This window comes from Nipponia nippon, unplaced genomic scaffold, assembly GCF_047370975.1.
Source record: "Nipponia nippon isolate SJK-2023a ecotype South Korea unplaced genomic scaffold, ASM4737097v1 scaffold_1, whole genome shotgun sequence".
Taxonomy (NCBI): domain Eukaryota; kingdom Metazoa; phylum Chordata; class Aves; order Pelecaniformes; family Threskiornithidae; genus Nipponia; species Nipponia nippon.
The window spans coordinates 165,523,531-165,584,478 of NW_028262290.1; the positions used below are offsets into that span (position 1 = coordinate 165,523,531).

Here is a 60,948-nt window from a genome sequence, read left to right on the forward strand (position 1 = left end):
CAGAATCTAAAGGTAGGGATAAATTGCCAAATAGCTTAGATCCCCAGCTTATTCCCAGGTTTTGGTCTCCTAATTGTCCACTTTGCACAGGTGTTAGTTCATCCTCAAGCCCTCCTGGGGGAAGAACCAGCTTACTCCTTTTGAGATGAAATCTGAGTGCTTGCTGGGAATATTTGTCTGCAGGGATCCCTCCTCATAAGCAATTTGGAGAAGACTGCACCATGTTTGCCTTCCTTCAGCTCACACTCATCTGGGTCTCGTTTCCTCAAGCACCTTCACTACATCTAGTACCTCAGTCCTGAGGCACACAGCACTTACCTTTGGCAGTGTATAAAGCCATCACTGCCAGGGGCTCCTGGTACCTCATCTTGCAGAATGGATCTCTCTGTCTGGTCTCACAGGGGAGTGGTGGGAAGGCGTTTGGAGGATTAGCAGGACTTGAGTGGTCTAGTTTGTGTGAAAGCACACCTCATGCTTTTCTAGACTGCCCCCAGGGTGGGCCAGCTCCCCTCAGCATGGAGAAATAATCAATGCAAAAGAGAGGTTTTGTGTTTGTGGGCAATTAATTGAAAAGCTCAGGAAATCTCTGCAGAGAGAAAGTGCTCACAGCCAACCTGGCTTCTTTTCTGGGTCTCAGCTACTGCCTGTCCTCATGCACCCCTGGTCAACTCATTTAATCTCAGTGCTCTTGATTGTTGAAGGTGTCTAAACCACTCTCTACTATTGGGATACCTAATCTGGATTGATTTCTGTGAGGATTAGAAGTCCAGTGTGGAGTTGGGTACCTACATGCTGGTCTTTTTATCATTCTTTGCCTTGGTTTCCAGTTGCAAAGTGAGGAAGATGATGTCTTCTGGTGCTTGTGATGCCTAGTGAGGAAGAAGATCTCTTCCTGTGCTTATGACATCTACTCAGATTGCACTTGCTCTCAGACACTGACTGTCTCTCACCAGATAATCCTATCTCAACAGGACTCGAGAAAGCAAATGGGAATTAGTCTGCTCTGTGTTATATGGACTTCTTCCACCCCGAAGAAAGCTCTGCTTGAGGACAAACGCCTCCCCCACCAACCTACTGCCAAAGCCTCTCCATTGGTACGTGGGCTGGTGGGCTCCTGCTTTGACACCCAGCACAAAGCAATCCCTGTTACATCCCTGGGCATACTGCTGGTGGGACCACAGATGGGATATCACTGGTGGGATCCATCTCAGGCTTCAGCCATCTCCAGATGAGGTGGCCAGCCTCGTTAACAGCACAGGCCTTCCCTGAAGCACACACAGAGATGTTTACTCTCCCAGGGGACAAATCATGCTATGTGCCTCTGAAACCTCTTTTAAAATGAGATGAATCACCCTCTGGCATTGACCAGTTTCTCTTTGTTGGCTGTAGGTGTTTAACTTTGTAGACAGCCAACACAGAGCAGGTGAACCCCACACCAGGTTGAGACATCTGCTCTGACGTGTAGAAACTACACAAGGGAGCCCCAGAGTCCTCATGTCCTGCTGGTTTTGAAGGGTTCATTGCTGGCCAAAAGGCAATCCAGCATCCCAGTTGGATGAATGTAGAAGTAAGGCCCAGAGCTACTTAGTCTCCTCAGGGAACCTCCAGCTCAGGTCCTGACATTGGGGAGCTGCCCTGCCCTCTGTAACAACCTGTCTTTGCCCATGGCTTATAAAGGGAGCCTAGAGAGTCCTGAATTCCAGACACGTGTATCTCCTCCTTCCGCTTACCTTCAACACGTCCTCTCCAAAGGAGAGGCTTACCCACCTCTGAGGTGGGTAAGCACTTCTCAGCGTGAGTCAAGCTTGCAAAATGCAACCCAAAAGGAGAGGAAACAGATAGGGGCTGGCAGCCACAGTGTGTTGTAACCTGGAGAGTAAAAGTCCTATGGCCCCACCCAATGCCAGCCATTCTCCTATATCCTTAGGGCTGCATGTTTTTCCACATACTGTTCAATTTATTATTTGCCAGTTCCAAGTATAGCAAATTCACAGAGTGAGAAAAATCTCATTTTGAGTTGGTTTTGGCTTCCTCTTGCAGTTGGACTCATTTGGAACAAGGTCTTTGTACTTTATTACAGCAAATGCCCACGGGTTATTATTTCGGAGAGCCATTAGGAAAAGGAGTCCAAGTAGAGGGGGGCAGTGGGCTGAAGGGGGGCCAGGAGAAAAGGCGCAAAGCTTCTGAAATGCATCGTTTTTCACCTTGCCATAAAAACAAATGGCGGAGAGAACCTGAGCTAATAAACACCCATTGAGAACAGCGTGATTTTTTTTTCCCCCTCTCTTTGGCTTTGACCACTGTTTTTTTTTCACCTCTTTTTAAACACATGTAAATCATAGAAGAAAATAAATTTCTATTCAAACTTACAAAGAAGTACCTTGGGCCAAATTATTTAAAAAAAAAAAAAGAAAAAAAAAAGAGGGCTGGTGAAAGTGGTGTATGGATATGGCCAGATCCAATAGACAGGTAGGTAGATAGACAGATGGATAGGACTGGAAGCATGGACCTGCATTTCAGATGTCCTCTCATGCAAGGTACTGTATGGGCACCACTCAGCCTACTTATAGAGATGCCCATATAAGAGGCAGATCAGAAACAATATGAAGATATTGATTAAATCAATAGAACGGTTTTTGTCTCAGTTTTCATGATGTTTTTTCTCTGAATACAACGTGTCTCCAGTCTGTCTTTGACTGTTTTTCTCTACGTCAGCATTAGGAATCAAGAACACGGTACATGCCAACGAACTATTTCTTGATGATTTGGTAATGCTGTTATACACGATTCTATTAAACATATCTTTGTCAAAACACAACATTTTTGTCAGTTATGCCTCAATTAGACAGAAGGTGGGATTGATCTTCAAAGCCAGAAATCATTACCTGTGCCTCTGTATAAGCAATGGTGAGAAATAACTCTGTCATAGCATAACCCCCAGAAGAACACCTTGGAGTTAGAGATCTAACTTTACATTAAAAAAAAAAAAACGTCAAAAATAAAATTAAGTGAGGAGGATACTATATTCCTTAGGCATGTCCAGGTTATTACTTTTTGGAGAATGGATATTATGGATGAATTTCATTCAGAAATGGGACACCGCATCCATTGTTCAGTCAGGTCTCCACCCATAAATCAAATGGAGGTTTGAGGTGGTATCATCAATCATTTTATTTGGACAAAAATATTTGAGATGATTAAAAAGTATGGGGCTTTTTTGGATGACTACAATTTACAGTTAGAAGGGACAAAAATCTATATAGACCTTTTCTCCAACAGAAAATATTTCCTGAAGCTAAAGTATTAAAGCTTTTGTGAAAAGCTATTTTCAATGAATTTTTTTGTTTTTCACTTTTTAAATGACAAAAATAAGGAAAAAAAAGCTTTTCCCCCACAACACACCACTTTTTCTCCTTTATTCTGGAAAGAAATAACACAAGAGAGCCAACACCAGACTTCTGTCACTGTAATAAGAGTTGTTTCATGGAAAGAAAAATATTCTAGAATTTTCTAAGAAAAAGAAACAAAAACTGAAAAAAATAGAAAAAAAGAAAAAATATTCATTTCTTTCAGCAATTTTAATCAAAAATCCCACTTTTGGCCTACTCGGTTCTACATTAATTTCAATCAAGGGACGCAATCAGCCACAAAATCCGAGCAAACGTCTCTAACCGACACTGCCCTGATGAATAGCATTGTCAGTATATGTAAAATCATATTTTCTTAAAGAGGAGGAGTTATTAGCAAAAAATGAAAACCAGCTCCATGTGCAGACAAAAAGGCGCGTGTCATTCTTTGTTCCAGCTTTACCCCATTCGTTAGCAGTCATGACCTGCTCTAACTCCACCCCACAGTGATATTCATACGATGAGTTGTGGACTTCACCTCATCCAGTAGCAACTGTATAAACAAGGTCAGATGAATCATGCCCTAAAAGTTCCTATTCCTCCCCATTGACCATAAAGGGACCCCCAAGTGATGATTTCTGTAGCATTAGCGGAGATGAATGGGAGACGAGGGGCTGAGTCCAACGCCACAAATAGCCATATGGTTGCTCGTAATGTACTGAGAACAGATGGATCAGCGAGCGATTTACAGATGTAATAATGCTATATGATCCCAACCCCATAATGAAGTAATATTATCCCCAGTTTGCAGATGAGGAAATTGAAGCACAGCGAAGTATAGAGCCCAGTCCAATTTCTGGTGAAGCCAAATTATTTGTCTGTCATTACCCATGATGAGGAAAACCTGGGAATATAACACAGGCGTTTTAGGCCCTGTCCTGATATAGGGAATCCCAGTCATAAACTGTATGGTTACGCACGGGACCTGGAGCTGACGTGGAAAGTCTCCTACTCAGCTGTGCAGCCTGCTGCATCACCATAAATCAGTTTAGCACACCCTTCAAACTCTTGTTTTGCTGCAGGTCTGGGGAGGACTTCTTGTTTGCTCGTCTTGCTGCCCATGGGTTTGGCTCTTTGGGGAGATCCCAGAAAGCAAAATAGTGAAAGGGTCAAGAGTGTTTCTGCTGTTAAGTGTCATGTTGCTGACTGTTCTGGGCGTACCTGGGCTTGTACCTTTTCTTCCTTCACTGTAGCACACGCTCCCAAGACATGGACAGCTAGACACCTCATGGATGGTGGAGCCACTGCTTCCCAGAAGCGTTGCAATTTCTGTGTGTATGCTAGTTGAGTGCATTGCACATTTTCCCAGGTAACAGCCTCCCAGTCCCAAGGGATCTCCAGAAACGGGTATTTTGCTGCAGCTCATGCTGTCAGCGTAATTCATTCAACTGTTCCTGTTCACCATCTTTTTCAAGGGCAAACTGGGAATCAGCAGGTCAGAACTGGGTGAAGTGGTGGCTGCTTGTAGTTAGCATCTTTCCCAAGAGCTTCAGAAACCATTTGCTGGTCCAGGTAATCCGAGAGTCTGTGGCATCAGCAACCACTATGGAAGATGAACACAAAATGCTCTCACCTCCAAAAGGATCCATCCAGCCCACAGCTTGTTACCACAACGTCCTTGAGAAAGAAGATTGTTGAAGGTGGGACACAGGCTGCATGAATTGTCCTGGATGGCCCCAGACAGGTTAGGGGTTGAGCATCCTAATTGCAGAGCATGGAGACCCCTTTTGTGGAACATCTGTGCAAGATGATGTATAAAAATGTAAAGCTGCTAAAAGAAAGCAAAAGCACAGTCACAACGCCAAGCCACCCAGATAGCACTGAACTGATGAGCTGCATAGTGGATCTCCTCTTGCTGCAGCACCCAATAAGACACAGGGTAATGCACCGAGGCCATGGTTTGACGGTGCAAGGCAGCAGCCCCCCCCGGTGAGTCTAAACCACCACAGCCCTGTGGCACAAAGCACCAAATCAATATAAGTGAGCTGACCTGGATCAAAAACGTTTGGGTGGGTTCACTGTTCACAAGCTAATTTTTCATGTGGTCTGGCCCTTTGCAGCTGGTGGAGAAGTGACCTAAGGGCCAAGAGGCAGAGCAAGCCGTAGGTCCCAGCTGATTGCTAATATAATAATTCATGCAATGACCCAGGTTAGGAAATACCCATTGTATCGCTGGGGTATCTGGCTGTGGAGGATCCATTGGTAGCAACTGGAACCACAGCCTTAGCTGACTTGGTCTGACTTTCTGCCCATGGTGAGCTCCGTGCTGTCACGCTACCTTGCTCCATCACTGCTTGAGCCAGCTGATACACGTTTCCCGTCCTCGTGGCTGCAGCATGGGGTGTGGGTGGATGTTACACTGCATCTGGTGTAAATTGCTCCTGTGAGCAGCGACCACCCCCCTTCTCGTTCTCCAGCTATGTGGTTTTGATACTCTCAATTTTGATACTCCAGCAATTGTCCAGCCACACGGTAAATCAGAGTAACTGGAGGATTGGAGAGAAAACTGAGGAGGTTCACATCAGATCAGTTCATCGATTGCGTTCATCTCTTGGCTGTGCAATTAGTAGGTCAAGCACAAGGGAGAGAGAGGGAACACGTGGCTGGGGCCGTGGGGAGGAGGCAGCAGGCCATTCCCTCTATCGCCAGATTAAGTGTGACATGAAGCCTCTGGTTTCACAATGATTTAAATGGTCTAAGGCTGTGGGGATGCTTCTTCCCCGCCGCCCTTCTTAATTCTAGCAACTTTTCCGTGCCAGCACTAAGACCCAGGTGGCTGCAGGATGCACTGGATCAGGTTCTTGATGTGAATGGGAGATATTTATTTTTATTTGTTTTCCTGGCTAAGGTTGCAGCCAGGTCAGGTCCCTCATCTAGTTCCCCCCACAACTGAGGTAGGTGCAGTGGTTGGGAGCTGCAGAGGGAGAGGAAGACCACTGATTTTACAAGCAGGACAGATACTATGCTTTTAACCCTCTTGCCAAACTGTGCCCCAAGACACACGCCAGCTGGGTTGCAGATAAGCGAGTCTGGGGGACTGAGGAGGCCAGCACAGCACAGAGACTGGCAGAGCAAACCAACTGCTGAAGTACAGTCAAAGCCTTTTGTGGCTTCAGGTGGGCCAAACGGGATGTTTAAAGTAGCAAAAGGAGAAGGCAGGTGGATTTGCAGCAGAGCTGCAATGTGCAGGCAACAACCCTCGGCAAGGACTGCTTGGGATGGCTGCTCTGCAGGAGGCACCTGCTATGGGGACAAAACAGGGATGGGAGGACACGGTGTGAAGGAGCTCAAGTCCTTCCACAATTGAGGCATGGTGTGAAACATGCTTCATTGTATGCCCTCGTGTCTGTTCGCCCTTTTTGGACCAGGCTCCTATCTTTACCCCTCTTCACATCTGCTGAAAGGCAGTTGGAGCACAGGACCTCTTGGTGTCATCTGCCAAGGTGGCATCACCTTTTATTCAGGCTACCCTCCTCCAGCACCTCCACCACCCTGGCTGAACTGGACACCAGACTGTTCTGGGAGTGGCGTCCCCTTGATTCAAGCTGAACTAGGTTAGGTGGGGTTTTTTTTGCTCATTCAGACAAAAATAATGATATTCTCATCTGTTTAGTTCCAACATTATTATGGGCTTTTCAATGGATTCCGTATTGCACCCTCTGTTATAACATTAAACCAGCCAGCTCCAAACCGCAGGATGATTGAAACATTCTGGTTCAGCTGCGTGTTCCAGCTCACATCAAGCCAAGTTACTTTAAATATATCAAAATTCATGGGATGCATAAAGAATGCAGGTCAAACACAGTCACAGAGATCTGTGGCTGATAGGAGTGGCGTTCAAAGAATGCCACGGGGGGAGACAGTACCCCTTCTTGCTTTGTGAATTTAAAATAAAATGAAATAAAATTTTAAAAGACGTGAGGAGACAGATGTTAGTATATACAAGAGATCTGGAGTTAGTCCAGGTTCCCTGGAAGAACCTGGGGAAACACGCCTTTGACTCCTAAGTTTGCCTGTCTGGAATATGATGAGTCTGTGACCTCCAAGACGATGTTTGAAGAACCTCAATGCCCAGCAATGTCTGGAAGACAGGACCAAGCAAGTCTACAGACCTGCAGGTGTCCATGAAGCAGCATAATAAGGGGATGCATTGCTTTGCCCTTCCAGTCTCTTAAAAAAGCAAGGCCAGGAGAAATGCAGTATAATTTGGGACTGGAACCTACAGATCTAGGACCTTTGAAATTAAGGAGTACAAAGACTAGGAGTATGAGACCACAGGGCATGTTTTCCAAATGACTGTTTTTTATTTAAAATTCCTCAGTTTGAAAATTGTTACTGGATGTCATGGTTTAATATATCTATTTTCCTTAACAGAAAACCTCAACCAACCAGTATTATGAAAGTGCTTCTTAAAATACTACAAGAAATACAGAGTTGTGTTTCATCACTGTCAACTTTGCGTGAACGAAGCCTTTGAAAAGAGCACTAAAACCCAAATGCCACCCAATTTTTGGAAAATCATGCAGAATTTTTTTCGAAACTCTTTTATAATAAACATTTTGAGAGTACAGTTGTACATTTTAATTTCAGGTCACATACTTGACTGTCAGGAGAGAACAAAATCAAATGATAGGAACAGTTGTGTATTAGTTATGGTGAAATAACTGATAGTCTGACTAATAATAGTCTGTTTTCCTGTCCTGTTGAGCTCTCCGTCACTCTTTCTGTGACTTGCTCTATTACAGTGTGTATTCTGATCAGTCTGAGTGTATACAATCCTTTGCAGCTTTGCTGGATTCATTCAAGGCATCAGAAGTGATTTTTTGGCCAGTGTAAACAATAGTAACAGTGAGCTTCAACCCATTTGATGTGGTTTTAATATTTCTGTAAACCCATAGATTTTTATTTTTTTAATAAGAGTGAGAAATTTAAAAGTGAGTGTAAATGTATATTGCGTTTGCAATAATAGCTGGGAATTAGTCTGAGTGTATTACATCAGCCTGAAATATTAATTTTTCAGAATTCTGAGCTCCCTTTTGACTTTGAGGCCAAGTCTTTGAAATGCTGAGTGCACTGAAATTTGACTAGATCTGGTACCCCTGGGGGATGTTTGCAACATCTATCCTTTCTGCAGTGATGCTGAACTCCTCTGCTTTAGTTCAAAAGTCTGATTCTGCAGTATTTAGATGCTCAGAGTCTGATTATCTCACCTAAGACCTAAGTTTAGGACTGCAGGCATCCTCTACTCTTCTGTAGTCAATGGGGAGAGACAACTGTGACCAGAGTGCAAGTCTTCCCTCTGCAGAGCAGGCTGAATTGCCTTCTGGAGCTGCTAATCTCTATCCACTGACTATGCGATAATCCTAATGTGACCACAGCTATCATGTAGATGCCTCAAATATGTGTCTGCAGTGAGGTGGGATGAACTCAGGTGGAAGGCACAGCCTTTTGCGACGTCAAGGATCGTTCTCCCTTTATGCAGGACCTGGCACAGTAAGACCCTTCAGGCTTGCAGAAAGAGTGAACATTTTTACTAAGAGCAGGAATTATGAATTATTTCTGAGACGGAGGTCTCAGAAAGTCAGGCTGAAGCACCATCAGCCATGCATTTCACCTTTTGCACTTTTTCACCTCTGGCTCCATGCTCTTGGCCTCCCATCTCCCCCATCCCGCCCAGCTGCAGCTCATGGTTATGAAGCCACGGAAGAGAGCTGGTGTGGAAATTATTTTCTCATGTACCTGGAGACCAGCATAATTTCATATAAGAAGCTAAAATTAAAATCCTATTATAATAAAAGTAACTGGAATCCCAGGGGGACAACATACCAAACATTAGCTGAAAACACCTTCCTGAGCATGCAAAGAAAATCATAAGGGAGAACGGCATCTGTTACTAACATCTGAGTGCAAATTCTTTCCACCTGCCACAGGCAGAAAGTCAAAACCCCTTCATTTTCTGCCGAAGACTTGAGCCACCCGTCTAAAGGACACTGTAAACTTCATTAAGTGGCTTTCCACTGTGGCCTGTCTGGATGCTATTTCAGGCCCTGCCATCAGCCAGCACCAAGGAGGCACCTGGGGATGCCGGTCCAGCTGACCAGCTTGCATTTCCCAGCTAGCATGGAGAATGATGGAATGCTTTCATTTCCTGAGCAGAAACCGCAATGGTTTGTACTTCTTTAGATATATCGGCACAGGCTGGAAAATCACTTTGCAGGGCTATTGCAGTCACTATAGGAAGATAAAAGCTTGATACAAAAGAGAAGAGATGAACACAGTCTTTGGATAGCACCAGCAAGCTAAGAACATAAATACAACAATAAATCATAATATCGAGATCCTGTCATGTCCCTTGTCAACTACGAGCCTTAAAGACATTTCTGAAGGTCAACGACTTCAGCTCCATGCAATGTGCAGGGAAACTGAGGCACACAGTGCTGGATGTGCATTGCCCAGCAAAGCTGGAAATACAGCCTGTACCTCTGAAGTCCTCCAGAAACCCTTCTGAAGGCAAAAATCAAGAAAGCAGGGCAAATCCGGGTCTCTCAGCCTGCCGCAGCATGTGCTCAGGCACAGCGCCCTTCTGCAGGACGAGTCCTTCTGCACAGCCATGATGGGTCACCCGTTAATTTCCTTCATGTGCCCTGTAATTTTTTTTGTCCTTGTTTTTGCTATTTAATTCCCAAACTGGGACTCTCTCTTATGCAGATGTAGAACACCCAAAGGAGCCCCTGTCTCAGGTTGGGAGCTCAGGTTCCCACGCCTGTTTCTGCTGGATGACGGAGGTGGTGGACGGTTCAGGAAGGACTCCTTAAATTGGTCAGGTAATTAGAGGTAAAAACAGCATCAACGGTGCCTTTTGTTGTGGCCTTCAGCTGGGATTTCAAGTTCAGTGGCATCACTGCTTGCACCAGGGTAAGCACTACCCAAGCTGCAAGTTGCCATCTCCTGCATTGCCTGTGCAGCAAATGAGCAGAATAAATGCACAAATAAAAAGTGATCCTTTCTCAGCTGGTCTGGTAGCTTCTCCCTGCCTCCCGTGCCCCTGAAGCAAAATTGAGTGGCTGGCATTAAGCAGATAAAATGTCCTGGCATCGTTCTGAGGAAAGGCTTTGCATCCCTGCCCCAAGGGCTGGTAGGATTTGTTGGCAGCCAAATTCTGGCTGCAGCCTTCCCCTAGCTGTCACCTATGTGCTGTGCAATGAGGGACTAGATGCATTGAGTGGTACCAAGATTTTGGTGTGTTTTTTCACTCCCGAGCATGATGCACGGGTCCCTGAGCCAGTCCCAGCGCTGCCAGGGCCACCACTAAACCATGTCCCCAAGCACCACATCTACCCAGCTTTTAAATACCTCCAGGGATGGGGACTCAACCACTTCCCTGGGCAGCCTGGGCCAGTGCTTGATAAACCTGTCAGTGAATCAATTTTTCCTAATATCCAATCTAAGCCTCCCCTGGCACAACTTGAGGCCATTTCCTCTTGTCCTATCCCTCGTTACTTGTGAGAAGAAACCTATGCCCACCTCGCTACAACTTGGTGCGTCCACCAGGATCCCCAGGTCCTTTTCTGCCAAGCTGCTTTCCAGCCGGGTGTCCCCCAGCATGCCCTGGTGCCTGGGCTTGTTCCTCCCCAGGGGCAGGACTTTGCATTTCTCCTTGTTGAACTTCATGAGGTTCCTGTCAGCCCATTTCTCCAGGCTGTTGAGGTCCCTCTGGATGGCAACACGACTCTCTGGAGTATCAGCCGCTCCTTCCAGTTTGGTGTCATCTGCAAACTTGCTGAGGGTACACTCTGCCCCATCATCCAGATGATTAATGGAGATGTTAAACAAGACTGGACCCAGTAATGACCCCTGGAGTACACTGGTAGTTTCTGGCCTCTTTCTAGACTTTGTGCTGCTGCTGACCACTCTGGGCCTGGCCATCAGACAGTTTTCAATCCACCTCATTGTCTGCTCATCCAGCCCATTCACTTGCTCTAAAAACCCCACAATGTGACATTTATGGAAACTGCTATATAAAAGCCAGACATTGTTATTAAATCTCACCCTTAGTCAGCAAAACACTTAAACATGTGCTTAAGATTTAGGGTAAGCTTAAAACGCGTTGGGACTGAAACGCCTGATTAAGTGTCGTGCCGAAGCGAGCGGGATTGCTGAGCAGCGGTAACATGCTCCTAGGTCACCTATTGCACTTAATGCTTTTACATTAACAAAGTGCAGCCTGGAACAATGCTGGATTTCACTGCCGAGCTGCTCCGCAGGGGGGACTTGGCACTGAAGTGCCCACCTGCAGCCCAGCCCTAAACTCACCGCTGTCCTCCTCAGCAGGGAGGTTTTACCACTAAAGGACAGGGCAAGTACAGCTCCTCCTGCTGCAACAATCAGGGCTGACCCCAAAGAGCAAGGAGAAAGCCAGCCTCAGTGGCAGACAGGCAGAAAGTCCTATAAGCTTTAAAGGAGGCATTGCAGATCCCTGCAGCACAATGAAATCAGGCAACCAGGGTCTGGTCATGCAAATCAGTGTGCAGGGTTTGGCCCCAAAGCATTTAAAAAAATTGGCCTTTAATGATAACGGAGACAACAAGTTAAACTGAAGTGCTTTCAATGCAAATTCACCTTTACACCAAATCAGAAGAGTCACCTTGAACAGCTTAAGAAATGAAAGCAAAAGAGGAATTTTTACATTAAACTCTGGCCTACTTTTATATATGTGTGTGTCTCAAAAAGAAAGAAATTCAATAAATCAATCTATGGAAGCAGTTGGCAGTGCCATTGCTTCGTGAGGACTACGGCAGGTTGACTTCGCACCCTGCCTTGCATAGAGGATGTAGCAGTTTGCTCTTTCTAAAATGTTTCATTCTAGATTTCAAGATGAAAATGCTCCATTTCTAGAGAAGAGAAGAGAAGAGAAGAGAAGAGAAGAGAAGAGAAGAGAAGAGAAGAGAAGAGAAGAGAAGAGAAGAGAAGAGAAGAGAAGAGAAGAGAAGAGAAAAAAAGAAAAGAAAAGAAAAGAAAAGAAAAGAAAAGAAAAGAAAAGAAAAGAAAAGAAAAGAAAAGAAAAGAAAAGAAAAGGAAAGGAAAGGAAAGGAAAGGAAAGGAAAGGAAAGGAAAGGAAAGGAAAAGAAAAGAAAAGAAAAGAAAAGAAAAGAAAAGAAAAGAAAAGAAAAGAAAAGAAAAGAAAAGAAAAGAAAAGAAAAGAAAAGAAAAGAGAAAAGAGAAAAGAAAAGGAGAAAAGCAGGGTACTAAAACCCCAGAGTATATAACATTCAGTAGGTTGGACAGCTTTCATCGATCTGCCAAAATGCTCAGGAATACCTCCTCTCCATCTCAATTTGCATCATCACATCTTCTAAAAAAAATCAGATGCCCCAAAAAATTCCTGTTCAGCATAAAAAACAGTCCCAAGAATGGACTTTCCAGTGGTCTAACTGCCCCCCATGGAAGTCAAAAGGGTCCTGGATGGCCTTCCTGCATTGGACCCAAGAAGAAACTTCTCTTGATATAAAAGGGAAAGGAAAATGCTACCAAAGCACAGAATGAACAGGACTTTTCCCTCTAAATATCCTTGTTGAAGTCTGAAGGTGTTCAAGCAGCGAGATCAGACTCTGGCTCCTGGTGAAGGGACAGCCCATTTCCTTTGGGCATAGAGAAGTGCTACAAACTTTTAAAAAAACAAAACAAGAAGCCTGGCCTTCATGGTGCACCACACCTTCAGAAACACAACGATCAATTTGTTTTCTTCTCCTTTCTCCCTTTCCTTCCTGGCCATTGACTCTGGACGATGCTCTCTGCGGTGGGAACTGCACACTCAGGCTCGCAAAGGACTGGAGGCTGCTGAAAGGAGAAGTTCCCAGGACTGGCTCAGAAACACACTGACTTGGAGAAAGCCTCAGCTGGCTGCCAACCAGCTGTGGGAATTTCCCACTCAGCGTTATGTAGTGTAAGCTTACACATCAACCTCAGACCCATATAACATCCAGTAGAAATGACTTCGTCAGAGATTAATTGCATGTAATGGTTTTGGAGCTATCACAATTGAGATCTCCTGGTGTTTCCATAGTCTCTCCAATTGTATCTGGCCTCTAGGACCATCACAGTTTCAAATCTGCCAAACAGAGCATCTCGTCTTTCTTCACTATGAGGGTGGCTGGTTGCCCTGGGAAGGGCAACCAGGTTGCCCAGGGAAGCTGTGGATGCCCTCTCTCTGGAAGTGTTCAAGGCCAGGCTGGATGGGGCTTTGAGCAACCCGGTCTAGTGGAAGGTGTCTCTGCCCATGGCAGGGGGGTTGGAACCAGATGATCTTTAAGGTCCCTTCCAACCCAAATTCTGTGATTCGATAATTTATGATTCTTTCCCCATGAGTGCATCGGATGGGAGGCACAGAGCAGCACAGGCAGGACAGTTGAGCAAGGACTTGACATGGAAGGACAAGTCCTATTTTGGAGCAGAATTAGGAAGCTGAACTGTCAAAAGACAAATGTGAAATGACCTGTGGCCCTGTCCTGAGCAAGATAGATGGGTCACGTTGAAGGAGAGAGAGAAGCCCTGTGAAATAAACCCAAACACGCTCCAGCACGTTACAGCACATGGGAACACCATGACGGATGCCTGGCTTTATTCTCAGGTTAATGTGTTCAATTGATACATGTATGTGTGGTTTCATTGCACAGAGCTGCAAACATTTATCCAAGCTGCCTTAGACCCCGAGACTGTTACTCCTTGCACCTACTGACAGCCAAGGAGGAGACAGCTGTAGATGTTTGGAGACGGCCGAATGGAGATGGAGGAGATGAGAACAAGGGAGACAGGGAAACAGTAGGGCATCTCCACTCTCTACCCGGAGGTGGGATGGGAAGAGGAATGGAATCTGAGTATCACGCAGAGGATTTTAAAAGAAGTAGATGTGGAAGTGGAGGGCAGCAGTCCCCGCAGGCATCTGAGTCTGACCCAGGATGGCCTTTCAGTGCCAGTCTCTCTCCATGACTCTCTCCTCAGCGATTATAGAAGAAACACAGGATGACAATCCATGCACCTCGGTTCCCAAGATCAAACGGGATGAATCCTGGCTATATACCAGCCTTGAAAGACAGCTTAGCAGTACCATAAAGTGATCCTTTCATCCTTGAATCCCAGTGCAATAGGAACATCTAGTGTCCAAGGAAAAATTCTGCCTCTTTAAAACACCTCTCGAGAGCCCCTCTCACCTCTTCCACAGCTGCATCTGTACAAACCCCACCATGATCACTGAACGTCTGAACATGCAAAGCTAGCTCACACAGGAGCAGCGAATAATCTGAAGACAAATATTAGCACTATGCTAATACGGTCAAGGACAAAAGAAGGAACTTTTGGATAAGGTGCCACACTGACACGTGGGCAGCTGCTCCAGGGCCTGCCTCCGCCAACTTGCTAATAGCTCAGCTGACATTATCGTTGCTCGTGCTACAGTGACAACCAAGGCCCCACTGTGCTAGGTGTTTACAAATGAACAGGTGATTTTATGACCCCAAGGTTTACCATTAAGTAACTTAAAGACAGGCTAAGGATGAATTATAAAACCCAGTTGACCATGGGAGAATCGAGGCACAGAACATTGCAATACAGAGGAAGATCCCATGGGAAATTTCTGATCAAGCTGTGGCCGGATATAAATTTCTCTTAATTATCAACTTTACACCCAGAAAATCCTTCCTCTCCCAGGAACGAACAGTTTTCCTCTTCATCAGGCTGTTTATGAAGATTAGCTTGACAGAGTGAGAGCACTGGATGGGACATGCTTTATATAAAATGCCCAATGCATTAAGCCACAGCCTGAAATTATAAAGAAGAGGGAATTAAGCTATTGAGGACCGTAAAGATAATTTGTGCTGCAAACTGTCCACAGGTATAGCAGGAACCAACTACCCTTCAACAAAAGCAGGTGTGGAATGGCACACTTTTTCCATTGCTTAGGAAACAAGGCTTGAAGATTAAACTAGAAAAAACCCCATCCAAATCCAAAATTATTCACACACTTTAAAAAAGAGCAAAAATCATTACCCTGTCATGTTTAAGTGGGTAGTGGCACTGATGGCACCAGAGGCTTGAGTTTACAAACAGGTAGCATGTGACTTTGACTAGATACTGGACAAATGGTCCCTCCAACATCAGTGTCCATCTTTTCCTTCCTCCAGTTCTCTTCTTTCCTCCCTCCTGTACTTCCTTCTACGAATTCTTGCCATGAATGGAAAAAGAGGCACTAGGTTAAGAAACTGATCCTTACCTGAGACATCAAGGATGTGGCTGGGACTCGACACCTTCCACACAAGATAAGATGAGCCAGGGCACATCTGCAGCTCCAAGGTAGTTGTTATGTGCTTGCTTATCCCATCAAATGCAAATGTCTTAGTCTTCATCAAGAGGCATAAATGTATAAACAACATTTCCCACAGCGTAAGAATATAAAAATGGATGATCAGAGCAGCTGACCTGTTGAGAGCTCACACCCTCAGATAGCTCCTTGGCTCGCTTTACCACCAGGCTGCAAGATCCAGCTCTTTCATTTCAGGAGGAGGAAGGGGAATCCAGACAGAAAAATGTGGCATGAAACCCAGAGTCTGATTGTCATTTATTTCCACCAACAGTGCAGCAGGAAAAGGCTGGAATCTATTAAGTAGTTCAAAATTGACCAGGATCCAGTTGTCAAGCTGAACACTTGATGCGTATGGAAAAAAAAAAATTCACCACAATATCACTTCTAGCAGTTATGGAAGCACAGAGGTACATGCATTATAAATGCAGTCTCCTGAAAAGCTGGCATTCAGGCAGCATACTGATTAGCAAGTAGTAAGATATCTATTACATTTAAAGTCAGTCTAACATGACCAAGGAACAGAAGGAAAACTGTTCTCCTTGTGGTCTATGGGATGGGATATCAGCTTTCTAACCAGGAAGATGATGCTCCAGTTCTGGTTGGCATTGATATGCTGTAGGGTTCCCAACGGCAGAGCTGAAAATATCGGCTTGGCCAAGAGGGTCCAGAATTAGGCAGCTTCAGGTGAACCCTGTCAGAGCTGAAGCCCTCTGAAACCACAGGCAGGAGAAAAGACGACCAAGAGGTTTGGTGCATCTATCATCACTTGATGGCACTTTGATACCTTGATATTCTCTTCCTATAAAACATCATTTCCAGTTCAGAATTGTTTTAGCTAAAGGTAAAGGCTTGGCAAACAGTCGTACTAGAAATCACGTGGTCTATTTAGGCAAATATGAATTTTGAGGCTTCACCATGGTACGTACCAATTTCTATACCTGTTACCACCCCTGTACAATGCAGGCAGTGATTTTTACGCAACTTTATGAATGCCGTGAGATGACTTAAAGCTGATACGCTCTCCGGTATTCACTGTGCAGCACACCCAGCAAGCCCAGTCAAAAACTCAGCCCAAACCCTCTGTTTACGCATGTCTAATACAGCGTATTAGAAAAAAAAATGCAAGCCTGCAGCATGGTTTGCTTCTTACGCAGAAGTTACAAGGAAAAGAATGGAGGCAGCCCAAAAGGTTCATTTCCTAAAGGAGAATTCAAGTCCTGGAAACCGTTTCACCAAACACGGATTCCGTTTCCAGCCTCTGGCGTTCAGCAGCTTGGCAACACAGGGAGGGCTGAATGGAGATGCCGGCATGGAAGGGAGCCCTTGGCGTTGCCGCGTACCTGCAATTACCCTCTCCTGTCTCTGTGTGCGTCCTTAAGGCTGTAAACAACACCCGCCGCCGCACAAAGCATCGCATTAAAAACGTGTGCCGTGTGGAAGAAAGCAGAACATCTCCGAGTAGGTCTGTCTTTCTCAAAAGGAGCAAGCATAACTGAAACACGTGCTCACTGTCTGATCTAGAAGCAGCGTTTTGCAAGCCTGCGACAAACACCACACAGTGATGAAAACCCTCATGAGCCTCACCGAGTGCTAGAAGATGGTCCTGCTCCTAACCCTATGCTTCAGAGGCTTAAGTGCAGTTTGTGGCTTAGTCTGTGGCTTAGTCGTCCTTGCAGGCTGATCCTTAGATCCGTCAATGGTCTGGTGTCTCTGTTTCCACCACCTGTGAAATGGGGGGACCAGTAATGCACTCAGAGGGAGGTTCCAGTGGGTTCAACATTCATTCACAGTATCCAGAACTGCTGGATTTGCTTCCCTAATTACAACAATAGCTCCACACGAGGATAGGCACTTTTAACATAAATTAGGACTCAAGATTATTAGCTTTTTTAGGGTACTGAAGAGATGAGAAACAGTGATATTGCCATGCTACAGATAAGCAACTGAAACACCAAGTGGAAAGATCCTTGTTTTCAGCTGATACAAAAGGAGCACGCCCAAAGCGAGCATGAACTCCGAGAGAGAGGATCTGAATTAAATCCCAAGCAATACGCACAGCTGACAGCCTTAGCAGTGCCAGAAATGAAACCTGGTTAGACTAAGGGCAGATCTTCCACCTCCACTTTCCTTCTCCTCCCTGACGCAGTCCCATCCCACCCAGCAGAGCAAATCTCCTCCTCCAGACATCTCAAGCACTGTTTCCCCGCTCCGTCCTGATATAACCCAGCCCTCCAAAGCTTCCTCTTTGCTGCCAGCTCCTGAACAAATTCTGAACCACTGAAACCAGAGTCTACACCGTCCTTTTGAGAGGCAAAAGCCCCACTGCTGTCCCTCTTCCTTACTCCTATGGTTCAATGGTTTAGCTGTCATGTAAAAAGCTAGGGCGGTTCTAGCTCCAGGGGTTTTTCTGTAAGCTGCACCAAATCCACAGTGCTAAGCAGGAAAGAGGAGAGCAGCAGAGCACATAGCTAACGCCCAGGCAGGCAGCTTTTGAAAAGCAGACAGCTTAAGGCTTACCTACATACTGGGAGCTGCATCAGGCTGGTGTGGTCAAGGCGCACCGCCTGCTACAAGGCAATAGCTTCTGATACCATCATCTGTTCGGCTCTCTTCGGCTCTTATTCCCCCCCCAGCCTGAATGATCCAGGATCTAATTAAGCTCTTAGGAAACAATCAAAAAATGCCAGAATCCTGAAGTCAGGTTTCTTAATTTTGGTGTTGAACTACTTTAACCCCTCTGCTGCCAAACCATAAAAGGGTTAAAATCCGCTGGTTTAAAATTAAACCACTTGACAGAAGCCAGGCTGGACTTTTAAACCATTAAGCAAACACTTTTCCACTTCAAACAGGAGGCAGCTTGAATCCAGGGTGCTTGTTTTCTCTTCGATGTGCCCTGGCTCGCACGCAGCTGGCCCCACACGCCGTATTTACCTTCAAGAGGCAAAACGCTCGCCAGTGAGAGCACGGGCTCGCTGGGCCGGGCTGGGCGAGCGCACGCAGCACCGCCGCCACAGGGCTGAGGCTGGTGGGCAAAGGCCAAGCCAGCCCATTTCCCACCGGCTCCGGAATGGACAGCCCGAGCAGCCCCATGGGGAGCCCCGTGCCGAGCTGCGAGTCACAACCGCGCGAGCCCGGGGCGGTGGGGGAGCCAAGCGCTGTTTGCTCTGCAAAGCCCAGCTGTTAAACGTATGACTAGGGGCATTACAAAATTATTTTTTCCTCTACTAGGCTGAGGTTTGACATTGCTCACAGACAGTGAGCAGAGGCAAGGGATACTGCTGCCGTGGTTTGCCATATTAAAAAGTAAATACAGCCAATTTCTCTCCCAAACACTTCCCAGAGGCAGGCTTCAACACTCGCAAGCAGCTTTGCTCCATTTCCTTCCGCGAAGAGCATACCAGTGGTTTCAAAGCACTGACTTTGGAAACACAACAGCGATTATGAGGCTTTGGTTAAATGAATTAATTGCCTGAAAAAAGCTCCTAACACCACTTGTCTGAGGGTTGCAACGTGCCGTGTTTATTACCAGCGTTTCAATGATTCCACATGAGACATTCGAACCCCGGTGCAGAAATACATTTACCCTCCAGTCATTTCAGGCTCACTCATCGCTGCCATGAACACACATCGGATTATAAACCTACCATATGATACAGTGCAATCTAGTTCTGTTTTGCAGGAGCTGAAAAGCCTTCCCAAGTAAAACCTTTTTATTTTTTAAGTTAGAATCTCTTTTATTAGTTTTTTCCTTATGTCTCCTAATGACAAAGCCCCCCACTTTTCACATTGTCATAAAAGACCTGCAAGGAACAAACACTGTGTGTATAAAAGGCAAAAGTTACCCTAGCAGTATGTCTCTAAGCCTCGTGTAGATATGTCAGCGAAGAACGAAGCACAAGAATACTGTTCGGCACGTTACCCCACGGAGCATTGGTCCAGATCTGCGACATTATTTGGAAAATAACGGCGCTTGGGTTTAAGGTAGAAGGGAACTTAGGAGGCCCTTTTGGCAATAACAGAAGCTGTATTATTAGATAATAAGAGAAGTCTTGATCAGAGTAAAATCCTTTTACTTGCGTACCAAGAGGCCGTTCAAATCGTGGCATGTCCAAGCAGTTCTTAGGCCGCTCTCTGAGAGCTGGAGCCGCTCCCACGCCACCGTCTCCAGCACAGAGCACCAGCCGCCGCGTACGCTGCGCTGCCGTTCACCCGCTTCATCGTCCACCTGAGGACAGCTGACATTCACATTGATGATATTCCACCACTTAATATTTTCCTTTTTTTTTTTTTTTTTTTAATAAAAAAAGCCTATCCTAAAACCCAACCCTACAAGAAGTGCTATATTAAATTCTGTTCCACAGTAAGACAAGGGGGGGATAGAGTATTGTTTTCTGCAACTTCTCAGCCAAGTGAATACAAGAGAGAAGATCACTATTCCAAGATATTTAATAAGAAGAAATTACAGACTCAAAGTCCTCCGGGCGCATGAAATTTAGCTAATGCACAGCTCTAGAATGGGTCACTTCTAACAAACTATATTACAATTTTTTGCTTTAGCGTGGACAGTTGGACTAACACAAACCACAAAATACTTAATCAGATGCAATAGCTAGTGCTAAAAACCACAACGATAAAAAGTATGGCACAAAGAATGCTAAAATAAACAACGTGTAATTAGTATTTACTTTTGGCAATCCTGGTTTGGACTAATCCAGTGTAGAGATTCATTCCCAGTCAGCAGCAGGTTCAGTTAACATACATTTTGTGCAAAGTGTACTTTTAAATTCATGAAATAATTAGTTGTGTAAACGTATCTCCCTTCCACAGTAAAACAACGGTGCTTTGGGTATCAGAAACAAACAAGAGAACCCCGGACAATATTTTATTTCATAGTACGCAGTGTATGTATATATAATCACCATATTCAGCAAGTAGGTAAAGTGCATGCCAGTAACAACTTGGACTGTAAATGAAGAACTTGCAATGCAGAAGTACACTTTACTCCAATACTAACAAACTAATATGAAGTAATACAAAACAAAGTAGACTAAAATCTTGAAAACAACATATTCTACATGATTTACTGCACTTTTCTTTAAAAGGTGGGTTGAATTACTCTAAAACAGGAAAATTTCACATCAACCATCAGTAGAATAAACAGTTCAAAGCTTCACTAGTTAAAAATATTGCACCAGAAGTGTTGTATTTGAAAGCAATACAAGAAGAAATTTTTAATATAAAAACACTTAAAAAAAAAAAAGACATGTTACAACAGCTACTTTGAACTAAAATAGCTGGTAAACTGTAGGAACTGATGAAATGTGAGTTCTCTGCCACAGGCGATAGAAACATGGATTGCCTGGAATCTCTCCTATACAGTATCAAGTAAGTCAGAAGGGGAGAAGGTCCCCACTGTCCTTTAGTCTTGATGGAGCCAACTGTAAACTCAACAAAATCTATTAGACAACAATTGACAGTATTCCCTTTTGTTTTAGAAATACAGGTCTACAAGAAGTCTTGAAATGCTTCACCAGTTAGTGCAAATAAATAAAAGCCACAAGACAGACAGATGTACCACGACTATCAAACGTTATATGGACGCCTACAGCTCCGACCATAGGCCCTTCAGCCTGTGAATCTGGAGCAGCCACACGAAAACCACATGATGCTCCACACAACTCACGAAGTTCCCATTTAGAGAGTCGGAGACATACGGTAGGGAAATCCTTGGAAAATGAAGGACAGAGAAGCAAAAGGACAAGAGACCTTCCACTAACATCCATCAGAGATGTGGCAGCCCAGATCCAACATGGTAGGGACCACTCTAAGTGAACGCCATGTCCATGACGCTCTGAGGACACTGCATCCCATGTCAGACTATTACCAAAAATATAAAACCACTGTGTGCAAGTGAGGGATACAGTGAACTCCAAGAACTGAATAAATTCGCCCGTGAAGAAAACCACTTTCTCCACTCCGAAATCAATTCCTTCACTACGTGTGCAGTTTAAAGGGGAAAAATAAAAGACAAAAAAATGCGTACACGATCATTGAAGATCAGCAGTTCCTTTCTGGAAAGCAGCAGCATGTATTTAACTTTGACACTTACTTTTTATAAGTGACTTAAGTAAGCAAAACATTTATTGAATGGCCAAAAAAAAAAAAAATAATCTGCTCAATAAGTAGATGTCTCTACCAATGCATGCACATTAACTAACCTTCTTCTCTTGATTTCCCAGGACATGGCAACAGACAGCTGTGGCCACTAAGTCTTCATTACTCTTATAAAATTTCTGGGTACATTAAAAGCGTGATTGAAACCTATTAAAACTATTTGCTCAGGGAACACAAGGTTTTATCACCATCATTTGCTCACCTCAGCACTAACTTACAAAAAAAGGCCTCAATGACTTGCAGTTGGACATCTGGCCCTTAGTTCAGCTATTAACTGTTTTAAAGAAAGACCTTGAGAGAGAATTAATAGGCTGTAATCATCTAAAGTAGTCTCATATGCAGTTCATTTCTCCTTCACTTCTTCGTTGCAGTAAAAAAAAAACAAAAACCCAACTTTCAAAAGCAGCAACATAAAAAAGCACATAAAAGTTGATTCAGATTATATCACATCCCTTCATATTTACAGATTTTCTTTAGTAAAGAATCCACTATCATTGTTTCACCGCAAATAAAAGTCTTGGCCTTTTTAATCCTAAAACAGCCTTCAAACATCATCCAAGTCTGGAAACATTTTCAAAACCCTCAGGAACTCGAGAACAGCAGCATCGTATTCCAGACAATATTGCAAACACCACCCACTCAATCAAAGTGTCTATTAAAGAAACAGTCTTGAAAACCACAGTTCCCCGATCCTCCTCTTCCTCACGACACCATCCCCACCGGCTCCTGCAGGCGCTACGTGAGTTTCTTTATTCTGCGGTTCTGCTTGTCAATATTCAGTGTCGCGCGGTCTACGGAGGTAGTGATGGAATCAAGAGCTTCGTCCTGTCTCTCCAGCTCGGCTTCTGCCTCCAAGGCAAGGCCCTTCAGTTTCTTTAGTATCTGTCAGAAGAAAAGACTGAGAGCTTTCAGTGACCAACCAGCTGGTTCTTTGAGAAACGTAACAGACCCATGGCAATTAGTTATTTTATTGCCTTAAATGACCAAATCATTTGTTGGAGTCTGCCCTGAAGCATGCTGGTGAAAAGTCATAGGTCTTCCTCCGATAAGCTGAACTGAGACGAACCAAACAATGAACTAAAGACCAGAAAAATCAAATCTGAAATGTTAGGGTTACATGGGGTGGGGGGAATAAATTAGAAGTAAAAATCCGTGTGAACATCAGCTTTTTGCTGGCTCTGTTCTTATCTCCTTGGTATGTCTGCATCTTGGAGCAGAAGCCTGTCCTGAGATGTTAGGCAGGTTGAGAGCCGATGCAGACAGAGAGCACGGCTGGTGCAAAGCCAGAAGGGGATCACATGGCTGAAGGCGTAGCAAGGTTAGGCAGGGAGCAGGTCAAAGGACAGAAAAAGTTGTTTTGCTACAATCAGCTAAAGAAAGAAGTGTCATTGGACGGAGCAGAAGGGAAAAAGTGAGACTTGGGCAACCAAACAAATAATTTTCAAGGGACTAGAGGGTGGTGTGGCATGAGCGGACATCAAGGCGGCCAAGAGGCTCAGGCTGTACCTGAGATGAGAAACAACAGATGCACTGGCTACAGCTCTGTGCCAGGCTGTATTACATTACCTATCAACCAGTTTACACTACACTTCGCAAATTACTGTTTGTATGTGGGACTGTAAGCAAACACCCCGCGCTACTCCAAGGTTGTGAGGAGACCCTGTTGCCTGAAAAAGCCTACAGATACTGCTCCCCACAGGGCAGAAGCCTCTGAACTGAAAGGAGAAAGCCAAGCTGATGCATTCTTAAGGCTAGGAGACATCCACAACGCTATCATATACTGACTTATGGGGCCTACTCAACTTTAATTTTCATCAGTTCACGCAACCAAGTCCAAGAGCAGAGATCCAAACCACACAAGAAAAATCTGTCTTAATTCCTTACCCTGTAACACTGGCTCCTTTTAGCAGCAGTCCAAGGCGTGAGTTGATATCATTGCCTTTTCTTCCCTCTTGTGGCTACTCCCTTAATAAGCCTGGTCGCATGAACTGAAAGCATCTGCCTGATAGGCAAGGCTCAGCTGCCTTCCCCCGGATGTATCAGAGGGAGATCTGGAATCACACAGACTGGAAACCCAGCTTCTCAGTCGCATCGGATCATAGAGGGGTTGTCTCTGCTGGCCTACATGATTTGCTTCCTCAGGCACCCACAGATGAGGATACCCTCACACTGCCTGCTTAGTAAGAGCAGTTTATCCAATCAATTGCAACAACAGTCTCCAGGAAAGCAAATTATCCCAGCACTATCCCAAAACACCAACTGCTCTGGCACATCAGCATCCAGGTGATGCTACTGAAGATACCAGAACTGCAGCCTGTCTAACAAAATAAATCTTTTAGTAAAACAGGGGAAAAGAATTGTACTCTACATGTTTAATTTTACTTTTTTTCATAACAACTGGCTAACTCTGTTTTCTTGTTTTCCTTTTAGAATATATATAATCAGCCCTCAGAAAGCTGCTGTGAAACATCAGCAGCCCCTTTATCCACATGCGGGGCTGAATTCCACAGTGCCATCGTTTGCAGCTATGCAAGTAACTGGTTTAAGAAAAGCAGCAAGGAATATCATATCTAGCTGGAACGGCAGGGGAATTTTACGCAGACAAAATGCTTTGACTAAAGCTGGACGTCAGCCACAGTAGTGAGATTTATCTCATAAAATATCTCTCAGCTCTTTCTATAAATCACAAACAGCTAGAAATACAGCTGTGTGAATAACTGGTTTTGCAATTTGGCTGCCAAAGCAAAAATACAAAACAAACCATGGATCAAGCTTAATCCACCTTTTTCTGTTCTTAACAAAACTACAAGCTAAAAACCTCTCTGTTTCTATCCCAAATGAAACACTTCAGGTTCTTTCACTGCAACAGGAAGGCAAGGCTGAATTCCCCAACCTGGAGGTGGTAGACGTGTGTAGGATACACACCAAAAAGAAAAATGACGTGATCAGATCTATCGTGTGTATGATTTGGGACATGGGTCTGAAATAAAGTCTTGCTTCTCCTGAGGAAGTAACTTTACTACTTGGAAATGGGAAGTTCAGAGGTGGCTCTCCCTCAGTCCTTCCTTTGAGCTTCTTCTGCATTTATTTCATATATACACAAACATACATATAAATACATAAAATAAAGTAGCCCGTGTCCCATGAAATGACTCCTACCATTCATAAAGTCACAGTATAATTAAGATTGGAAAAGACCTCTGAAGGTCGTCTGGTCCACTCCACCCAACTAAGAGCAGGGCCAACTTCAGTGTTCAGCTGGGAGAAGATTACAGGGTTTCAGCCTCCACTCCAATAAACTTTTAATTCTTTATACTGGTTTAAGAGAGAAGAGACCTCACTGCTTCAGTATTTCCTAAAGGATGGCAGTGAAACCGGTGTCCTTCGTCATTTGCAGCTGATTTAAAGATGGTCCATGCTGACATTTTTTCAGCAAGTTTACTAAAAAGTTTTATCCAAAAGCACCCCAAAATTTGTTTTCCAGCACAGCAAAACAAAAGCAGCAGCACCTGCGGACGCTTTCCAGATCACGGCTTGATGCACGCTCCAGAATGGTGCAAATGGTCCCTCTGGCCATTCAACACCTCCACCTTCTGCTGCAGCAAGGCACACGCTTTTGGAGGTTTAGCACCCAGCACCCTTAGCAGTGTGGTAAGGTCAGCTTTCCTGAGCCATGTCCTCACCCAGCACATCTCAGTTTGTGAAATCCAGAGGCGAGCACATACGGTAAATGTGGTGACATGCAGCACAAGCCTCCAAGAGAGCTATGCTGCAAAGCAGGGGCTGGCACGAGAGGATGCAGAAAGGAAGCAGGCACGCTCCTCCTTCCCCACCTCTCCAAGAGGCACCTAATTTATTTGGAAATCAAAATTGTGCCAAAAAAGGCCCAGGTTCGCCATGAAAAACAGTTTATTTTTAGCTTCAAACCAGATTACTTTTGATAGGCTTTGCATTCATTAGAGCATACTTAACATTTAAAATACAGAAAAAGACACAATTGTTGAGAACAGAAAAGCTTTTAAAGTACGAAAGCAGTAAAATGGAAACTCAGTCGGCTACAGGGCTCTGCTCAGTTCACCTGCCAATTAGGCTCTGCCTTGAAACCCAGCGGGCGATGACGATGTGGTTACTCACACACAAAAATAAAAGGCAAGCGGATCGCTTTCATCTGTTAATTCTCTTTGCCTAAGAGAGTCTCGTGTAAATCCCTTAACCCTTTGTCTGTCAGAATCTCCAACCATTCAAGCTGAGCGCTGCTACTCAATCCAATGGGACCTGAAACGGTTAAGATGCTTTTCCAGCATAGCCCACAGAGCTTGCTGGAAAGAGTTACTGGAATCTGAAGTCTGGCCAAAGCTGGTCACTATTTTTGCAAAGCAAAATGATGGCAAGATGTCTAGTTATCACTGCTCCAGTTCTGTCAGCTGCTCAGAGCAGCGGTGCCTTGTGTGCCAGCACGTAATTTGGACGGTGAACCAAGACATGATAACTCAGCGCGAAACTCTATCTGTTACACAAAGCCAAACAGCAGGTATGAGCCCATCAAAGACGCATTTTAAAGGCACATTTCCTCAGGCACTGGTCAATCTCACATTGAGACAGCCTCAAATTTATGCTACCAGATTATAATTTGGAAAGTCTGATTTATCCTCATGGCTCTGCCACAGATTTTCTGTGCAACTTCAGGCAAGTTACCTAATATTCCCACGCACAGAGTTCTCGCTGTAAAAAACAAGGAAGCAAATTTGTCACTGCTCTCCAAATCCGCCCTGTGTCAAGTGTTCAACTACAGCAGACTTGGACCTTGCTGGGAGAAGAGGTGTCCATCCAAGCTAGGTACCCCAAGTGCTTGTATAGGCTACAGGGACCTAGGCAACGCAGTGCAGTTTAGGTCAGGATTCATCTGCTCTATTTTATGTACCTGCTTAAGGAGGAGTTCAAGCGCTGCCTACTCCTCTCCACTTTGGCTCAAGCGAGAGCCAAGAAACCGGCTTAGCTGGAAGCAGTCACAACATAGACACAAATGGAATGACGGGAGAGGACTCCAAGCCCGTGAACCTGCTCAGTACTTAGCCCTATTACTTTATCGTTTTGCCACACCACCTGAAGACCTAAATTCTAAGTGTCAGGCACTGTAAGAACAGAGATTGCATCCTAAAGATCTTACAATGGAGACCTCAGTTTGGTTTGGGTCCTGAGATACCACCATACTAATGCAATTTAGCTAAAGATTGTGAAATATGATCTACCATCTCAGTACACTCAGCATCCAGCAGTAAAAATAAGACACAGAAAGTGTCATTGTGCAGGAAGTATTGCCAATTGTAGTTTGAGCTCCCTGAAATCCTCCCTGAGATTCACTCCATTATCCCTGTGCAACTGAGGTCTGAATGCTAAAGCAGAGCACGTATAACCAGAAATGGCTCTTGAATGCAACTTTCCCAGCCAAATTCACCTGTTATTAGGAAACAAAGAACTGTCATTTGCAGTACTCTGAACTACGGTGTAAACAGAGGTTTTGACAGTGATAACTTGTCACGATTTAATAGGATGCTTCACCTCTGTGCTGAACATATTGCAGGTGAGCAAGAAGGGGGAACAACACCTAAAACATTCCAATTCCTTTATAAGCTCAAATCCACAATAGGGATTAAGTTGAGCGATCTTGCACTGAAAATAGAGGCCTGTCCACATCCTCTCCTGCTGCACCTGGAAACGGGCAGGGAGACAGCAGAGAGCAGAAACATCTTAAACCACTGCAACACAATTTACTACAGAACATTTGTCAATGCCTCATGAGACTAGTGCAACTTGCCATAACAAAAAGCTATCATTTATGCTGCTTTAAGATGCCTCCTGTTTGGGCTTGCCGCTATCAGCACTTGCCTGTAGCTATGCAAAGCACAGACGTGCCTTCTGCTTGATCCAGAGTTGCACTTGGTGTACGAATACCCAAGCTCTACAGCAGCCACTAGCAAAAGTGCTCCTGCCTGCTCGAGAAAATCAGGCTGTCTCTTGTAGCACAACACTTCTGAGCACGGAAAACACTGGAATAGGCAAGTTTGGCAGGACAGCAGGTCCCCTCTATCTGAAGCACACAAAAGCAGACAAATTTTCAAGCATCAGCTCTTTTGAGCCAGTGGGTATTAGGACAGTACGGAAGGGTCACTGTTTTCTCCCATTATTATAGGGCTGATTTCTCCCATTATTTCTTCTTGGACTGATACAGAAGTCTGATTTTATTTACTTTCTCAGAGAATACTAAGCACTCATGGTACAACTAAGATACCACTGGTCCTGTCTGGAAAAAATACTCAAGCAGCTCCACAGGCTTAACTACCACCTTTTATTTTGGTACCATTAAACACTTAAGTTACACACGAGCAAATACAAAGCTTAGTTGTGAGGACCTCAGTTCTCTCCCTGTATTGTGCCTTCCAAAAAATAAATCCAGGGCATGGTCATTACACGTGTCTGTTAACATCAGTTGTCTGTTGATCGCTATAGGCCATGGAACAAGGCCATCCTATGAGCAAATCTGGTATTTAGCACTTGGAATGAATGGTTCCTCAACAAAACGCTTTTTCTCTGACCTAACGGTTGTGATTTCCTGAGATGAGGGCATGATAAAAGGGTAAATAAACACTGAAGAGACTCTGAAAGTAGCAAAGGACTGAAATGGAGCCGTCTAGACCTGAGAAGACATCGAGGAAGCAAACGTCACAAAGATATGCACTGGGATGTGTTTTTTTTTCCCCAGATGTTACAGAATTAACTTCTTTTAATACTATCTCTGTCTTCATGGCATACGCGATCTACAGACAGCAAATATCAGGGCAACAGTTCTTCGGCAGAAACAGTTTTGGAAATCAGAAAGCACTGGTTTGGCAAAATAAATTCAAATTTAATGAATTCCCCCCCTCTCGACCCGCAGCCCTTAAGCTAATATTATCATATCCCCTCCCACACCCAGTGCCATTATGTCAGCCACAGCGAGGCGGTAGGCAGAGGCTCAGCCAGAGACCACAGGAACTTCGTAGGCTTCTTTCTCCATCTCTACAGCACAGCTAAGAAACACAGCTCACACTGCCACAAATTCTGTGTTTTTTAACACAAACGTCCCTTCATGAAGTCCTGGTGAGGTCCTTTACTCAGGTACCCAATCACAACTGCAGATGCTCAGGGCTTCCAGCTTTAATGGAAGGAATTTAGTATCATTCAACAATTCCTGCTGCAAAACATCTATTGTTATTACTGCAAGTACTTTGTCTTTGAGGAGAGAGGAAGAGCAACAACTATTTGTCTGGTCATCACAAATTCCTCTTATTTTTCCAACTTCAGAAGTTCTGCTGGACTTACCCACATCCCAAGCAATGAGGGGGACAGAGCCGAGCTCTTCTGGGCTTTGTGGTTTTGTTTTTTTGGGTTTTTTTTTTGTTTGTTTTTGTTTTTTCCAAAACAAGTGCTTGCATTACAGATAATCAAAGAATAAAAGATCACAATCCTCAAAAGACGAAACTGCTCAGAAAAACACTGTAGTTATCAAACATAAGGACTTCAAATACCTTTAATTCATTCACGGAAGTCTGGTGCTACAAGTGTCACTGTCTTCAATGCATGTTAATGCTTTGCACTTGCAACTGTTTTCCCCCTTTACTCTCTAAATGCTTTGCAAACGTGATTAACCATCATCCTGTTCATTCCCAAAGTGGAAGCTGAACTGAAGCAGTGCAAAGAAGCTCTCTGGGAGCAACTGCATCAATGAAAGACAAGCCCTTGGTACAGGCTAAAACAACTATGTGACTATGCGTACTGCTCATTGATGAGATGTTTGGAGAAAAAAGGACAACGCAGCAGGCTACAGCTCAGCAAGGAGCAGCCTAAAACCTAGCTCACGTCTGACTGCTTGAAGTCACGCAGCTGGAAATGAGACAAACCTCCTGGTTCCCTGCCCTGCTTTCTATTTATGGACTTAGCCCACTTCTCAACTATAAAATGGCTGAATATGGCAAATATAACCTTAGATAAAGCCTTAACATACTTAGATAAGCATTAAATGTCCTGCTCAGATGCAGTTTCAAGAGCTTCACCTCGATGCTTCCAGGAATTCAATACATGAAAGGCTTTGTATGGCGTTTACTGTGATGCTGCCCTTAAACCCCATTAGAATACATCCCCAGCCTCCATACCTTTCAAATCCATTTCTACTGGTAGGAACTCGCCCCTTCGATCACGCTTTCCTTCACTTCCACATCTTTACACTTCCCCTCTAAGCCTCACCACGTTCTCTCCTAACAGAACCGAAAGATCCTGAGCTATTTCACTCTGCTTTGCGCTTTAGAGCAATGAGAAAAAGCAGGACTTGGACAACTGCTGGAAGCAGCTGGAGAGACACCAGTCTGTACAAGGTGAGAGGCTTCATTCCCAATCCACAAGACTTGTTGGAAGATGCTGAACTCCCCATTCTGTGCCTCCTCTGCTTCTCCAGGCACAGCCAACTGCTTTGATAATATCAAGCACCAACAAAGTTTGGTGTTAAACTGTCAAGAACTGGCCCTAGGGAAGCAATTCCTAGACAGCCTTTTTTGAAAGGTGTAGCAAAACGTGTCTTCAATAGTAGTCCATGACCAAAAACCCTTCAAACCGCATTTAGCTTTTTTGGGTCTGGCTACAAATCAAAATTATAGGGCTGAAAAGCTGACATTTAATGAAGGAACAACTAGCCTTTCTGAATACACACCAGCTGTCCAAAGTGTATGCATGCATGAATAATAGATGGCTGCTATTTGTACAACTACGATTGAGAAATACTCTCCCTTAAAATCTTCCAAAAGGTCAAGCTGCTTCAGAAAATGCTTATTTTTTGATAAAGTGATAGATCAGGGAGATAAGCTTTTTAAAAGATGAGAAGACAGAATGATTAAGTGGTGAATAGTCCATTCTGTTTTTGAAAAAGCCCAAATACGATATTCCAATCAAAAGATTTTGATTATATTTTGGTTACAGAGGCAAGTTTTGGTCTAAAACTGTGTATTTATGTGGCGATTCCTAGTAAGGAAAAGGAACAGGAGTTTTATAGGAATTATGGCATGTACCTTAAAATCATTAATGACTGGAATGATGATTAAAGAGGCCTGACTCTCAGGGAACAGGTGCTCAGCAATTATTGGGAAAAAAATCAGGCCAATTCATGGCCTGTCAGTTTGGCATTCAGATCCTCTCCCCACCCACACCACCCCACAAGCTCACCCCAGATCATTAACTGGCTTAAAAATTCTTGGCTTGGTGTGGTATAAATAAAGACCAGAATTGTCTTTTGAGCTCTAGTTCATCTTGAAAGTGTTTTATGTTGTTTTAAATAACACTGGCCATTTAACGCTGTTTCTAGTTCACCATCCAGCACAGAGAATTTCAGAAATTTCTGAAATTAACCTCCTGCAAAGGTTAAACTCTCACTTACCCAACTGTCTTTTGGTTAATTTTAATAAACAGATATTTTCCTGCAAGAAGTTTCCATTTTTAGCCACTCAAGTCACTACTAAGAGCTTGTGACTCTCAAATGCACTCAAGCTAACGGAAGTTGCTAATTCTCACTATAAAACAAAAGGGGGGTAGAAAACTGCAGGTTTGGCTAAGAGGCAATAGAATTAGCAGAAAATTCACATGATGCTATCACCAAGCTACAGATGGAACATTAAAGAGAATAAGATGCTAGAGGGGAAAAAAAAATTAAAAATATATCAAGAATAAACTTTAATCTTCAACCACATCTTCTGATGTGGCTGTGATCATCACCAGTAAACCTATTTTAATGGAAAAAACACTAAAACCATACTCCTTTGCCCTACCAGTTAGTTCACTGTTTCAGATCAATGACATACTACAAAGAGGGGTTCTGAACATCAGCTACAAGAGAAATTCCTTAAACAGCCATTTAGAGGAAGATTATTAGACTGGATTATGTCAAACAAATGTGTTTTTCTAGTAAAATCTCCAACCTATTTCCATTTTATTAATTTGCTGGACTGCATACTTATTTCCTAACTACAAGTTCTCTCTGTGTGTTTATAAAACACTGTTCAGCTTTGCGGATGTTTCTGAAATAGAACTGCTACTGCTTACTAAAAAGAATAAGATAGCACAGGGAAAGCACAAAAGAAGCTGAAAATTATTTAATTGTTAAGCTGCTTAATCTTCAGAAAAAACAGGTTACGGTTAAGGATTTTCCTCGGGTTATAATCCTATCACTTAATATATTTTGCTGATAATCCCCGATTTGTTCAAAATAGTTAAAAACAACTATAAAGTTATCAGTGTATTTTAATCACAGGCTTGATTAACTAGTTTTTAAAATATGCCCATTTAAATTCAGGGAGAGGAATATTTTGTTAAGGACGACTATGTTTCTGATGATGAAAATGCATGTTATTAAGGAAGAAGAGGGAGTGAAACAACTCTCCTCAAAGTCATCTCGACTTATACCTGTTTAAGCTCTTTTGCTTCTTCCTGGGAGATCTTCTCTTGCTTCTGCAGCTGAACCTCGTCATTGTCCATCCCTTCTCTGCCTCCCACCGGAGAGCTGGGCTGCACCACTCCTCCCAGGAGTCCCGTGGCTGCAAGAGAAATTCCCATGGTCAGACTGCCATCTCCTGTACCAATGGGGAGGACTAGCGCTAGTATCAAACTGGTTGCCCTTTGCTTTGCTCCATAGCAATTTGCGAGGGGACAAGCGCACTCGGAGAAGCCTAACCCAACCTTGCTCGTTAAACTATGTTCTTCTAGAAAAGATTCAAGGTGGATTTTGTACAATGCCTACCCCGGAGGTGACCAGGCTGCCAAGAGATGACTTATTAAAGGCAACATTTGGAGAATGGGTTCATTTTAGGCTGTGGGGATCATCTGAACAGAGAGCAAAGCAGCAGCAACACAATCCCAATCACATAAACGAGGATTCTCCACCTGCTGCTTCTTCTCTCTTTAATCTTTTTAATTAAAGAATTTAAAAGCGATGGATCAGGGACAGAGCCCAGGAGTCAAGTCAGCAAACCCCTGAAACAGAAGGGCAACACTGACGCTAACAGCCACCCCCAGCTAAGCAGCGTGGACGCAATCCCTCGTGTAACATGCCACCTGTCCTTTATTTAAAGCATCAGCTCTTATTGCAGTATCTGATACTACCCAGTAGGGTAGCAGGGACGTGCTGCAAGGAAAGGTTGTTATTTCTGATGCAGACGGGTGCTAAACACCCGAGACACACATCTTGGCTCCTACAGGCACTTCAAACATCTCCAAAGCTCTCCCATTTAAAGAGGCACCAAGAAGGAAGCTACCACTACCTGGGAGCACGTGGCCTGACCCAGCACAGGGTGACAGCAGCTCTTCTGCACATCAGGACAGAAAGCATGTCAGATCCAGAGCTCACTGCCAGGTCAAAGAGCTGGTGCCCAGCTGGCTGGCCAACTGACAGCGTACACCCGACTGCTTTGGATAGCATTACTTCCCCATGAAAAGGGAGACAAAAGCTAAACCAGAAGTACCAAACCCTAAATCCCTCTCAAGTAATTACTGCAAACTCATAATCCCTGGAATTATTCGGTTATCAGCCTGAGAGTCACTGGACTCAGACACCGTCAAGATTTAAGACAAGCAAGTCATTCACTGTACTAGTGTTACCCTGTGCAAATGCTCCTTGTATTCGGAGGGGCTAAGAACCAGGCACTGAAAAACACTGCTTCTGGTAAGTTACTGTTGTGGCCTCCCTCAGAGGACAAAGTGGGGAAGGAATGACAGACCTTCCTATGGCAGCAAATAGCCAGACAAGATTCTTTGTGTTTCTTATCAGCTGAGTGTCACCATATGCCAATTATTTCATTAAAACCAAGAAATCTATCCATTTCACTGCATTGATCTCAGTGAGGACAAGAACAGGAGGGGGACATGACAAAGGTGCACAAAAAGAACGGGACAAGGAAGGAGAGCTGGCATTTCCCAGCAATTTTCTAGTTTAAAATAAGGGAGAGAATTGAACAGAAAGGCAGAAACATTTAAAAAGCGATTTTGTTTCATTTGTTCTTACACCCAGTTGGCCTGTGAGACCCACTGCCACCACATGAGGACGAGAAGCTACCAAACCTCTGAACAAAGTGCTGGAAACTCATAATAATGAGAACATTCAGTCACAGGAGTAAGCAGGCAAAATTCTGCAGCCTCAAAGGGATGAAAACCTGTGAATGCCAGTCTCCAGCTACAGGACTGAGACAGCACTGCCCTAGATTGTTATACTGCAGACGCACTGTAGGATTTCTTGTGCTTTTTAATGGTGGGTAGCTGTTATCAGCCATTAGTGAGGACGTTATTGGCTAGGACGTACGGGCTTGATCCAGCACAGAAGAACCTCTGTTACAAAACAAACCTCACTGCCCTGTCCCGAGCATTTAAACACCCACGGGGCTTGGTCCAAAAAAATACAGTCAGAAAAGACATGCAAAGCAGCTAAAAATACTTTCAGATAATCTAGTGTGTCTAAAACTCTTCACAAATTCCTCTTCTAGGTGGAATCAAGCCAAAACTCTACTAAGACGATTTTTTTTTTTATTATTTACTTATACAAATGTGCAATACACACAACTTTAAGGCAGGACTAGTATAAGCAGACAGGATCCAGATGAGACTATGACAGTTATGGAAATGTTCCGTCTCTGAGCTGTACCACCGAGGGCAAAGAACGCTATGAGCCAGTTCACCGAGAGAGACGTACCTCTGCTGCAAGGATATTTCTCCTCTAAGTCTCTGAATCAACACTTGCTATCTGAAAATACACCCATATATTTTACGTGTACACAAAGGCAGGCATGCATAACACAGACTTTTTTTCCCTGCTTTTAGAGAAAAAAAAAAAAGAAAAAAACCTAAAAATCAGTATTTCCACCATGTGAGCAGCCATGGAAAAAACCCAGAGGTTAAAACGCAGTCCGTGACTGCCATCTTGCGACAGAAGACAGACGGCGACAGACTCCGGAGAAGGAACAAACAAGGGGTTTGGTGGAGCTGGAGAAGTCAAGATTTCCATAACCTCCAGTTTTCTTTACTGACATTTCCAAATTAAACAGTCAAAATGCAGGTGGGGGTAGGAGAGCAATATCCTTGACTCACTGACTCAGATGCAAACAGAGCAGAGCAGTGGGAAATTAAGCACAGTAGAGCTGTAGAACCAATTATTTTATGTAACCAGCCTTAAGACTATCAGGAACTGAACACCAATTTGCTGGAATAACTCAGTGCTTAAGAAACCAGCAGGTTGTTTTTCCTCTAAGTTGTTGCACTGACATTTTAGTGCCAGATGCCCAAGACTTACTTCCTTAAAAATTAACAAGCTTTTCCAAGCTATGGCCCTTGACATCTCGTCAACAAGAGGACATTATCCTCCCTGCTGAAGTCCAGTTTTAGCTTGGTGTACAAAAATAGGTTCCTCTATTGTTTTACTGTATCATTTTTCTACTCATTTTTAATATACTGGCAATAAATCCATTTACCGATTTGCTCTTTTGTCACTAACAATTAGGAAAAAAAGAGGATTCAGATGTGTTGATAGAAATAAATTCCTAACAAACAAAAATTCGCCAGCTCTCCAAATGAATCTAGGGTTGGATTACAAAAACAAAAAAACAACCCCCCCTGGAATTTTAGAAGTAATAGGAGTAAGGACTGTCATTCTTATTGTTTTGAAAGGGTTTCAGTCTCCACTGTGTTTTCTTAAAACAATTAAACTATGCATTCACCTAATCTGAGACCTAAAATCTCCTAAATCCAAACACCTGAACTTCTCAAATAATAAAATTCTATTTTTTAAGATATGAAAAATTAACGTGATGTTTATCACATATATTATTTAAAAACTTGCTGGACTGGAAATTTGTTTTAAACTTTCTACAATTAACTGAACGACAGGTTTAATATAAATATGCTTCCAGCTACGAACCACCAAAGGAAAAATAGCAATGACAGAGGACCGAAGCATGCAGTCAGGAGAGAAGAATGGATTTCTAATGACCCTTCCCCACAAAGTGGCACAACAGTGAATTGGTGACCACCGGAAAAAGAATGACATTGTAGTTAAAACACAGTAGCCGAAACTCAAATTAAGCTAATCCTTTCACAAAGTGGTGTGGGGTTAGTGACCACACCAGCTGAGAGCACGATGTTAAAGAGGGCTTGGCATGTTCCAGCTGTCAGGCTCCTGAGGGACATGCAGCTTCAGCATCAACAGTCACAGGCTTTCCTAATGTAGCTGGGAGAAAGTAAATACAACTAGACTAAAACAGGGCCACACGCTTCTGTCATCTCTACCCTCTCCCTCTTGGCAAGAGGGTCTAGAGTCACCTACCAGTTATTTCTTGCATTTTATCGTCAGCACGGTCTCACCGTTGGGGCTGGGGGGAGAGGATTTGCCTTGTAAATATTATACACTATTCTGAGTTTGAAAACCACTTGGAAACTTTTGGTGCTAGTGTTATTGCTTACAGAGGGACTGCTTTGTCACATACCTGCTTGCCAAATGGAGGTCCCCAAATCTACCTGAGGAGACTTCCTGGCACCAACAAATCCTAGCGCATCTTCTAAAAACTGTATCTTCTTGCTAAACTGCATCTCCAAGATGGGGATCGCTTCTGGCATCTTTGCTGACAAGAGCCGATAAGAGGTGTCGGGCTTCCCAATAAATCTCTGACGTACACTGATTTCATATGGTGTGTGAACTCTGATATCATCTACATCCTTTGATTCAAAACGGTGAATGACCTGAGAATTGCAGTCACTGATTTCCAGGCCAGAAGCAAAGAGCGTGAGTTTTCCTGGCTTGACATTTGAGTCCGTTCTGTGGGTGATAATAACTGGAATTCTAATTATGATTCCTTCCTGGTTCTTCGAATCGGAAACTGTGGCCGTTTCCTTTGGCTTGGTTTCCAATGGCGCTTTCCAGAGCTTGCTGCTAAACGGCCACCAAGAAGGAGATTCGAGCTCAGTCAACAACCTAGCGAAGAAAAGAGTGTTAGAAGAGTGAAAGCCAGTAGGAGGGTCATGCTAGCCCACCAGTTCAAAGCAAATTATCACAGACACAAAGACTTCTTAATACTGAATCCAGCCCTCTGTTATTTCGCTCCTCAAACCTATACACAGCTTACCAGGATCCATCCATTTTAAAAACTAGCTTTTCCTCATTTGCTAACACATTGGAAAGCGGTCCCAGAATCTCACCGTTCTGATGTCAGAAATCCAACTTCCAGCTGAATTAATTCAGGCCAGTTTACACCCGTCTGTTCTTCAGCTAACATTGCCTTTTACCTCAACGTTTCCGCACTCAGCCATCACCGCCACTGCCTTTTTTTACTCCTTTATACCTCAGCCCCATAATCTGATGCCACCCTCACTCCCAAATTCCCATTACCAGTTAAAACACTAAGAGCGCAAGGTCGAGGCTGGAAAGCCCAGCAGAGACTGACTACTGGCATCCAGATTTTGCCTCACCATCAATGTTGGTGTAGCTCCTGAAGGAGACAGGCCTCCCTGCTGGCAAACTGGTGCCTTAGCTTAAAGATAACCGGACTCACTTTACGGAGGAATTAAGCAACTGCTCCCAGGGAAGACCACTGTATAGTGAGAACTAACACAGGGAGTCAAGCCCCTTATTTCTAAGCAAGGAGATGCACCTAAGCAGGCACCTAAGTTTATCAGCTGCAGGCAAGAAAGATGTAACACGCTGTTAGGAAGAATCAGTGATATGGAGGACACGATCCTTCTGTTGTATTTTCTGTCAGCATAGCCCATTCCCCTTTTCTGGGGTCCTCTCCTAAGAAAGGATCAAGATCACAGATCTCTTTGGGTCTAAGCCTCACCAGTAATTTTCTAACAAAAAAATGGGAATAGGAGGAAAGGTGGTGGTTTTGGCTTGATTTTCCACGTGCTGTGCTGCCTATCTGTTAGCATCCCTCTCCAGGCCTAGACAGGAGTTAGAGGCAGAGCCACAGTCAGCACCTGTGATGCTCCGTTTTTCCCACTCTCCTCTCATCCCCTGCCTGTCCCCCAAACCCGTCCTGCTAAGCAGGGGATCCTGTATTTCAGGATGACTCAGCCTCAGTGGCTGGAAAGAAATTTTGGGGCCAACTACATCTCCTCGCACAGTCACCAGGAACTTCATATCCCCTCCCTCCCGCTGTGTAACCAGCCACCTCCTCTCTCAGCTGCCAGCAGCCTCTGGTACCCACCTCGCATCTGAGCCAAAGCGGCTGGTCTCCAGCTGCAGGCAGGCATAGGAAGAGGCAAGTTAACCCTCTGGGATGCATCCACTGCTCAAACAACCCTACCCAGTCCCCAGCAGTGAGCTGGCTGGAAGCATCCCACAAACCAAACCAGCCTGCAGGCAACTAGCCCAACGGGGATGTTTCCAATGGAGCTTTCTCAGTCAGTCACCGAGCAGAACAGGAAAGCCATCTCTGGAGGCACAAATGGATTCTCAATTAACTACTGAGAGGCAAGAGGTTATGTTTAAACCAACCAAACAAAAAAAAAGCTCTAAGGAAGTTCAATCCGGATCAGATTGTGCTGCACCCCCACTCCCTAAATACCTTAAAGACTGTCCAGTTATTAGGCACACGCCAGTGGCATCACAGTTGTAGTAGATGCTTCTAACGAAGCCAGACCATATGTAATAAAATCTTTAATGAAACACTGTCATCTCACTGATGCTACAAAAGACCATTTAGTGACTTAAATCCTACAGATGTAAGCCTTATCAGACCAAAATACAAAGTACTACTGCTTCATTGCTATTTTGGAGAGCCAGCTTGATTTAATTTGCTTTTAAGTTTACTCTAGAAAGGTACTGCCTGATAAAATATGCATCACAGCAGTGCTGCTCTCCAGATACTTTTTTTGTAATCATTTCTTTTCCATGAGAGAATCAGAGTGTGTCTACAGAAGACTTTGCAATTTTAAAATCCTGTTTAATTTGGCTGCAGACAAAGTCTAATCTGAGAGAAGAGGCTCTAACTGAACACACTGTGTTTACTAGCCATCAAAGTTCTGCACCGGCTTCAAAACAGACCTACTTAAATTCATCTGCTAGGAAAAGCAGAAAAAGTCATACTGGGAGTCAACCACTAAATTCATGGATAGCGGAGGCAGAATGAATTGTTCCAAGAATCTCTTCCCAACAAAAGCAGGAACATCAGATATTTATGTAGATAGCATGCAACATGAGTAATGGGTCTGGAGCTCTCCGCTGCCCTCTGAAAACACTGCGACACTCCAAGACAGACCAAAGGAGATGTAACAGAAACGTCTACAATAATAGAATTTGAAATGTCACAGTATCATAGATTTAGGGCTGAATTCTGAAACTATGAGGTTCAACTTAAGTTCAACATGGCGAATGACTGAAAAAGCCCTAGGCTCTGCTAGCACACACCATCTTCCAAATTAAAAGCCATGCTCTAACCTACCTGCTGTAACTAAACAGAAACAAATGACCTGATCTCATTTCTACAGAAGGCAAAGCACGTTTTCTGCCCTCTTGGTGTATGAGAGAGTTACAACAAGGTACTTCAGGGCAACGACAGCTTATGCCTGTGTCTTAACCTATGAAAAGTCAATAAATTCGTACCGCAATACGAGTTCACTTCATCACATTCACCGTGAGAAAAGCATGTGCGTTCACTTCATGAAAAGCAGCTGCAACATGACAAGTCTAAACCTCCGTTTACACTGCGGTAACTTATTCTGGATAGCTTTGAGCCTTAATTGTTATCACTTTACCCCCTCACCCGTCTCCTCCCCTCTTTCCCCAGGGACTGACATCCTGGCTGTGCAATGTCTGATTTACAGTCAAGATTTTTCTGCTGCACAGCCCTAACAAAGGCTCCAGCCAACTTCTCTGCCCTTCCACGGAATAGTCACCCCTCTGTATCAACAAACTATATGACTGGTCCTTATATACAAATGAAAATTTGCAACCAGAGTACCTTGTCCTCTGGTAGTAATATATTAAAAAGGAACGAGTGAATCTGGCTTTCTGTTTATTTTTCGTCTTTGAGCATCTGCTAGCACGTCAAACTCAGCTCTGCTTATCTGCACACAGGTCCACTGAAAGCAGCTGTATATACCCAGGCACACATAAGAACAGAATTAATAATCCAAAAAAGCCCACACATACAGGCAAAATAAAGTTAATCAAAGTTTTAAACATATGAAAGTAGATAAAGGGGCCTGGTTCTTTTTATGAAAGACACCACCACCAAACTGGTGTTGCTCATATAGTCTTGAATTAGCAGACACAAAAGTTTGTTACCAAAGTTTCCTTCTGCACAAAATCTGCTACACACACAAAATAGCCCATGTAGTCACCTCTCATCAAGTTTTTAAAGAAAGCAAGTTTCAAAGAGCCTTAATGGACATTAGCATATTTATCTATGTTAATAGGCTGAATTACCTAACATGTAACACTCAAATGAGCTTCAATCACAGTCCTCCCCATTTTCTGTGTTGGTTAAGGGCATGGAGAAAGATGTTATCAGCTTAAGAGAAGACTTTGGACGGCGGGGGGAAGCAGACTTATGAGAAAAAACACACATACAAACTATGCTAGAAAACTAACTGTTAGAACTCCTCAAAAAGCACAGTGCAATTAAAACACAGTTTCGCTAACAGCTTCTGGGCTGCATTTTAGCCTGCAAGCAAGCTGGCCAAACTCTTCATACTGTAGATAAAACGGAATCTCAGCTAACATTTGGTCAATACCTTCCTTTATTTTTCCATTTTTAAATCAAAGCATCTAGCTCTTCAGATTCATGAGGACAAATAATACCTCCCAGTGCAACTTAACCCAAACCAAACCTCTCTTCCAAAAGCAATGACCAGGTATTTATTTTCCTACTCATTGTTTATTGCTACAGAACTTTAAAAGTTATTGCTGAAGCTTTCAGTTATCTTGGCTTTTCATTAAAGGCCATGGAGAATATCACCAGAATCATTGTGAAATCAACACTTTCTTTTAGATGTGATATCCATCTAAAAACAGATGCTTCTTCCAAAAACAACTAGTTTGAACTTTATTGTGTTTGTTTCTTCTTGCAGGTGACAGAGCTTCCACAAAGACACTCACAGCTATATATCTTCAAATATTACAATGCTACTCGTAACTTTACTGTCTATTTTGGACTGCTATCGAATCCAACTTGCAGCATACAAAATAGCATAGAATAATTAACTTTGAATGTTAATCATGAAACAACAGTCATAACGTTCTGATTAAGTCACCGACCATTTACTAGTCACATTGAGTTCTGCAACATCTCAAGTTAAGCAACATCTCAAATGTGCTCCAAATCTCTTATTTCAGTTGTCTAAAGGCAGCATTTGGTGGCTAATTTTTCTGACTACACTGGCTTAAGTGCCTGACTGAGATTACCACAAATAGTCTAGTACAGTCTCTCCAGTTCTTGCACCACCACACTCTGCAGCCAAAGCTCAGCAGTTCAGTGTTGCTCAACACTGCTTATTTTCTCCTCAAAATGTATTTATTCCACCTAGACCTAAAGGCAGGGAGTATTCCATGTACAGTTAAAAGCAGTGCAGTTTCATCGCACAAATAAGGAAGCGCTGTTTCTACAGCCATTTCCCTGACTACATCCACACCACAGACCCAATCCTCACTGCTGTGTGTAGCTGGGAAGTAAGTTCTTGTGAAGGAAAGTGCAAATATAAAGCCCTCAACTACATGGACTCTGTATGCAAAAAGCAGCCTCAAGAGCTGACTTGCATGCACAGAGAAAGGACTACAATCCACTTAAAATAAAGACTAATTTGCAGCTGTCTCCTGATAACTCTAGAAAACTGCCTCCAAGTCAGCAGCCCATCTAGCGTATTCAACATTTCCTTTGAAAAGAACCAGAAAAGCCAAACTGTGGTTATGTTTGCTGTAGAACAGCAAAACAGGCTGGTCCAGGACTGGCAAAATTAACTCAACTTCCAATATTTTTAATTCATCCATATTCTAGGACTTCTAATAAAAATGTGAATGCCATACCCTGTCCTTCAGTGGGGACATTAATTTGCATGTCCTTCCCCTAACTGGTTGCCTATTCTCTCAAAACTTACAGGTTGTTAATATTTTGGAGATCTCTACCATTTCTGCCAGTTGTGGCTGAAACTCATAAGGGCTTGAAAAGTTATTTGAATGAGAGAGCACATGTATATATATACAAACAACTTCACCCGGGTGAAAAAATGTTGCACAGAAAGGAGGACAGAAATACAGAAGCATTTTATAACAAGAACTAGATCCGCAAAAGACCATCATGGGCTTAAACTTTCACTGAAAGTCAACAGTTTAGTTTCCCAGAGACCTCTGTGGATCTGCCCCATAAATTTCAGGCGTAAACAATACAATCCCGCAACCACTGCTTAGCTCAGAGGATGCTACAGTACCGTACCTGTCTGCTACATCCATATCCCCTTCGATCTTGTTGAGTCCTCTCATGATGTTATCAAACTGCTCACCCTGGTAATGCAGCACTTTTGCTGTGTCCTCCAGTCGTTTCTGTGATCCAGTCAATAACCCCGTCAGTTCTTTTCCCTTTGTTGACTGCAAAGCTGCTGCTTCTGCTCCTGTGCCTTGGCTTGACAGCAACTGCTCCCTCCAAAAGTGCTCAAGAATGTTGAATACCACATTTCTGTTGGGTTGCAGAGAACTGAACCAGTGCTTGGTGTTCTTCTCTAAGATGGTAAGGGAGCTGAAGATTAAATTTGAAGACTCCTTCTTGATCTCACTGATACTAGAAAGATGGAAGTTGACCAAAAGCTCCCCAGTCTTGTCAGCTGTAAATTTGATCGCAACAGGAGTCAGCGAGAGTCTGCCAGAGACCCATTGCTTGCTGGTGTCCAAGTAGTAAGAACAAGGCCAGCTATGGATACGTATGTCTTCGTTCATCAGCTCGCCGTTCAGATCCTCTTCTACACGAGCAATGCTCTCAAAGCCAGAAGGAGAAACTAGAATAAGAGAGAAAGAAAAAAAGCAAGAATCCTTAGCAACATATAAAAGCTGACATTAAAACACACTCCTAAATAATAAATCCCATCCACAGCTGGCTTCCAGGACTTTCACTGTAACCTTTCAGGTGCCCATCCAAGACAGATTTGGAAATAGCTGTGGATGGGTTACAAAATTTGGTAATCATTTCTAACCATCTGAATATTCCTTCGCAAAGAGGCTCACCCTTTCTGAACAGGACTGTCAATATTATTGCCCACTCTGTAACAGCACTGCTTCCCCTTTTTATAATGTTCTCATCATGTTTCAGCACGTGATTTACAACAGCACAAACTTCAAATGACTATTGCATTAATGCCCTGGTTATTTAATACCTGCTGTGCTCTAAGTGTTCTGGGCAGGGGAGGTGCTTTATAATTAGATTAGTCTGTACGTTCACATGCATATATTCGCATTTTTGGGTGGAGGGGAACCCACCAAAAACAGAATCATGAAAAAATTCTAATAACTTTCACATACCCCTTTTTACTGAAAAGTGATCACGTGAAAAGTTTTTCATTCCTTATCCATCATCAGAAGCAACTTCCCATGGGCCAACAGGTACCGAAGAAAATTCAAAATACATCAAAATGCAAGCTCATAAGTATATCGCTACAACAATCACAATAAATAACTGGTCCTTCCCCTTCCACTCTGAGCTAGCAACATCCAGGTATGTTACAAACACACCCAGAATGTCTATCCAACATATAAAAAAAAAAAAAAACCAACACAAAACCACCACTGACTAGAACTCACAACCATTAAAGAGCAGAAATGCCCAGCCAGAAATGGATAAACATTCTTCAGAAATTGTCACTATCTCCGACCATCACTCTTGGTCTCAAAACAGACTTGCAAAAATACCAACCTTACGAAACTCAAGTGGCTACTAGAACTTCTGGTAGAACAACACAGCCAAAAAAACCCCAAATCTGTAGTCTGTCTTCTGTGAAATACTAGCTGTTGCTCAGCTACTATCAAAGATGTTTGGAAATGGGAGTTTGGGAAGAACTGAAAAGCACTTAGCTGTGCTGCTGGAAAAACCCTGACGGACCCAAGTGGAAGTTAAGATGAACAAGACGCCATAGTGGTACTGGAAGAGGTGCTGCTGGCCTGGCATGCAGAGCAACTGAGCACACGTGATAGCAAAGCAAGCAGCAGCAGAACTGGCAGAGGTTGAAAAGAGCCAGCAGAACTGACTCTGTTCACTCAGCGTGAAGGGACACAACGGTCAGGACAATGGTGATTTCATTGCACCTCTGTGACAGGCCACATTTCCCTGGGTGCCTGTGATGCTATTTGATGACATAATATTAATCCTAGAAGACTTGCTCACCGGTATCTGGAATCCCAGCAAGAAAACACGGAGCTGTCACATGCCTCAGGCCTGGCTTGCTTACATCAGAACAATCTCAAATTTGGAATGGTAAATTAAATGAAACATATCTGGAGTGGCATCTCTCAACACTTCCAAAGAGGCTTCTTGTACCCAAGGGTCAGATTGTTTCCCCTAACATCTCCTTCATAATGCTACAGTTTGCAGCATGAACACTGAAGCCCAATTGCGCTCCACAGCTAAGTTCTTTGTGAACACCCATTATGTAATGGTGATTTAATTACTCACATAGTCATTATCTTCTCAAAGCCTTTGATGTATCATAGCACAATTTACAGATTAGTACCGTAACATTACTTCAAGGTGTTCTGCTACCTGTATGGCACAAAAAGTGAAAAAAGCTCCACCACAAAATCCCCAGTTAGGTTGACACTGACACTAATTACACCTTTTTACTTCAGTACGATCTGTTCCCCTTAAGGAAATGTCTAGGAATCCTAATGCAAATAAAAAAGCTGAGGGTCCTTTTTCAGGTAGCACTGGTGTGAATTCCTATAGCACATATCAAAGATCTCCAAGTGCCTTCAGACTGCTGCATCAATAATATCCCTTTAATAGAGTGCTCTAACTCTGCATCCAGTTCCAATGACTTCCTTTATTAAATATATTTAAAACGTCAGTGTTACTGAGATAAGGACTACTCATGGTATATCATATTCCACAAAAATCTTTACTTTGATTTTCACACCTTATTTCCATTGCGTTACGAGTTTTAGTGATGCAAATGCGGGGGAAAAAAATAAGCCACAGCTTTACAAAGCAGCTGGATTTTAAAGTGAAAATTCTCAATCTGTTCAGCTCTAATAAAACTGCAATCTAGTGAGAAGCTGCCTCTCTTGGCAGTTTACTATGGGCCAAAGAGAGGGGGGAAAAAAGCCCACAGAAACCCGATTTCAGTGAGTAGCTATAGCCCACAAAACAATGACAAGTTCTAGGAAATATGATTTCTAACAGCTCTATCAATCATTTGCTACATAAATTCATGATTTGGAGAAAAAGCTAAAAGCTCTGGCCTCATTTCCTCCATCTAGAAAAGGAAGGTAATTCCTCCAATGCAGTGAGGTTAGATCAGACAGATCTGATAAAGCGAATGTTTTTTTCCAGACTGATTGGGCTTTGTGAGTAACAAAGTAAATTTTTGTGAGTAAAAATGATTCTAATTTCTATTTAAAAGTTACCTTCTTTCTGTCACACAGAAAAAAAAAAAAAGAAGTTATTCACAAAAAAACAGAGAGAAGAAAAATACTTTTTAATGATCAGTCAAACGTGACTGCAAAGAAACAAACATCAGCAGAGGGATTCCCAAGCAGGCTTTTACAGCATACTTTAAGTGGGAAATGTTTCTAATATGGATACAGGATTTATATGCTAATAACTGTATACTTTTTGCTACCATAACTGACAACTATGTCAGTTTAAACAACAACATAAGTTACATTAGTGTTGAAATCAATGACAGTTGAAACTTAATCATGTTATAGCTGTATTAACCAGGATTTACAAATTACAAATCCAGATTAGGTTTAACTGTTTGAAATTGCCTAGGTTTGAAGTAAATACGATAGTAAATAGACAATAAACATAAATAAACATCTTTTATTACACCTTCGAACTCCTCATACCCTAAACAGATCACAAAGGCAGATGCAACATACTGAAAGAGCTCCCATCAGATTCAGGAAAAAAAATAATAATAATTAAAAAAAAAAAATCCATCAGCAGCCTCCCTGTCTATCAAAACAGTGCATCACATGCAGGAACGCAATAGATCTCAGCTCATACAAAGTAGCTGACACCCCTTTCCCCCACCCCGTACTTTTACCAGTTTCTGAAAACCTCATCGACATCAGCACACTCCTCACAACAAGCTGCTGCCCTGAGATGTTATTTTAAAAATAATATATATAAAAATAATGATGAAACCAAGGCACCAAAAGATATACGTCTTGCAGAAGATCACACGGGAAACCTGGAACGAAACACAGGTTTCTCAATGCTCACTGCTGGGACAGGCACTGCAGAACATAATCATCTGAAAAACAACTCCTAGACCTTGCTAACAGCAACAGCCACCTTCAACCAGGCACAGCCGTACCAGGGAGGCAAGGAGGAATTGTAAACAAGCAACTGACTCCAACTTCTGTAAAATCTCAGCCTAGAGCCCACTTTCACACGCTGAGAGTTCCACAAACTCTCTCCCACCACCACTAGCTCCTCACCAAGACAGCATTTTCTCTCAAGCCTGCTCTCTACCATTAAGGTTGTGAAAATATCGGTCTGATGCAGTCTCACAACTGTGTCATAAAAGATCTTCCTAAACCGTATCTCAAGCTCCTTACCTCTATCTGTAGACACAGAACTCCCAGGCAGCCTTTTGGGGGCTGCTGCCTTCACAGACCTGTCCATCCGTACGTTGAATTTTTTTCCTGAGTATTTCTTTCTCTTCAAAGTCCAAAAGAGAAGGTAAAAAAACCTGAAGCTAAAGCAAAAATCCTACTATGCCCGTTACCACAAGGAAAAATATATAAAGAATAGAGAATGTATATTTAACCCTGGATCTAAGAGTAAAACAAGTCCTCCCAGTCCAGGAAGAAACGAAGCAGTCACTTGACCTGTGTATATATATGTGTACATGCCCTGGGTCATATGACTTTTGACTCACCTGAGAGCTTAAAGGCTTTGCCTGGTAGTCAGCTCCTTTCTGTGCCTGAGGCCAGAATTGCCAAGCAAAAACCTCTCTGGTAATTAAATCCATTCATTGTCCCAGCACATTTTTCCCCAATACAATCACGTTTTAATTAGGATCACATCTGCACTTTTTTTTTTTTCCCTTCTCTCGCTCTCAGAGAAGAAATTTAAACCTTGCAGAAACATAAACGTACATAAGGATAACCATTTTATTCAGCAACAAAAACAGTCATCAATGGTACAGAACACAGCTACCATTTATGAACATTCAACAGCATATTATAATTTAACACAAGACTTCAAGAAGTCGGATTAAAACACATGAGAAATTTTACCAATGTTAAACAAACAGAAGAAGAAATAGTCACAACTGTTTGAAGTTAGCTGGAAAAAGGCAGTAAATATGTACTTCACCTACGACACTCAAGCATTGTGTCGTATACCATCGGGCATTAACCTGCGATTACGGTTTTTAAGAAGCTAAAAACCATCGTTACCCTATTACTTTTCTAACTCTATTCTCCACAAGTCAATGGTAAAGAAACTTCTTGGTCTCATCTACTTTGCCTTCTGTAAAACAGAACCTCGCCTCTACTTCTCTCTTATTAGCTTGTGCAGTACCTGCATGGAGGACATCTCATCATACTTGAGCTGTGCAATGAAAAGCAATGTTAAATATATCAACTTCATCTTTGTTGTAAACATCAAGCTCACCGCTGAAGGCCAAATAACTCCGCTACTGTCCTTCAAAATGAAAAGATTTTTTTTTCCCCTTGTATTTCCTAAAGTTTTGACGATCACATTTCAGAAATGCTGAGCTAGAGGCCTTCCGCCACTGACACAGCTGGTTTACTACAAGGAACTATTACTCGAAATTCAGGCTCTCTCTCCTCTCCTCCTCCCATGACTTTGTTTTGACCCCACCACTTGAAGTTCAGCATTATATTCCCGTTCTATTCCTCCTAAAACACGGCTAGAAGTTCCTTGCATAACAAGACATGGAATAGTCATGGTTTTGTAAAACACACTGAAAAAAGCCTTACCTGCAATAAAACATACCATTCCAGTGTTCCCACACAGAAAAGAAAGAAACCCAACCCCGCCCCCCAAAACAAACAAAAAACCCCAACAACAAACAGATATAAATCCTTTAGAATACCATGTAAAGGACTAGGCTGGCAGGAAAAAAAAAAAAAAAAACAACAAAAAAACCACCAAAAACCAAACAACCAAAAACCCCAAATGGCTTTAAATTACTTGTAAATACAGTCAAGAAAAGGTTCATAAACTTGAGAGGGTTACAGTCCTTAAACCACTTCCCTGTATGCAGTGGAAGAAGAACAGACATCTGAATGATTTCACAATAAATTCCTTCATATTTTTTAAAGAAACTCATGTTTGCCTACACATTTATCTACAGACCAGAGGATGCATGCAGCCTCTCCCAATCTGGGCTCCCCAACATCACCACATTATCCACATCCTGTAAATCACCTCTTCTTTTAGCAAACAGTTTGTCTTTTTGACACATCTGCCCCCCGAACCGAGTGCAGCATCATACACAGCTACACACAGCAGCATAGAGCAAGAAATAAAATTAGCAGCAAAGAGATATGGATTATATTTCCGGCAGCGTCACCACAACATTGTATAAATTCTTTAGCTAACACATAACTCGGTGGCTGCTTCTATAAAAAGGAGGTGACTCACCTTCTCTTGTGAAGTGCTTTGAGATCATTCAATGAAATGTAAGCATTACTAATTACCCCAGATGCGAGGAGATGCTGCCTACACTGGGAGAAGGTGCTGTCGGCTCACGAGCAGTCCCTTTGCAATGCGTCTACCTCAGAGCCTCCAAACCTTAGTCACGGATTCTTCTCATCAGCCCTCGCTAATTATCTACAGAACATTTCTGCACACGTTTCTAATGTGTTGGTGTTTGTTTCTGTTTTGTCCTCCTCCAAGTTTCCGTAGGGTCATTATCTTTGGGGGTTTATCCCCAAAGCTACCATCTGGCAAATGATGAGTTTAACATTCCTGTGAGCCCAACAACCCTCATAACAAAAATGTTTCCAAAGCCTATCATGTGACTCTCCCCTCTTTTTTAACTAAAGGCCTAAGACGCAGTTCCACCAGGTTTCTACCTCTACGATTCTCCAAAATGATGCTACAAGACATGAAGTACTCGGGGGTGGCCCTCCAAGAGGTACAGCAGGCAAAGACACACAATACCTCTCTACTACATAGAGAGGTACTACTACTACTACTACCTCTCTACACAGAGAAATTCAGCTCCTATCATCTAAAAAGATCAACAGATCCCCACTAAAGAATGGCTCTAGACTAAGGGGCTTCTCCACATCAACGTTACCATCCTTCCGTGGAAAAAACATTGTGATCCCACTCCATTTCTGATACAAAGCAACTTTATAGCAGACCAAAGTTCCACCGACCTCTCCCAAATACATTTAAATACGGGACTGCCGCAGTCCCCATCCTTTAACCCACACCAGCCCCTACAGCATCCAGGTTAAACCTCATCAGCCTTCCTTTCAATCCTGACCCTGTCTCAACATCTCCAACCCAAAACACACACATCCACACTTCCCAAACCTTGCTCCCCTGCCCTCCCCGGGTGCCCTGCCCCACCTCAGGGGTAAACCCTCCTCTGTCCCCCTTCTTTCCTCCCACAACTTGCTCCCTTCTCATTCCCCAATGCCAACCCCAAGACTCACTATGTATTTCCTTATCCCAAGCTAGAACTCCCCCCTCCCAAAAAAACATTTCCATCCCTTTCTCTTCCTTTTTCCCAGTACAAGGAGAACCTTCTTCTTCCTCACCTCAAACACAACACAGTCACCCGCTATACCAGATCTTTCCCCAGTTCCTGTCCTTTTCCCAATACCAGAAGAGACCCCATTCTTTCCCTAATCCTACTAGGGAAAGCCATAGGTCAGTCATCCAAAATCCTTTTCTCCACTGCTAGGCCAGGCTGCACCACAATCCTCATCTCTCCCTCTGCCACAGCTCTAGGGCAAACCGATCTCTAGAGCCCTCTGATCTCTCTTCCCTGGTATCCAGTGATAGGACGCATGGGAATGGTTCAAAGCTGCGCAGGGGAGGTTTAGACTGGACATTAGGTAGCATTTCTTTACTGACAGGGTGGTCAAACACTGGAACAGGCTTCCTAGAGAGGTGGTTGATGTCCCAAGCCTGTCTGTGTTTAAGAGGCATTTGGACAATGCCCTTTAAAATCACAGAATCATAGATTATTTAGGGTGGAAAAGACCTTTAAGATCATCAAGTCCAACCGTTAACCCAGCGCTGCCAAGGCCACCACTAAACCACGTCCCCAAGCACCACATCTCCCCGGCTTTTAAATCCCTCCAGGGGTGGGGACTCAGCCCCTGCCCTGGGCAGCCTGGGCCAGGGCCTGACAGCCCTTTCAGTGAAGAAGTTTTTCCTAATACCCAACCTAAACCTCCGCTAGCACAACTTGAGGCCGTTTCCTCTTATCCTACCACTTGTTACTTGGCAGAATAGATCAACCCCCACCTTGCTCCATGCTTTAATAACATGCTTTAACTTGATCAGCCCTGAACTGGTCAGGCAGTTGGAGTAGATAATCGTTGTAGGTCCTTCCAACTCAAATAACCTATTCTATTCTATCAAACCCTCAAGACCAGACCAACCTTCATGTCTATCCTTCCCCTATCCATAAGTCAGATACCCAAATCCCCGTTCCCATAACTCCCCCCCCCCCGCTTTTAAGCCAGACCCCCCCCATCCCCATTCCTTGCCCCAGGCCAACCTCCAACCTCCAACCTCTTCCTCCTAAGCCTCCTCTCAGGCTTAGGCCAAACCACCCTTCCTACACCCCTACCCAGATACTACCAACCTCCACCTTGCCCCCGAACCTCGGCTAGACCCCCCCAGTGTCCCCAGTGTCCCCCTTTCCCCCAGCCCTCCCCTCCGCGCCCCCGCTCCAAGCCCGACCCTTCACCCACCTCCCTCAGCGCAGCGCAGGCCGCCGGCGACCCCCGCATCACCGCTCTGCGCCTGCACCCTGCGCCCGCTGCTATTGGCTGAGCCGCGCACCGGTGTTCCTCCCTTCTCACCTCCCCCGGGCCCCGCCCGCCGAGCTCCGAGGTTCCGGGAGCGGTCGCGGGAGTCTGTCCCCGCCGCCGCCGCCGCCGTCGCCGCCGCCGCCGCCGCCGCCGCCGCCGCTCGCCCCGGGGTCCTGCCCCGCGGCGGGGCGGGGGTGAGTATCTGTTCCCTGCTGTTCTCTCCGCTCCCGCAGACGCGCGGGTGGACCGAGAGCTCAACGCGGGGACGGCGTGTGCGTCGCCTTGTGGGGTCCGGGTCCCCCCCGGAGCTCCCTGAGGGGGGAACCGCCTCATGGCGGCCCCTTTCCCCCCATGAGCACCCTGGTCTCCCCTTCACCCCCGGTGTCTCACCTCTCCTGAAGCCTATCCCTGCAGGGTAGTGGCCTCAGGTACCCTCGGGCCTCCTCCCTTCCCCTCTGTGCTCAGTTTCCCCCTTGCCTCCCCCAAACACCTCCCTTTTATTCACTATTATATAATTTTTTTTTAACCTATAATTGCTGCCTGGCCCGTAGAGAAAGGTCTGGGGAGGGCGGGGGGTGCCAGAGCTTGTATCTTCTCCTGACAAAGGGATGAGACTCAGTACAGTCACTGGGCTGGAGCGATTTTCCAGGGTCCCAAATATTTAGGGGGTTTCCTTCCCTCCACCCCGGCAATTAGTTCATTTAGCAAGGATATCCCGCTGAAATTAATGTTTCTGCTGTTTCAGGAAGGAACCAGCCTTTGCTGGTCATCCCCAGAGAGCGTCGTCACCCTGGCAAGAAGGAAACGAGGCAAAAGCAACATCTTCACCATCCACAGGGTGACTTTGTTGTCAGATATCCCTCCAGCATTAAGCTTTATAAACTACGGAAGATCCTAATTAACCCAACGTGGTGGGATGCTCCTGCATGACTTCTTGGTTTACCTCTGACCGTTTATATTGTCCTGTGAGTTTTCGTGGATTTAGAGACTCAAGGCACGTTTTAAAGCAATTTTTTTTGCTGTAGCATGACAGGATAGCATCTGGTCACCGCTGTCTTGGCTAAGCCAGGAAGGGTATCCAGCCTGCATGGACAGGGCAACATTCGCCTGTTCCACTGCCTTTTTTCGTGACTACAGCAGTTCATCTCAGGGTGCATTCTGTCTCCCCGGAGGACACGTTGACTTTATTGAAAAAGTAGAATCATTCACGTACTCGGACTTCTTCCGGGATTATTTGATTCCGAACCATCCCTGTATTTTCTCAGCTAAATTCACTGAAGACTGGGGCAGCAGGAGAAATTGGGTTACTTGGGATGGAAAGCCTAACTTTGATCATCTGCTGCAGAAGTTTGGTAAGTCATGGCATTTTTAATACCTAGTTAAAACGTGTATGCTAAATGACAGCTCTTTTTTAATCTTAGGAGTAGAACCACTAGACAAAACCAAGCAATTCTTCAGACTTTTTCCTAAGTTAATACATTCATTTTCTGTACTTACACTTTATGTTTCGCAGATTCCAATCTCGTATTTATTCCCGTAATGACATAAAATAAAAAGCATTGTATAATTTCACCATACCAATTTATATACCTGCTTAGCTTTAGCCAGAGGAGCGGCCTGACACTTTCCCCAGGCAAGGGGAAACTATTCTGTAGTTACAGTGAAATATCTCTTCAGGCTGTAAAATATTAGTATATTTAATAGGAATCAATACCACACTTCTAATGTAGTTTAAGAGGAAAATTCGGGTAACATTAAACAAATAACCTCTGGTCTGAATCATGATTGCCTAGAACGATGGTGTTGGGTGTGAGAGCTGGGCTAGGGATTGTTGCTTTACATGTTTGTACTTGGGATGATAGGGCCCAGGTATGAGAGGCTGCTGCAGTGGATAAGATTGAGGGAGCTCAGTTTCAGCATCAGTTATTCTGTCGCCATGTGGGCTCAAAGAGTTTATATTTCAGGAGAGGCTGTAGTGCCTGTTGCCAACTGTGATGTCAAGGAGTACAATTCTAACCCGAAGGAGCAGCTCCCCTTCAAGGAGTATATAAAGTACTGGAAAGAGTACATTAAAAATGACTACCGTTCATCCCGAGGGTGCCTTTATCTAAAGGACTGGCACCTGAGCAGGTAAGAGAGCACTGTGGAAACCCTTGCATGCCACGCACAGCAAAGAGCTGCTGTGGCACTTTAATGCTCATCTTCTAATGCCTGAGCGTTTAAATGCCGGCAGTGCTGGTTGTTAGCACCTGCCCACCAAAATATCAGTCTTATACTGCACTGTTCTTGAGGTGCGTCACACGACAAGATCCTTAAACAGGTCATTGTTTCCTGAAGAGCCTGACATTCCTGGGCACTTTCCTTTTCATCTATTTTTTAAATGACTGTATGTTATATCCCTGTGGAAACCATGTGGCTGTAACATCTGACTTTCGTTTGATTGCTACAGTGCAAACCTTGCTTCTTAAAAAGAAGGGGGACGTTTCTAATTATGTTTAATTCAGTGAGCGTGCGTCAGTTATAATCCTTTGTTATCCGTTTTTTTTTTTTCTGTTAAACTTTCCAGTTGTTAAAGTTCTCTTCACCCTGTTCTGGCTTTCCTTCTGCTCCAGCCTGCTGCTTGCAAGGTGGATGCATTGTCCCATCCCTATGTCTGTGTAGGACTTTTATGTCTTTTCTCTCAAATCTCTGCTTCCTTAAATGTATCCTGCTCTTAATCCAACTTTCTTGTGATTACCTCTTGCTTTCATTTTTGAGTGTGCCAGTGACTTACAATAGAGGAGGTTTGGCAGTCTCTGCCTCCCTGTTTGTCTGCTCTCCCGGACACCGGTGCTGTGGCTTGCTACAGAAAGTCTGCACGTGCCGCCTAGGATGGGAAAGGGGCAGCACATCCTGTGGGAGGAGGCTATGCACTTGTTGAAAATCCCCCAGCCCGGCTTCCCTCCTAACCCTCACACCCCCAGCCTGTCATCCAGTTGGACAACCAGTCTTGCAGGCGTCTCATCTAAAGAGAAGGTGTTTATTAGGAACTGTCTTTGCCATAATTAGAAGGAATCTCCCAAATAATAGTTAACCTTCACAGCTTTGCTGGGAGACAGAAAAGCACTATTGTGTGCATTTTGTGTGTAACTCGAGTTGTCAGTGATATAAAGGAGATGGCAGCCAAGTATTAGTGGCCTGCTAGAGACCTGATTGGTCTTGGTATCTGGGTTTTGGGAACTGAAGTAGGAGCAATGCTGCATTTTTCTGAGACCGATTTCCAACACATTATCTTTTTAAGAGCTTTCCCCGAGCAAGATGTTTATACAACCCCTGTGTATTTCTCATCCGACTGGCTGAATGAATACTGGGATGCTGTAGCTGTGGATGATTACCGGTTTGTCTACATGGGACCTAAAGGTTCATGGTAAGGCAGCATGGTTTCTGTCATTCTTACATACTCATTTTTGAGATTTAGTATTACAGGGGAATTATCACATTGTACATCAGGATAGCATCATGTTACAGAGGCACTGTGTGGCCATAGGGTAGTGTTGTGCCTGAACCCAGCCAGTCTTGTTTCTCAAGCAGCTCATTTAGTTCTGGATGTGAGCTGTCCTGGTGCAGTCAACTAAAGTGCTTTTGTGCTTCAGAAAGCCCTGAATTGTGCACGCAAATTCTGCAAAAGTTGCCAGCTGGCAACAATAAGGTTTTGGAGCAGAAGCTCCCTGGGGATCATCAGGCATTTGGGATTTGCAGAGTCAACAGAAGCCGTGGAGGGGCGCTGACGAGTTGGTCAAATATTTTGCAGGTGAAAAACTAATTCCAGCATTGGTGATAAAATTGCATTTACAGCGTTCTCATCAGTTCATGTCACAGAATCTCCTGTCATTGAGGTATTTGTGGGACAGATTCAAAACTAGCTGTTGGAGAAGCACAGAAGCTATAAAACACTGCAATACTATGTAGATATAGTGGCCTTTTAATACTCAAGGCAGTCAAATGAAGTGGATGACATTTTGGGATCAGGTTTGCATAGTAAAGGTTGATTTCTGTGTGTATGTCTGATTCTCAGAGACTTTAATTTATCTTACAGCTTTAAGGCATTGGCTTTACTTAAACCTCTGATTTGCCCCACAGGACTCCCTTCCACGCTGATGTCTTCCGTTCCTATAGCTGGTCAGCCAATATATGCGGGAGAAAGAAATGGCTGTTGTACCCCGCGGGACAGGAGGAGTACCTGAAAGACCACCATGGGAACTTGCCCTTCGACGTGACTGCACCTAGTCTTCAGGACAGGAGTGTTTACCCTCGCTACAACCAAAGTCAACCCCCTGTTGAAATTGTGCAGGAAGCAGGGGAGATAGTCTTCATCCCCAGCGGATGGCATCATCAAGTTTACAATCTGGTAAGATAACTGATACTAACCTTTTCATAACAGAGAGAGATAATCAGGCAGCAGGCTTGAATCAGATCAAACTTTTATTGCCACAGCATGTTGTGGATGCTAAAAGTCTAACGGGGCTGCAAAAAAGCTTAGAGAGATTCCCACTCTGCTCTGCCCTGGTGCGGCCTTGAGCACTGTGTGTGGTTTTGGGCCCCACAGTACAAAAAGGATACAGAGCTACTGGAGAGCGTCCAGAGGAGAGCCACGGAGATGGTGAGGGGTTTAGAGGGGAAGCCGTACGAGGAGCGGCTGAAGGCACTTGGTCTGTTCAGCCTGGAGAAGAGGAGACTGAGGGGAGACCTCATCACAGTCTATAGCTTCCTCGCGAGGGGAAGAGGAGGGGCAGGCACTGATCTCTTCTCCCTGGCGACCAAGGACAGCACCCAAGGGAACAGCAGGAAGCTATGCCAGGGGAGGGTTAGGTTGGACCTTAGGAAAAGGTTCTTCACCCAGAGGGTGGTGGAGCACTGGAACAGGCTGCCCCGGGAGGCAGTCACGGCACCAAGCCTGACAATATTCAAGAAGCATTTGGACAACGCCCTCAGCCACATGGTGTGAATTTTGGGGTTGTCCTATGCAGGGACAGGAGTTGGACTCAATGATCCTTGTGGGTCCCTTCCAACTCAGGACATTCTATGATTCACGGAGGAAAGGTCTATCAGTGGCCGCTCAAGATGATGGCTAAAAGCAAGCCTGAACTCATAAGCTCCCTGGGTCATTGACCACTAGAAGCTGGAAGAGCATACAATTGAAGAAGCTGTCTGAACTCTCTTTTCTTATTCTTTACCTCATTAGATGCCACTAGTCACTGAGAAATAGGATGCTAGGTGAGGTGGACTTATGGTGGGGCTGTTAGTCTTGGTTTCTAACTGTAAATGGTAATTTAATAATGGAAAATGCTAGCAAATCGTCTTCATGATTACAAACCAAAATTAACAACCTTGTTCCTTTCTCCCCACCACCTTCTCCCACCTTTGTGCCCTTAAAAGGTATGCTCAGGCAGCGGAACTAGAGACATTTGCCAGTTTACAGAGTGAAACAAGATGTGATTGTTCAGAGACATTAGAAAGAGACAGCCTTTCAGCGCAGTGGTGGCATTGGCGCCAAAGAAGCATTTCCCTTGCTGAGGAATATGATTTTACATTTTGCAGCACCGGTGCTGTTACATCTGTTTTCTTGCACTTTCCCATGTAGATCCTAGTAACCATTTAAATTATTCCTTCAGGAGGATACCATTTCCATTAACCACAACTGGGTGAACGGCTGCAATGTGGCTATAATGTGGTGCTTCCTGCAGGATGAATTAGCAGCTGTCCAGCGGGAAATCGATGAATGGAAGGACCCCATGGATGATTGGCACCTACAGTGCCAGGTATAACAACATGATGCTGGCTGCCTGGCTCTCTGTTAGAGGCTCATATATTTCCAGGGTGCATTGCACCACCTTATGAGTTCTAAGACACACAAGTCCTTAACCTCATACCTGGAATTAGTACATGTTTCATATGGAAGTAGGAACTGATGACAGCTTCATTTTGCAAGAAATCCTATATATAAGATAGAGAGAGAGAGAGAGAGAGATACATATATTACCCCATGCAACGCTACAGGCTGGGGGAGGAGTGGCTGGAGAGCTGCCTGGCGGAAAAGGACCTGGGGGTGCTGGTTGACAGCTGCCTGAACATGAGCCAGCAGCGTGCTCAGGTGGCCAAGAGGGCCAGTGGCATCCTGGCCTGTATCAAGAATAGTGTGGCCAGCAGGACCAGGGAGGTGATGGTGCCCCTGTACTGGGCACTGGTGAGGCCACACCTTGAGTACTGAGTTCAGTGTTGGGCCCCTCACCCCAAGAAGGACATCGAGGTGCTGGAGCGTGGCCAGAGGAGGGCAGCGAAGTTGGTGAAGAGTCTAGAGAGCAAGTCTTACAAGGAGCAGCTGAGGGAGCTGGGGTTGTTTAGTCTGGAGAAGAGGGGGCTGAGGGGAGACCTTATTGCTCTCTACAACTACCTGAAAGGAGGTTGTAGCAAGGTGGGGGTCGGTCTCTTTTCCCTAGTAACGAGTGATAGGACGAGAGGAAATGGCCTCAAGCCGCACCAGGGGAAGTTTAGGTTGGATATGAGGAAAAACTTCTTCACCGAAAGGGTGGTCAAGCATTGGAACAGGCTGCCCAGAGAAGGGGTTGAGTCTCCATCCCTGGAGGTATTTAAAGGACGGATAGACGTGGTGCTCGAGGACATGGTATAGGGATGGACTTGGCAGTGATAGGTTAATGGTTGGACTCGATGATCTTAAGGGTCTTTTCCAACCTTAACGATTCTATGATATAAGAAATACTAAAGTCATATTTGAAAGGGGAAAGGCTTGTGCCAGTGCATATTTGCTATGTCAAGGAGGTTAGGATGTTGTCTGAAAAACTAATGCTTCAACTGCTCTTCTTCAACTATCAAGGTTAGTATTAGCGTCAAGATCAGTCCTTTATGTAGTATTTACATTCCCCTTTATAAATGCTTTTTCATGCAAACGAAAGAACTGATAGACAGACCCCACACAGCAGAACTGGTTTGAAGACCATTCATGATGAAACCATGAATCTGAAACAAGCAACATTAAGGTGAAGGTGGCAGCAGGTTTCTTTGTCTGCAAAGTGATGCTTTCAGAACACGTAACTATACTGAGCAGTGTTGTATGTTGTATGTTTCCAAAATCTTAAGCATGAAACAAATGTAAAGTTTATTTCTGGAGGCTGTTATTGCTGCTAGGTTGATACCCTTCAAAAATAGTTTCAAAAACCACGGCCATTTAGTACTTAGAAGAAACAGACTGTTGTTTTTGGGGCTAGGGGCATTTCAAGTAAGATAAAGAATTTTAGGGCTATCAGGGAATTAAAAAAGCATGATTAAACATGGTTACTTATGATTCCAGATAGTTACTAGCTTGATAAAATATGTTTTTATAATTCTTACTGTAAATAAGAGAGTCGTTTCCATTTCACTATTGTTTTCTTCCCCTAGTTGATCATGAAGTCTTGCACGGGTATAGACTACAAGGAGTTCTACAACTTCCTCAAAGTTATTGCAGAGAACAGGATTTCTGTCTTGGAAAACGGCCTCGATGACGAAGCTTCGGCAAAGAACACTCCAAAAGCTGCCATTTCCACCTTGGGCATGCTCCATGCAGTGTTTGATTTAAAGAGGACTGTGAAGGTGTTAACATCATTGAGTGCTAATGAAGATTTCAAGAAACTAGACCTGACGTCACTTTCTCCACCCCCGGAGGCATTGCTCCACCACTTGAAAGCAGCAATAGATACAGCACTACTCTAACTTCCTATTTATTCAGTTCTTTGTAAAATGAACCTTTTGCAAAATGAGTGTTTGTAGAAAACTGGCTCCTCCCTGTTTAATAGCTGTTACAGTTCAAGTACAAAGAGCCTTAATACAGAGTGGGGAGAGAGTACATTCATGAGGAGCCTGAATACTTTTTAAGTTGACAGCATTTGAGTATCTATAGTAATTGGACAGGAAAAAAAATCTCAGATAAAGGAAAAACCCAGATCATAGTAGTAGTATAGTATGAGCCCTGCTGGTGAGTATGCATTCAGGGATGGGGAACAGAAATTCTCTGTGGATCAAGCTGTCAGGGCTAAACACCGAGATTGCGGTGGTCTGCACCGTATTCCCTCTGCTTCAGAGAGCACTGTGTACAGACAGCAAACCTGCACTGCAGGCTCCAGCAGTTAAGCTCTGCTTTGTCTGGTCACACCTAAATTGCTTTAAGACCTGTCCTGCTTCCAGGTGCAGCTCAGCCTTTCTTTTTCTTTTTTTTCTAAAAATAGTGGAGGACCCTAGTTAGTTAGCTTCCCTTGAAGCCTGAGCTGGCTCAACAGCTGTAGCCTGGATGTGGAAGAGCTGACTCTGCTGTTTTCCTGTACAGTGGCATCTCTCTAAAGCTGAAAGTCTCGGGTAGAGTCATCCTTCATACTGCTTCACAGTCTGCAGGATTAAATTTAACATGTCAGGAAGCTGGAGTCCTGATAGCAAATCTGCCACTAATAATTTAAGCTATGTGATCCACCCGAGCTCAAAAGGAGGAACCTGAATGTACTCTCACATTTCTACACACTATTTCAAGGCACAGTATTTTATCAAGCAGAGATTTGATTAATCAGGGAAGCTAGCAAGTAGCCTGATATTATCTCCTAAAAAAGCCATGCTGTTAACTCACCAAATAGCACTCCTGCATGGTTACAGAGCACAATTTGCAACCTGAATGCTACCCTTGGGCTAAAAGAGTATTTCCAGTGAAGCGTTTCTCTTGCTTGTACTGGTTGCCGAGAAAGCCTAGAAGCACAAATGGCTGCACACTGTTACCTTAGTTGCCCCTTTAGGGCTCACTTGAATAATTGCTCAAGAACTTCCTCACTTTTCAACCAGATGACCAGTAAGAGCAACTAATAACCATAGGTTTAGAAAGTGCAATAGTAAAAATCTTCAGTAGGCTGAAAAATCACAGTATTTTCTAGATAATCCTGTGGAGTTTGTACACGCATGCATTTTGCATGTCCTATTTTCTAGTAGAAGTTCTGCATTTTGAGTAGGAAGTGGTACCTGAAATTAAAATCAATAGCCAGAGCATGGAAGAATGGCAGTGTGGAAAAAACAGACTTTTTTTTTTTTTTTTAAACAGCTGTGACTACATCTCAGTGATTCAACCTTCTGGCAGGGTGTTTCTTTGGACTGGAAAACTGCCAGTTTTAAGCAACTCTGAAATTAAAATTTCACAGCTGTTACTTATGGCTGTTTACATTCTCAAAGACAGGCAGCTGGAGCTTTCTTCCTTAGATGAATAAGGTGAGATTTCGTAGAGGTGAGGAACAACGGTTTAAAGCTGACAATCAGTGTATCGGTAGGAAACCGCGTTTTCGGTCTTGTATTCCCCAGTCTCACTGCATGCTGTGTAACTGGTATTGGCACCGACCACTTGAGACACTGCAATTTTATAAAGGGTTTGCTTAGATGAACAGTACTTTTCATTTCATGTCCCATGAAGCTGGAACTTCTTGGCTTTGCTGTGTGAAAACAGCAAAAATACAAGTTAGCTTTTACACCGAGAACCCAGGATCTCAACATACCCAGGACCAGTTTAGACACTGTCCAGCAGACATCGTCCTCATTTGGATGGATGGCAGCAGTTTGCTGTGATGCAAAAATTCAGGCAGCAGTTTGCAGGGAAGAGGCATCATTTCTGCAGTTAGTTCCTCTTCCCTGTGGAAACTGGTAAGGAAGAAGGTAGGCCAGCATGGTGAGGTGGCTAAAGAGGGGTTCAGGTAAAGGAAGGTGGGTCTCAACTACTCTCT

At 44.0% G+C, this 60,948-nt stretch overlaps 2 protein-coding genes across 9 annotated transcripts; one reads left to right on the forward strand and one right to left on the reverse strand.

Annotated features, from left to right (window-relative positions):
* Positions 1 to 19,273: 19,273 nt before the first annotated feature.
* SNAP47 (synaptosome associated protein 47) lies at positions 19,274 to 51,175 on the reverse strand. Of its 5 annotated transcripts, none has more exons than XM_087731993.1 (5): positions 51,110 to 51,150; positions 42,420 to 42,975; positions 36,480 to 36,964; positions 32,419 to 32,549; positions 19,274 to 19,997 (listed from the first exon to the last, which is right to left on the reverse strand). In XM_087731993.1, exons 2-5 carry the CDS (start codon positions 42,914 to 42,916, stop codon positions 19,977 to 19,979), a joined length of 1,134 nt encoding a protein of 377 aa, XP_087588119.1. In that variant the 5' UTR covers positions 42,917 to 42,975; positions 51,110 to 51,150; the 3' UTR covers positions 19,274 to 19,976. The 5 variants fall into 5 exon arrangements, with proteins under 5 accessions (XP_087588119.1, XP_087588124.1, XP_087588091.1 ...); XM_087731998.1 differs by lacking the exon at positions 19,274 to 19,997 and adding an exon at positions 20,191 to 22,818 and having other exon boundaries at positions 51,110 to 51,175; XM_087731965.1 differs by lacking the exon at positions 19,274 to 19,997 and adding an exon at positions 20,191 to 22,834.
* Positions 51,176 to 51,289: 114 nt separating this feature from the next.
* Positions 51,290 to 58,915, forward strand: JMJD4 (jumonji domain containing 4). 4 transcript variants are annotated; one of them, XM_087732076.1, is made up of 7 exons: positions 51,290 to 51,363; positions 51,915 to 52,521; positions 53,134 to 53,299; positions 54,450 to 54,575; positions 55,289 to 55,556; positions 56,821 to 56,967; positions 58,604 to 58,915. In XM_087732076.1, exons 2-7 carry the CDS (start codon positions 52,257 to 52,259, stop codon positions 58,913 to 58,915), a joined length of 1,284 nt encoding a protein of 427 aa, XP_087588202.1. In that variant the 5' UTR covers positions 51,290 to 51,363; positions 51,915 to 52,256. The 4 variants fall into 4 exon arrangements, with proteins under 4 accessions (XP_087588202.1, XP_087588183.1, XP_087588193.1 ...); XM_087732057.1 differs by having other exon boundaries at positions 51,296 to 51,597; XM_087732067.1 differs by having other exon boundaries at positions 51,296 to 51,441.
* The last annotated feature ends 2,033 nt before the right edge of the window (positions 58,916 to 60,948 follow it).

Excerpts from the sequence above, each read along its gene's own strand:
- SNAP47 (XM_087731998.1), bottom strand. The coding sequence starts at position 42,916 with ATGAACGAAGACATACGTATCCATAGCTGGCCTTGTTCTTACTACTTG. Across the intron at positions 36,965-42,419 it reads GATATGGATGTAGCAGACAG|GTTGTTGACTGAGCTCGAAT; the intron begins GTACGGTACTGT and ends TTTCTTCGCTAG. Across the intron at positions 22,819-32,418 it reads AAGCAAAAGAGCTTAAACAG|ATACTAAAGAAACTGAAGGG; the intron begins GTATAAGTCGAG and ends TTCTTCTGACAG.
- JMJD4 (XM_087732076.1), top strand. The coding sequence starts at position 52,257 with ATGGACAGGGCAACATTCGCCTGTTCCACTGCCTTTTTTCGTGACTAC. Across the intron at positions 54,576-55,288 it reads ATGGGACCTAAAGGTTCATG|GACTCCCTTCCACGCTGATG; the intron begins GTAAGGCAGCAT and ends TTTGCCCCACAG. Across the intron at positions 56,968-58,603 it reads ATTGGCACCTACAGTGCCAG|TTGATCATGAAGTCTTGCAC; the intron begins GTATAACAACAT and ends TTCTTCCCCTAG.